This window comes from Oreochromis aureus, linkage group 9 (genome assembly GCF_013358895.1).
Source record: "Oreochromis aureus strain Israel breed Guangdong linkage group 9, ZZ_aureus, whole genome shotgun sequence".
Classification (NCBI taxonomy): domain Eukaryota; kingdom Metazoa; phylum Chordata; class Actinopteri; order Cichliformes; family Cichlidae; genus Oreochromis; species Oreochromis aureus.
In genome coordinates, this window is record NC_052950.1 from 7,107,984 (window position 1) to 7,180,072 (window position 72,089).

Below are 72,089 nucleotides of genomic sequence, written 5' to 3' on the forward strand. Positions count from 1 at the left end.
TAGAGTTCACATAGTAGAATTTATTTATTCTTTATTAAAGCTGTCTCAAGCCTATTTCCAGCTCGTAAATTTGATTCCTCATTTCTGGGCCCAAAACCTGAAGTAGATTTTTCAACTTCCCATATTACTTTTATTGAATATCGAAATATTTGCATGAACTTTTAAAAACTTTTTAACAGAGGCCAAATGATTCAGAACAAAAGGTAAGATTGGATGAAATGAAACCAAGTTCTAGGAGCCTCACAAGCTTTGTTACTATGGGAAGATGGGAGGAAGTTCACCAAGTTCAAGCCAGACCAGAAACTTGGATTTAGTTCAAAGAATCACAACAGGCGAAACAGCTAGCCTAGCTCTCACGCTTATTTTGGGAAGGACGATACCTAGTCCTAGCTAGGCCAGAAGAAGGTTAGCTTAGCACAAACACTGGGACCAGAGGGATACTGGTAGCACAGATGTTTTTGGGGAGTAAGGGTATCCAAGAATAACAAGAGCATCTCCATTTTTCTTATCAACATGTTTGATTTAACATGTAAATGAATCAGAACGGTAGCAATATTGAAATGTATTGACTTTTGTATAGTATTTTTTTTCGCTCTTATTTTTTTTCTAAATGTACCTGTATATTGTTTACATGTTTGAAATAAATTAACAATCAATCAATCAATCAATCAATCAATCAATCAATCAATTTATACAATAAAATGAATAAAAAGTTGTGGTAGCAGCACGGATTTTACACACTTATCATAAAACTTTCTAATTATAACTAGTGCTCATAATAAGAGTTTACACAAGAAACCTGCAGCAATTTCTCAGAAAGGACAATCTCAGAGGAGGAGATAGAGAAGGGTGTTCAACACCTTTAAGTTTATCAAGTGGTCCATGATATTTGAGTTTAGTTTTCAGTCATACACAATGTTTCAGCCACAGATACAAGCGATCTAATCTGTAAGAGATGTGCTTATTGTCCTCTACACAGTATCAATCTTAAGATTCATGAATTCATGTTAGAGTTTTCTCCCTGGTTGATGCTGCTGGATGATTAGAGGAACAGAGAGGTATTCATATTAAACCCCTCCCCGCACCTAGAGAGTCAAGATGTTACACCCGAGTTCTGGGGAATCAGGGAGCGGCAAATGCAGCAGCCCACAGTGGGCAGTGCTGCTCACCGAGCTCAGAAACGCTCAACCTCAAAACCACAACTGGCAAACAGAGCAATGACATCAGTGTCTCTGCACCACATTTCAGTGCGCTGCATATGAGCTGCATACGCACAGCACAATGGAAAACAGACGCAGGCCAGTGTGTTGGGTGCAACACGGCTCACGTGCAGTGTGCACTCCCTGAACACATGGGAGAACCACTGGCATTGACCTTCACTGAGCATGTGCAGATGCCAAAGCAACACAGGCCAAATGAAACATTGTATCTTATCCAAACTACCGTAGAACAGCAGCTAGAATGTCTCATACAACTTTTGTTCCTTTTGTTCTTTTCAGGTTCAACTCACTTTCTTAACATGTCAGGGAGGCCAGAGTCATCATGTCTTAACTGCTTCATTCAGTAGAACAAATGTGCACAAGGGAACTTAAATATCTCTATCTTTTTGACTCTGGTAAAAAAATTGGGCATGTTATTTTTTCTTCATACACTTACAGCCAGGGCATGTAGAGTCAACAACTATGAACAATGGAGGGGAAGAGATAATCATCAAGGAGGTAATTCAACATTAAGCTGACTTTATGTAAACATGACCGCTTTTGTTGGGAACATATTAACAGCTGTGATCAGGCAAATGGACAGTCGAGGCAATCATTAAAAATAAGTCAATGATAAGACACTGAGTCTACCAGCCTTACTTTCAGGGGAATTCAGTTATACGCAACATCTGTGTCAATATTATGGAGGCTTTAGGGTCCTCTGTTCTTTTTAAGGCCTGGAAAAGGAGTTGCAGCTCTGGAGGCTTTGAGCCAGGTGGGTGTAAAGGAGGTTCTGGCAAACTTTATGTGGGAACAAAAAAGTTTGATTAACTGCTGTAAATAACTTTTTATACTAACTATGGTACATGTAAGCTACAGTAATTTGTTGAAAATGGGCCTGCTGAAGCAATTCATGTAGATATATGTTTACTTTGGCACAAGAACTAAAGACTGCTGCTAATGATCATTTTTCAGTCATTGTTGAAACAGTTAAAAAAATGGAAAAGAATGGCCACTTCTCAAAAACAGCAGCCTAGGACCAAGGAGCTGTTGGGCTTCTGGCTTGAAAATTACATAAACAATAATCAGTTATTATAATAGTTTACTGTTTTCACAGTAATTAATCAACTTATTACAGTTCTGCATATGTTAATAGAAGCAAAGCAAGTTTGGGCATCTAGCCTGTGTATGCTAAATGTTACAGAACCTACAGCAGTGATTTGTTCAGAGGTGACCGTTCCCCAATGCATAGTATAGTTACTCAGTACTTGAAATGAAATATAATTTTACTGTATTTCAGTACTTCATGTTATGCTACTTTCTCCTTGTAGTCCAAAATATTTTGGATGCAAACATCATACTACAACATTTATTTCTAAAGCTTCACTTTTGTTAGCATCACTATTGAAATCTATTATACTGTATTATTATAATTACAAATAATTAGAATAAATCTTCTGCTGCAACATTAAAGTAATACATTGGCCCCCTCTCATTGCAAAACGTGAAATAAAAACAAAACCCAGTGGATTTGTTCCTGGTCATGGACATCCATGCTCTTGTTTCTTCATGTCAGTCAGCATGACTATAAAGCTAAAGTATGACAGTGGTAAGTATATATATCACCCAGCCAACCAAGTAAATAATAATAATAATGATGTATACTTTATTGATCCCTCTGGGGAAATTGTTCTCTGCATTTAACCCATTCACTCAGTGAAGCAGCGGGCAGCCACCAGGGTGGCGCCCGGGGAGCAGTGTGTGGGGACGGTACCTTGCTCAGGGGTACCTCAGGGTAGCCGTTCAGGGGATTCGAACCCCCGACCTTCCGATCAGGGGGAAACCGCTTTACCTACTGAGCTATCCCTGCCAGATTTACCCTAAACAGAGTAAATCAACCAGTAGTCATTATAGTATAACCCTGAGTAGTTTTAATGACAATGAATAACAGTAATAACAGTGTAAAAATCTGTCCTAAAATAGTACTTTGATTTTAATAAGCTCGAGTGAGATGTTTGTGATGAAAAATCATGTTCTGGGCAAAGGGATGGAAATTTGTGCCTGGGAATGCAAAAAATGTAAATATTTGAGTGAAGAAACACAAATTGATAGATTAAATGCTGTGACTATTTCATGTACCAATGTTGGATTATATTAATTATTCATTTTTATGATCCAAATATTGTTATATTGTATGTGATGCATTATGAACACTTTTACCTTTGCTACTATAAGTATACTTTGATATTAAAACTTGCATATTATTAATTTGATTTCTTTCTTCATTGACCATTTTTCACTCTCTGTGTTTAACCATTAGTTATTAATAATCTCTGGCTCTCTTCCACAGTGTCTTTTATCTCCCTCCCCTCGCCCCCAAATGATTGCTGCCCCTCTCTGAGCCTGGTTCTGCTGTAGGTTTCTTCCTGTTAAAAAGGAGTTTTTCCCTTCCACTGTCGCCAATTGCTCACTCACAGGGGGTCATCGTTGGAGTTTTCTGTTAAGTATTGTAGGGTCTTTAGCTTACAATATATTGAGCCTTGATGTGAATGTTGTTGTTATTTGGTGCTATATAAATAAAATTGAATTAAACTTTTAAAAAAAATCAAAAGTATTAGTAGTATGACTATAAAGTATTAATTATTCAGTACTTAATTTTTAGGCTGTCATGCACAGCTGCTTTCTATGTAATACCATTTGTATGAGGCTAACAGAGAGCCAAGTTTCTACACTATTTATTTCCGATCAAAAGCTGCTATTTCCTGTAACCTCCCCGCTTCTTCTTGGTTCCCCTGTGCCGCCGCCCCCATTTAAAAATAATCCTGGAAACGCCCCTGTGGTTTATGGAGTTGCTCATCAACTCACATATATTTCTGTTTGCAAGTCGCCTTCAGAGGCTGACACGGTGACGTTTAATGTGCATGGATAGGTATAGCATTAAAAGAGAATTCCCTTTTATTTTTCTCCTGAAACCCTAAGTGTGAAGTGACCTTACTGCTCAGCAGTCTCCAGCTGCCTCCCTGCTAGAGAAGAGGGATGTTTCCTCGGCGCTGGTGGAGAAGAGGGGCTGTTCCCTCAGCAGATCCCAGTTCAGTCCGTCCAGAGAAGCGGCACGGGTGAGCGGCGGGGACTAGGCGGCAACGCAACGACGCATTTCACAGGTAAAAGTGGAGCGACACAGGGCGCCTTTCATCCAGCCATTCTTTTGGACTCGGGGGTCGTTGTTGATTGTGGCTTTTTCTTTCTTTTTTCCATTTTTATTTTTTATTGATTTCTTTATTTGGCAACACATGCGGCAGCTGTGGAGGTGAGCTGCTGCTGCTGCTGCTGCTGTGAGGCAGTAGACAGCGGCTGAGAGTCGCATCTGCTCTGCCCTCAACATTTCCAGCGCTCCCTCAACTTGATCCAGCTGCCTCGGCGCTCTGTCTGCCTCCTCTGGTGGAATAGGAGGTTCGGGACAAACGGCCGGGCCACCTCGAGGAGATGGCATTAGAAGGTGAAGGAGTAGGAGGATGGAGCTCGTTGTTTATTTATTTATTTTTTTTAACTTGGAGCGTCTGCGGTGGCGGCTGCCACAGTTTGCGGACGCGCTCCTATCAGCTGAAGGTTAAAGACTGCTCACGGAGCTAGTCCGGCTAGCGTTAGCCCAGCTATGTGCCGTTCTGCGCGCGTGCTGGGGGAACAGAGGCCAAACTCCGTCCAAATTACGCAGTTTTTAATGTCCTAGCTCGCGCACGGACATTTCCATCGCCCGGAGCACTAATTAAAGACTTGAGCGATAACACTGCAGGCCATGGCTGGTGTTCGGGAGGCATCCCGCGTTACTCCAAACAACTATCACTTATATCCAAATGTAACTTGTAGAAATGCTTTTTCTCTAATTTCCCTCTGCTGGTATTCCCTTCCTAGTGATTAGCCCGACTTATAAAACGGAGCTACCATTAAAAGATGACAGCATAGTGGATCGCCGAAATCAGCCAAGGAGTTCCACTCATCCATGTAAGGTCTCAAGTCATGTTATAACGTCTACTCGTGTGTTGCTCACATGACCAAACCCCAAACAAGCTGATTTTATTTCTCTGTAAAATTGCGCGTTTCTGGGCTAGGCTAGTAATGCTACGACACACAGTAACCTGCACCAGAACCAGCGGGGCTAGCAGCATCCTGCCGAGCCCGTCAATCATTTTCTGAGAACAGCACAGTGACAACACTAGGGTCCGGTAACGCGTGTAGCTCTCGGTGCCTGTCGGACGTACGATGAGCGCCAAATTGCGACGGAAGCCTGGCGCAAAGCGCCTCTGGCAAATGGTCTGCCAAGTTTAGGCGGCTTTGATGTTTGCTTGTTGTCACTTTGTCACACCTGCAGCGTGTTTGCATGATGGTGGCTGCCGCTGCTGCTTGACCTCTCTTCTCCTTCCCACTGTGCAGCCTTCCTGCACGCACTGCCTTATAACCTCCGCACAAACGCGCTGTCAAAACAGCCACCCCGCTGTCACTTTGACTGGGAAACAACACGATTTGGGGTCCATTGTTTGACGCTGATCTTAAATGTTTTTCATTGTGTAAATCTATTAAATAGCCCACAAGGCTAGATAAGTATAAAACACTGGCCTGTGCTCTGCCTCTTAACCATACATCTTAAATTATGTCACAGTGTTTGCAATGGCTCTGCCGCTTTAATTTTAGAATGGCTTTCACATAAATTCCTACTGTCACTTAGGGACCTCTAGGGGCCAGATTGCCAAGACTGTTTTACCTGACCAGTCCAAGTTCAGGATTTTGTTACAGTTTAGTTATTGCGGTGCATTTATCGCACCCAATCGCTCATATTTAAGCTGACCTGACTTCAGCTGTCAAACTGCTAATTAACATTATGCAGGGGTGATCTGTTCTTTTTTGCCAAGGTCTTTCTTAGGTCAGTAAGTTTCCATCGAAAGCTGTTAGTAAATGTCAGCAAAAGACATTTCCTGGACCTCAGAGTGTGTCAGGATTTGTAGATAAGAAGCCAAAACACTGCAAAAAAAGAAAAGGCTAAGAAAAGTGTGTGTGCGTGGGTGCATGAGTGTTATGTGGTAGGTCTTTTGCACATCCTTGAGATTTGAGATGGTGTGGGAATGCGAGGCTGTGATAGATGCCCTGAGGAGGGTGTGTGTATGTGTGTGTGGAGTGGAGAGTGGTGGGGGGTGGTGGTGGTGGGGGGGTAGGGAGTGTCCCTTCTTAATAGAAGGGAAGCAGCTCATTAATTCCCTCCACCAGTGAGAGGAAAGGTTTGGTCAGCAAAACTGAAGGGGCCCTCCACAGCTATGAAGTGAGTCGTAGCAGTTCAACTCTCAGGACTGATCCAAACTTCTCTTTCAGTTATCCTGTCTGTGTGTATGTGTGCGCCTGTAAGTGTGTGTGTGATTGTTTGTGGTGTCTTTAACAGTAGCAAGGCCTGCCCTTTCTCTCACTCAGTCTCCAGCTTCTTTTATAGGCCAAGAAAATTATTGTTTCTTTTTTTTTCTGCTATTGGGTGGCTGCAGCCGAAGCCTTTGAAAGCCATCTAATGTTTGCCCGGCTACAGGGATCCCCTCTGAGGTCTCGCCTGATGTCACATGTGATGTCAGAGCAGAGGTGACGCAGGCAGGAGGGGAAGGACGCTGGTGGATGAAGCCTGCCTGAAACATGTGAAAGCTATACTGACATCTGCCAGCATGCCTCTCAGAGCGAGAATCAGAGGCATGAAATGATCTGGAAAGCACGCTCTCTCTCTCCCTCTTTCTCTGCATGTATATATCTATCTATCTATCTATCTATCTATCTATCTATCTATCTCTCTATATATATATATATATATATATATATATATATATATATATATATATATATATATATATATATATATATATATATATGTAGAGTAGAGAGAGAGAGAGAGAGAGATATTGTTAAATCCTGGCTGCTAGCCGGTGAATGCCCATATGTTTGGCAGATGGCCTGAGATTGTGTCTGCTTTGTGATTTCTCTGTGTCGGTTTTATGCCAATGCGGTGATGAAGCCCTTGAGATAACCCTGACTGTTCATTTTCATGTGTTTACATAGCAGTTTTCCACATTTACCAGTGACAGCGCTCCTGTTTCCGTTTGCGTGGGAGAGCCTTTTTCATCCCACCTGTGATGTGCATCACAGTCACCTGTCAACACAATTCTATCAGCTGTCTTAAAATGTGACACGCACGCGATGTGCTTAAACTTTCCTGATGATTCTGTTTATGCAGGATTGCTCGCTACCTCTCCCTCTGTGATGCTGAGCAGGAGCCGTGCACAGTCCACATCTGATTAGCAGAAAGCCAGAGCTTGCTAACCCTTTGATCACTGTGTTGCTGGCTGATAAACCACACCACTGTCATCTCTAGCAAGTTCCGGACATTGACAGACACTAATTACCATGAAGCCAGTTTGGCAAGGCTTAGAATGAGTATGAGTTGGGAATAGCTCAGTGCAGGTGAAGCCTGCTGTGTAGCTTTGTGGATGAACGTGCTTAAAATCCTTCTTTTTTCCTCTTCTTTCCTCACATATGAAATTATGATCATTTCCTGACTCTGGCGTGGATCTCCCTTTGCATACCACTGCTGGATGTGTTCAGTCGAGGAGAACCTCGTGACGTCAAATCACTGCGTTTGAGCTGAACTCCGCTAAGCCTCACCGCACAATGGAAAATGAGTCCACTGACATAATAACCGTCACATCATCAGCGCCTTACGACTTGCCTCGTGCATTAATGAGCCATCAGCTGTGCTGTTCTTGTGCCCGAGCCAGTTGTTGTTGAACGTTTTCTTTGGGTTGAACAAATGTTTGGCTGGACTACTTCTTGACAGTCTGAAATGAATCAGAACCAGACGGTGCTGTTGCAAATTCTGATGTGTTGGAATATGGTGGAGCGAAAACACCACCCTCTCCCTGGTCCTCCCTCCTTTCTCCCAACCTCCTACTCCCCTTCTCCATCCCGTCCTGCCTTTGATTTCTCTGCCAGTTGAGTTTGACTGTAATAAGTTTTGGAGCACGGCAATGCAGCAGGAATATCTTAGCGGTCCACATGCTATTGTCTGCGAGCTGCCATTCACAAAAGCAAAAACAACTGTTGCCATGGGATATGCTAAACAAAATAATGCTAGTGGTTGGGGGGTTTTTTGTGCTTTTTTTTTGGTAAAACCTTTCCTTTGTTAGATAATTGACTTGGGGTAAAAACACCCAGTAGTGCTGTGCGAGACTGCAATCCAATACCAACTAAATACAGGGCCGGTATTGCATGATGCCGATACTGATACTTTTAATTTCTAAAGGCATCTTAAGTAGGGGAGAGCAATGTATCATGACCTATGACATGAATTGTCATCAGTTTGGAAATTCTAAACACGTTTTAATGACCAATAAATGTATTTTCCGCAATAGTGTTCTTTTGGAGACCCGGAATGTAAATGTTCCTGTCTCTAATGGACACTGGACCAACTTCTGTTCTTTAAATCTGCTATAAGCTATAAACAAAATAGACATGACAACACAAAAGGATTCAGACAAAAATGAGTTATATTTTTCTTTTCCATAAAAATAATTAATTTAGAAGAATTTAAGTGGATGAGATACTGAAGTTAGGGAATAGAAACAAAGTATCATGCTTGTGTCAATCCGATACCCATACCAGCGCCCACCTCTAGCACCCAGCCTGTTGCTTCCCTCTCTATTAGGAGGGGTGTACATGCTGGAAAGAGCACGTGGGTTGCAACATGGTGAAGAGCTCTTGTTTTGTAATAATCTTATTGCTTTCAAGCATTTCTTTACTTGTTCATTTTTAGCTGTAATTTTTCTTTTTTTTGCAGCAGATAATAATTGCCCTAAACTCTAGTGGCTGCTGAGCCCAGTGGGATTTTCCTAAAGGATAGCAAGTGCCCAGAGGGCACGTAGCCCCCTGGATAATATGCCCACACTTCATGTTGCTGAGTTACACTCCTACCTGATGTGGGGAACATTGCGGGTCACTGTGGGTAAAATATGGCCTCAGGCTCACTTGGGCTGTTTATTCCTCCGGCCTCAGCCCAAAAAATAAAACGCCTCCAAACTTCTTTCCCTGGGACAAACAGGAGCCTGCCGAGCGCCTGATTGGAAACACTTGCGACACTGCTGGCTCTGCTCCGTCCATCCACCCCCCCTCACACACACACTCACACTCAACGCACTTCCTCAGGAAGAGAGACGGCCCCTCCGCTGGACATGGTGATGTCACATAGATAAACAATCTGCACGGCGTTGCTGTTTGCCGAATGTGATGGGCCGTCATCTTTGAGAAGCCCCTGTGCATGCACACTCCTAACAGATGCAGCCCAAACACTTGCCAAAAACACACCCACACAGGTCAGTTGTTATAGTTCCAAGGAGACTGGGAACAATGTGCTGGAGAGGTGCGGCTCTTGTGGAATATTTTAGGAAGCGGGCTTATCGTCTTTTTTGGTTCCAGGCCCTGGTGTTTGAGATTTCTTTTGTTGTGGTGCCTTTATGCTGGAGCCTGTTAAATCCAGATTTGTTTTTGTCTGTAGTGCTTCATTTTAAACAGGAATGTGCTATTTTAACACATCTGTGTTAACTTTAATCACTGTTACTCAGTGGGTTTTGAGCACAATGTGAAAAGTCTTCTGTTTTTCTACTTCAGACTTCAACTGCAAACTGTCTGTAAAGTTTATTTTTTTTAGATTGAATTATTCTGCTAATGTTTACCGTGCTAGGTTTGTAATCCGTGCATCCCGGGGTGCTTAGTCACACCCTCTAACGCTGCAGTTCTGTCCACCTCAAGGCCTGATTTAGGTCTCTGTCCTGCATTGTGTGCCCCCTCTTCTTCCCTCCCCGACCCATCTTAGCTAGGCCATGAATAAGGAGCTGACACCAAACTGTCAACCTGCAAGCCGTCATGCCCCTGCAGTCCGCCCCAATGTAGCCACCACACACTCAACTAAAAGAATAATGCTCCTACCTCTTTTTAATAACAGCGTACAGTTGTGGTCAGAAGTTTACACACTCTCATGATAGAAATTCTTTGCAGTGATGAGTATATTTTGGTCTTTTAATGATTTCTTTGAACTGGATAGAATGATTGTTTATCATGCATCTTTAATGACTTTAAAAATCAAGAAATAGGTGAACAACTTAGAATTTGCACCTTGACCAGGTGCTTTTGGCGACCATCAGCCTGCTTCTGGGATTATTTTGCCTGGATATTTGCCACTTTTCTTGGCAGAATTGGTATAGTTCATTTAAATTACTTTGCTTTCTTGACATGAACCTAAGTGTAGTCCACAAATTTTTAATAAGGTTGACATCGGGCTTTGGGAAGGCTCTTCCAGAAGCTTAATGTTAGCCTCCTTTACCCTTTCCAAAGCCAGTTTTCGTGTGTTTTGGGGATCATTGTCTTATTGCAAGACTTAGTTGTGAATACGTTTCAAGTGTCTAGTTGTTGATTTGAAGTGAAGTGTTTGGAAGTAGTCCTTCTTCATTATTCCATCCAATTTGTGCAATGTACCACTACAACTGGCAGCAAAACAGCCCCAGAGCATGATTCTTCCACCACCATGCTTGACAGTTGGTTCATTGATCTCACTTTTGAAAGCCTCACCGATATACTTCCAAACATACCTCTCATCTTTGTGGCCAAAAAGCTCAATCTTTGTCTCGTTTGACCATAAAAGTTTTCTCTATAAGGCATTTGGCTTGACCATGGTGACAGCTGCAAAATTCAGTTGAGCTTGAAAGTTTTGGTTTTCGAGCAGGGGTTTCTTTCTTAGTCAGCACTCTCTCATGTAAAACTTATTTTGCTGTGGCTCCTGTTTTCTACTTAAAGGCAAGCTTGAGCTGTAGTGCTTTTCTGCATTGTTTCTGAACATTCCAACCATTCCTCTCATCTGATGTTGACAGTATAGCGCCTGGAAAAGTGGTGTGACATCCAAATAACTGGTACTTATGTACAATGATCTGAATCAGTAGTTGTTTAATAATGGCTCCAAGAAACCTTCAGTGGACTTTCCCATTGTTGACTGAGTCAATCCAATCCAGCCTCACTAGTCAATCCATATAGTGCTGGCAAAAAGAGAAACTACCAATTGTAGTCGATCATGATCACCAATGAGACGTGAACAAGCCTTGGACTTGACATTGTAGAACCTATAGCACCACTGCCTTTTATATGAGTTAGCGTTTGTATATGTTTGAGCCTGTATTTATAATTTTGATCCTGCGAATTAGAGATAATCAAAAATAAATTAAAATTTGTTCACACACACAATTCTTGTTTATAAAACTCATTAAAGATGTATACTGCACAATAATTCCACCCTGGAAAAAGAATGTTTCAAATAAATCTTTAAAAACCCTAAATTACCATAATACACATGATACCCGTGATCAGTGCATGTGAACTTCTGACAACAACTGTATTTTAATTGACCTCTTCTATCATTCACAAAAGATGCTACAGTAGTAGTTTATAGTATGAGGGGTGGTACGAGAATGCCAGTCCTCATATGTTTCCACTTATTTTTAGCTTACTTAGCAGCACATGTTATCCATAAACTATATCATTAATTTTCTCTCTGTGAGTGAGCCATGCCATTAAAAATACAGCAGATCAGCCCTTTTTTCTAGTTGCCAAATCCGAGAGGCTGCAACACCAATGTCTTTTTCACATAAGAAGGCATTGTGGTGAAACACAATGTTGTTGTGTTTTGGGGGTTGAGAGCTGCCCATTGTTGCATACCAGTGCTCAAATCCAAGGTTTTATTTGACATAAAATCAGTAATTCCATTGCGTAACAGAATTAGTGGCATTTAAACAGAGCCCGTCATGGTAGGGAAGGAAGGAGTGGGGCTGGTGACGTGGTGGGGTGGGGTGGGACGGTTAGAGGGACTGAATGAATGCAGCTCACTTTACAGTAGGAAATCCTCACTTTTACTGAGGATGCAGATAATCTTCATTTAGCGCTGACACCGAGAGCCTCAGATTGAGGATTAAGATAGATTAGTGAGCATATGGATGTTGAGTTAAGATTGGTTGATATGCAGTTATCATAGCAAAAAATGCATGATCATATTAGCCCTTGGCCTGAGGCTTTAATTGATTAAGCCTGGTTGGCGGGATAGGCTTGAGCTGCAGGAAGGAAAGGGTACTGATACCAGTCAGATTGCAGATTCTGATACAGGCCTTTGCAAGGCTGCGGGGAGGCATGGTGGTTATTCTTAATTTAAAACACAGAAGAAAAGGCCCATCACATGAGTGACAAACTGTCATAAATATTAACATCTTAGCGTGCATTTTACTGGCATTTATGCTATTTCTGCAACAGCTGTACCAAGCTTAAGTTGCATTAAAGCTCAGCAAAAAAATGTCTACGTTCTAAGTCCACATTGCTTACTTGAAAGCAAATGAAGCAAACTGCCAGCCCGTTTGCACTGACCTTGCTCACAAGGAGCTAAAAACTCCAAACCCAGCTCCTTCTTGAAAAGATTACCCTAAAACACTAATGGAAAGAGTTAAACTCAATAAAAGTAATAACTGGGTAAGAGCCAAGAGTCAATCCTCCAAAGCTAACAGGTTTAAGGTTTTAAATGAAAAATATAATCGTATTAGGGGGCCAGACATACAAAGAAAGCAGCATTTCACGGTCTTGGATCCTGTTAATCACCTAGTAGGCTCTCCTACAGTTCAGGTACAAGAAGGAGGGAGAAGGGGTGGTGACGCTGTCCTCTGAGTCAGGACTCCTTTTATAGAAGGATTTTTTTTTAATCTCTTTGTGACGATCATGGCTGAACAAATTCTATGGAGCAAAACAAATGCTAATGTGTTTGCAGCTGAATACATTTCGGCAAGGCTGCATTGCCGTCTGTCTTTCAGAAGCGAAAACAAGCAATTTGGCTCTGCCGTTTAACAATCATAAAGTGATTGGCTCTTAAAACCGTCTGAACGGCATTTGATTCTGGCAATGAGTCACACGGCACTGTTCCTGTATGCCATTTCTTATTAAGGACAGCCAGGTTGTTGGCAGTCTGTTCCAGCAGAAAGTATTGAATGAGTGGGCCGCAGCAGCATCTGTCCTGTTGACAAGGCAGCAAACATGACTTCATCAAGGGCATTACATCACGAGCAGATGCACACTGGGTATCATCATTTCAGTTCTTCATCAGCCCATCATACTGATACTTACAATGAGCAATGCTTAAAACGTTAAATCCAGCCTTTCCCTGGGGTCCCCGCACTGCTGCCTGTTTAGAAGGTTGCAGAGAATGGTACTATCATGGGGGTCTAGCTCGTCTAGCTAGCCTAAAGTGGATGTAGCACTACAGTTCCTTACTGGGTTGCTTCAGAGTTTTTAGCAAAAATGTTGTGCAACGTTAATGTCTGCTTATTTGTTATACTTAGGAGGGATGCTTCTGTTGTGAAATTTTGGGCTGATGTTGATATTTAAAATAAAAATTTGGTCTACAGCTAATACCAGTATTTTTTCTGTTTGCGTATTACCTGGTTACCTGGTTACAAGTATATGGAGACTTTTTATTCAGCGTGTATCAGAAAGAATCACTCGCTCGCTTGGCAGAGAAGCTGGCGGTAAATTTTAAAATATAAAGCTGAATATAAAGTTTTCCATGCAAACATGTCTGGAGTCATTGCAGCCACTGCTGTTGGTACGCTACTTACCTGCAAACACGTGAAACTCACAAATCCGCTCTTTGTAACGCAAGGCTCGCAAAATTTCAAAATCTCTGGTAGCCCTTCGGGCAGGCACTCTTCAGTTTTTGGTAGCCCAAAATAAATTTAAGTAGCCCGAATAAAAAAGAGAGCAATTTTTTAATGTTTTGTTTCCTTTACAATATTATACATTAAAGTATAATATTGTAACGTGAAACAAAATTTATCAGAAAGTTGTTAAAATACAAATCACAACATCTGTATAAAAATCACAGTCATCAACTCAAATACTTGGTTCTAATTGAACAGAAATTTCTATGAACTTGCAAGAACTGTGTAGAACATGAATCAGTCTGTGTCAGATCCTGAATCTGAAATTTCCACTGAAGTCAAGGGTAAGGGGTGAGTGGAACCAAGATCGAGGCCATTTGCTTTTTGAAGTTTGCAAAGACTGCTAAATTTTGACAATGGTAGTTCACTCTTTGCAACATAGTACGCTTTTGAAAGATTTTTCAGGACTTCTGCTTGTGCTTGGTTTATTTTTAGTATGTTTTTTTGCAATTGCTGTGTGTTCTGGGAAAGATATTGCAGACTGGGCAATAATGCATTTCTTGCATTTCTCATGGGTTCTGATGGGGTCTTTCTTAAAATTACTGGTCCCAGTTACAAAGGCGCTAGTTGACTCAAATGAAATGAAACTCACAACACACCTGGCAGAACATCATGTTATTTAGCTTGTCATATTCCAGCCACATAAATTCTTTTGTCCATGAAACCACAAAAGCTGAGCTTTCTTTTTGCCTCATAGTCTGATTTGTCATAACTTTTCCGTTTTGTGGTAGGCTTTTATTTGGCTGCCCCTTCTTCACCCTGACTTGTCTTATTTGGCTCAGCAGAACTAAAATACCGGCGTAAATCCTGCTGCTTTTACACACGTACTTACATAACGGTCAGCGATTCTCTGCGCAATAAACCTCTCACATGTTTAAGCTTGCTGTGGGAGATTTCACTTGTCAGGTTTGAATAGTAAGCTAATGAGTGATAAGAAGATGTCAGAGGAACTGGTGCGCAATTAATCGTCACTCACCAATCAGTACTGCCGCTCTCTACACACCGTTCGCGCGATCGCAAAGTGAAAGCAAAAAACAAGCACAAATTCAAACGCGATTTCAATATGTCATATATTGGCAGTGGCTCATCGATGCCAGTGAGATAATTACTCAGCTACATTTTCGAAAGAATGCAAAAGCATTGACATATATTTTCCCTTCCTATGATAGCCCGACGGGCAGGGCTGAGATAGATTTTGGTAGCCCGACTGGAAAAATCGCTAGCCCCGGGACGTCGGGCTAGCGATTTTGCCAGCCCTAGAGCACTGAATCCTAATGAACCTTGATGAACATGTAGCAGTGAGTAAGTCACATTAAGTAGTGCACATAAGTTGGTGTCATGTCATTACAATTTCCCTGCTTAAGTTTTTTTCTATAACCATTGAACTAATAAGATAGATTAAGTTGTAGCGTTTCTCTAAAAAATAGCAAACTTTTGTGGTTTATGGATTTAAATTTCCTTTGCCAGGATAATCATAGACTGAAAATCTGACATCATATGAAATTCTAATGATTTTTGTACAGAGCTTAGGAGTACACAAACGACTACTCCCAACTAGGAAATTTATTTAGGGCACATGTCTAAAAGCATGTCCTCTTCTTCTAGAACCAGAAAATACTTTTGAGATGACAGGGGAGAGAAAAGATGCGGAGGCGGGCAGAGAGAGAGGAATACAATCCCCCAGTTGCTTCATTGATGCAAAACATGAAGCAGCGGAAGGGGCTGCTAACAGCTACCTTACAGTGACTGTATGGAAGTCTACAGGGAGCCTACTGTAAACAGTGACATTTTGCATTTTCACTGCAGCGCCAGCAGCCCCCTGAAACTCCTCTTCCCGCTGAGGAACATGCGACTGCGGCTTGTTTTTGAGGGCGTTCGTGTAGCCCCGGTTCGCCCTCAGTTCTGGAGCGTTGACGGTTCGGTGCTGATGATGTCTGAGTGAAATGAAAAGAGGGTTGTTGCTAGGAGGGACCGGAGAAGATAGGTGGGAGGGAATGGCTGTTGGGAAGGCGGATGAGCTGGGTTTTGTCGTGGCGGCTCAGAATTTGGGGTCATTTTCTTTTTCTTCATTTTGTGCCTTCAAATGTTCACAAAGCTCGGGAACCCTAACAAAAACTGGACACGGGTGGCGGGGATAATGGTTTTATCGTCACCTTCTTTTTTTCTGTCTCCCTTCTGGTGTCTTCATGTCATCCCCCTCTCTCTCTTTTTTTTCCCAGTGATGGCCTCAGCTGCACAGCTGTGCCGGTGATCCCGCCGCTGCACGTAGGGAAGAAGCAGAAACGCCTTGACAACCGACCTACCTTCCTCTCTCTCAGAAAAAAAAAAGCAGAGAGAGGAAAAACGAAACCACACCAGCATAAACAAATGCGACCATGTACAGCGTGGAGGACCTCCTCATCTCTCATGGATATAAGCTGCCCAAGCACGCCACCTCCTCCACCCCTACCCCTACCCCAACCCCTGCTCCCTCATCCCACCAACCCCGTTCATCCTCACCACCGTCCTACAGCAAGCACCATGAAATACTAGAGAACAGGTCCGGCCCCAGGACAGTAAATGGCTATGAAAGAGGGCCCGTATTGGCCTATGGGAATGGTGGCGGAACCAGGCAGCCCCAAGCATACGATGCTGGGGGCTGTCCCAACAACAATGAGTCCAGGGATAGGAGCCAGCCGAGACGGGACGGCGAGAACCGGTGCCAAACCGACACTCACTCCTTGGGAGAGTCGCTAACCTCAGACAGTGGGTAAGCTACAGACCTGAGATGTGCTGCTGTCTAGATGTCTTTCTGCATGCTCTGTACTGATTCTTTTTGTCCTGACTGTTTATCATTTGATGTTGTGGTTTCCTTGGAAGAGATTTCTAAAATGACGTAAGTCATCAAAGAGTTTTGCACAGGGATTTTGCAGTACATATTCAATGGAACTAACACCGCTGCCGGTTTTTCCCGTGTGTGTAACTTCATCTCATTTCATCTCTATTTCCCTCTCGCCTCCTCTTTCCAATCAAGTCTTGGGCGAGGGGAGGAGGGATATTGTGTGCTGGAGTCTTAATCTGCCACATGGGGCCTTGGAGTTGTAATCAAAACAGCTTTTGGCCAAACCTATGTGCCCCATTTGAGCATGCCCAGTCTTACGCACACACTTAGGTTGCCAGGTTTGTCAGGATACCCCTTTCTGTATGCCAGGTTTGTACATATCAAGTATACTTTACTGGCTTCTTCTTGTTTTAAAGGCATTAAACCTGCTTAAATAATGCATATCTCATCAATTATAAAGTATTCATATAGTTTTTTTAATATGTATATGGATCATAGGCTATATATAGCTTAGTCTGGAGTAGTTATGCAAGTGAAACCCTCTCGGGTAAGGTCTGTTAGAACCTATGATATTTCCGGAGATATCGCCAGGCTGCAGCCAGCCCATTTTTTCCCCTGAAAACAGGATTGTTTAGTTTGCCTATTTGCACCAGTTCTGGGGGTTAGTGTGCTGTAACTGAGACAAAGTCAATACAGCTGTTCCCTTGTCCACACAATTAGACAGGCTTGTCAGATCTCTTCCCCAACCCCCTTTTTCCTTACATTTTGCTTGGATGATTCCCCATAATCCTTTTTAGCCAGCAGTCAGTGACGGAGCATCTCGAAATAGTCAAATGACCTTGAATAATGTCAGCAGTTGTGTTAGTGGCATTTTTCTTTGTTTTTCATTTTTGGTGTTATTCTTTGAGATGAGTAATCCGCATTTTCATGTCGCTGCTCTGCCAGTGCTATCAGAGCGTTCTGCTGGGAATGAGGGAATCGCAAAGACATATGTTCTGCGATTTCAGTCCGTTGTTTGCTCATCCCTCTTTTCTTCCTCCTCATGCAAATCTGTTTTGCCTGGCAGCTTTGGTTCAGATAAGGAACGGGCCTTTATTGGCACTTCCACTCAGCAGTGCTACTTAGACCAAATTAGCCTAATGATGTTAACTCATCTTACACAAGATGCCCTCAAATTTAGCAGACTGCCACGGCTACTCTCCCTTCCCCTTCTTCTCTTTCAAGCCAACGTTTGTGGCCAGTGATGGTCACGGATGGAAATGTCAAGGACGCTCGGCGGCCTCGGCCTCGAGGGGGAATACACATGCGCTTGTGTCTTGTTTACGTTGTCAGTCAGTCTGTCACTCCACAAATAGGCTGAAACAATCCCGCTGCATGTAGGGACCAATTGCGGCTTGTTGTCTGTTGGGTCTGTCATCAAACATCTTCACAGAGATACAGCAGAAGCTGTCGTTGCATTTAGATGGTGCCCATTGTCTTAGATTAAGGACTAACGAGCAGTGCTGTAGAAAGACTGTCAGTGAAACATCCTCTACATTTTGATCTGCTTCGGAGGACGCCCGGGACTAACAGCCACAGTTTGTCATTGTGTAACATCTTCATTATGCCCCATAGAAAATCACAATTACCAAACACTCCATTATTACTGATAGTCATTTGTCTCCATCTAGTGGGAAATGCGCTCCTTTTTTAAAATTAAATCTCTTCAAACTGTTAATAAAATTTTGCTACTTATATCACTTATATTTTATTTTTTAGTGCCCAGCTTTACTGAGATTTATTCAGTGTGTATGTCATGCAGTATTGCATTGGCCCACCTCTAAATCAACTATAACGATAAGGATCATGAAGAGAGCCTTACCCTATGACTAAACTACTTCATCTACAGCCAGATATTGGGGAGACACTTTCTTTAAAGGAGGGAAGAAAAAGAGTTCAAATCTTGGTTACCTAGTGCCTAAATATTGGACTAGTTTTTCTATAAATAATATATATGATCTGAGCTAAAGCCAGTGTGAGGTTTTTCCCTACATAACACCCTCTACCTTTAAAACACCTCTCATTAAGACTACTAACTATAACATTTTAAATATTTTGAATGAATAAAAAAGTTTTAACATCATTAGCTTTGGCTTCACTGCAGGTTCTCCAGTGTTGGCAGTTTAAACAGGAAGTAGTCTCTGGTGTTTAGAAGTATCTCCTGTTTTTTTATCTAAACAATTTCACTCACAGGTAAGGGAATTTTATGAATTTCACTGAACTTCTATTTCTATTCTTCATCTGTTATTTCTGTCCCAGTTCTTCATCCAGTTTCATCCTTATTGTGCTATGGGTTGTTTCTTCTTCTACAAGCATTTCACTTGAAGCATATGGATGCCTTTGTGTGTTTCGTCACAGGTTTTGTGATAGCACTAGAGGTCCTCAGTCTCAGTCCAAAGATGTGTCCTACTGGCGGAGGAGAGGCCAGGACTTCACTGTGCTGCTGGATTATGCTGATTTCCGAGATCCCCATGGAGGGGGTCCAGGGGGCTACAGCAGACCGGACAGGCCTCAACAAGCAAGAGGCCAAGAGCTCTCTGCCGAGGAGCGTCAGAGGGCAGCTCAGGAGAGGCAGCGATGGGCGGCCCAAGCCCAAGCTCAGGCCCACGCTCAGGCCCAAGTCCAGGCCCAAACCCAGGCTCAGGCCCGATCCAGAGACAGGGAGGCTGCTCTCCATCAGTGGAGGATGGCGACTGAGAGGAAATGCCAGAGCCTGGGGACAGATGAGTGGCGTCCAGCTGTGAACTTTGGCAGCCAGCTGTCACAAAGTGAGGGCGAGCGCTGGGCACAGGAGCAACAAAGGCTCCATGCCAGGACACCAGAGGGGATGGTAGTCCACCCGAGGACCAAAGCCAAATCCCAGTCCCTGCCCAGGATGCTACAGCCTGAAAGTCTGCAGTTTGTGGAAATACCTTCATCTGGTCAGGACCTGTACAGACGGGTCAATGGCCACCCATTCTTACACCATGACCTTTACAGAGCACCGCGCTGGCCAGAGAATGGCAGGCCAGCTAGCGCTAACCAGCTCTCAATGACACCAAAGCCCCGCTTCACCCGACCCCCCAGACCTCCCTCTTATGAGATGCACCAGCAGATCAGGGGAAGCTGTGAGGTGTTGTCTGGCAGAGACTCGAACGTTCCCCAGTCCAGGGACAGAACGCCACTTCCCATATCAAGACCAGGTGACCCCCAACTGGACTATTTTGCACAGGACTCTGGACCTCCAGGATACATCCCTCCCCCATCATATAAAAGAGCTCCTATAATGGGAGGGGGGCGGCGGGGATATGGTGAAATTGCTGTTGACTACAGGTATGGACATGATAAGAAGCTTTAATGTTCCCTACTGTAATGTTCCCCATTGTAAAGTACCCTACAGCAGAAAACAAGCATGACAAAATGTGTTGATATTTTTTGTAAGAAAAAAATGTCAGAAGGAAATATCTGATACCACTTCCTATACATATTTTTCTTAAGTAGGACATGCATTTTATGCATAGACTAAAAGCAGGTAGCCACTCTGACATCATTCGTTGGTTTGGGAAGCCCAAATATGAAGCCTTCAACTGATAATTTTTACTGTCACAAACTTGGGGTCATAAAACTAGACTTGACACATGAGAGGTGTATCTTACTGAGAAACCTAGCAATCATTAGCTATCAACTTGTCAATTACAAGTCTTTAGCCAATGAGCATATTCCAATTTAGACTTGTCTGTGACTCCAATGGGGACCATAATTTACAAAATGAGTATCATATTGTGTTTAATAAGACTTGAAACAAGCAACCAAAAACTCATTAAGTGTTTACTGAGGTCATAAATCAAGAGAGGGCTCTGTTTCATACACTTGTATCACTTTTCACACCCAGAATATAATTCCATCTTTTTCATTTCTATCAAAAGGCTCAATTTCTGTCCTTTTGGTGGTAATTGGTAAATATTAAATAAATTTACCTTGTGATGCATAATTCTGACCTGCTATACAAAAGCTGGAGCAAAACTATGCAGTAATAGTTTAGTAATTATTCACAAATTAATATTGAAGCCAGTAGGTTGTTTTTTTATGTTCATCTCCGTATTGGTTAACTTTGTTGTTTTAACTCGTAGGTACAGAGGAGAGATGTACCAGCACATTCAAGTTGCTCCAGATGGATCTCACTGGTTCACCAGACATCCAGTAGGTCCGTGGGCTGATCCACAGAGAGAGAGGAGCCAGAAGCAACTTTACCCTGTATATACTACCCAAGAGCACCCTGGTGGAGGGGTCCAGTATATCCCCTTTGATGATCCCCGTATCCGCCATATTTCCTCAGCTCTGGGTGGCAACTCCTTGACAGATGCTGACAAGATTCGCCACATTCGTAACGAGCTTCCCAGCGTCACCGTGTCGGAACCTGCACCCGACGACAGTGCCTTTTTGCCCCCGCCATTGGGGCCTTTCATCGCTGCCAAATTGGCCGATGACGGTAACCAGACGTCTTCTAGCGACTTTGACAATGACAATAAGAGGTGGCACAGCAATTTGCACAAACAGACTGTCGATAACTTCCCAGCACCTGACCAAAACTGCAACAACAGATATCCTAAAAACCAACGCCCTCCTCCTTCGCCCTCTTCAGCCTTCCAAACCCCGTTAACAAGAACTTCTTCTCGTCAGGGCTCCAGCTCAGACCAGGTCTTTGCTGAAACCATCACCCAAGTGAAGAAAATTGCCCCAGATTCAGGGCCAGAAAACAATAGGAATACCAAGAGAAGAGTGAGTGAGACCATTTTCTGCCTTGTGTCTGTCCCTGTTCATACACCGACTAACATTAACAAAGACTTTGGAGCTGATCAGAACAACAATGAGACAATACCAAGCTTGACCGTCACCAACACTGAGACATTCGCTGTAGGCCTCAAAGAGAGCCCCAATATTAGGAGCAAGTCTGTGAACGAGATGCCTATTAAATCCCATTATTCTCGCTTTCACTCCAGCAGCACATCCTCAATGAGGAATTACAAGAGAGCTCCTTTAAGGAAGGAAATAATAGATGCCTGGACACTTCAAGCCAATGAAGATAAAGAGTTGTGCTATGCTGGGTCTTGGCCTGGAAACCAGTACCGTAATCAGGAAACTCAGACCGGCTCACCTTTGACAGTGGTAAAAAGTCCAGAACTCCAGAGCCCTCCGGGTGGGCAGGGACCTGTTCAGTCTGCCTCAAATACAACCACGGATATTGGTGTGGTGACAGACAACAGCTCCTCTTATGGCTATCCGATGGCAGGCCAGAAGAACCTTCATCTCTCCAGCAACAGTGCTTTTTCCCGTCTCAGCCTGAGCCCAACAGAACCACTATCCCTTCAGCCCTCGCAGCAAGACCCGTCCTCTCCAGCCAAGGTTCAAAATCAGGGAGACGAGCAGCCATCATCTCCAAGAAAAAACAGCACCCCAGAGACTGCAGAGCAAGTCGTCTTTGGTCAGTTTCTCCTAAAGCCAGTGAACCGACGACCCTGTGATGTTATTGGTGAACTGGAGAGCATCAATAAGGAAATGGAAGACACAATCAGCAAGAGGCCCATTGTGGCTCAGTGCATTGATGATCTTGATGGGATGAATAAGAGTTTAGCTCGGTTTAATTCAGGAACACACTTTATTGCTGGTCCAGAACCAGGCAGGGAAGCAATCAGTCTTCCACCATTGCACAATATAAAGCCCAACACTCCAAAAGTCAGATCAAAGTCATTGGCATCTACTGCTGACCTAGAGTCTATGGATATGAGGAGTGTTTTTTCCAGCTCACAGGCCAACAACATACCAGCCACTAATGATCTTTCAGTTCGCTCAAACTCAGGCTGCAGAGACAACCTGTCCTCGCTACCCCCTCACAATGAGTCTAACCGCCACTATAGACAGGATATCCCAGTCCCTCAAGAGTCTTTACTGAAAGATGTGGGGTTAACTGTGTACACTGAAACTCCCGGTGGTCCCGGGGAGCCAGTGCAGCGCTCACTCTCAGTCCCCTCACCACTGGATCAGAAAGATTTTACTCAGTTGATGGAGCCCTCCTGGGACACGAGGACAGCAATTCTTAAAAATAGGTGTAGCCCTGAGCACAACTCAAATAATGAACTTGAAACCAAGGGGAATACAAAAAGAAAGGCTGAATCAAACAATGTTCCACATTTAAGGGGAAACGTGAATTTAACCATCTGCAGGACCAGGAGTGAAAGCAGCAAATCACCCCAGAAAGACAGTTCAACACATATCACAAGGTTGACCAGGGAGGTTTCTTTCGTATTTGAGGATGATGATGGTGATATGAGATATGCCATGTCGGAGCCACTGACCTACAAGAATGAGTCAACAATAGCAGATAAGCACCTAGAAAACTTACTGATTCAAGAGAAAGCCAATGCTTTACGTGCAGAGGATCTCAGCAACCTGTATGAGGTCAAATGCGCAAAAGGAATCCCTGAAAATGAGTCCATTGAACAGAGGGCGGCGCGGATCCTGGGTATAGCCGTTCCAGTGGAAGCTTTAGGGGTGGCTGACAGGCAGTCTGATGACAGCCAGGATGATGCAGAGGAACGACAAAGCCCAACTGATGAGACACAGCAAGTGAAACGAGAGTATGAGCAAGTGAAAGAGGAGTCCTTGGTTGTCCGAGGTGCAAATCAAGAAGAGTTCAAAGAGACAGAATCAGGTATGGATAAACAAGTACAAGAAGAAGATAACAGGCAACAGCACAGCAACGATCACAGTGATGGCAGGGACAATGACGATACAGAGACTCAGTTAGTATTAGACCTGCCCGAATTCCCACCAAGTAAGCTTCCCCTGTCTCTGCCCATCAGCCCCGATGAGAAGCTGTCCCTGAGCATTTGCAGTTGGGAGAAAAAGGGGCGAGGTGGAGCATGCAAACTAATCGAATCCCTGCAAGATAAGCTGAACTCTACTGCGGTTTCATCTGCTACTTGTATGGGCAGGTCAACAACAGACAGAATAGCCCGTCTGAAAGAACTGGACTCTGTGTCTCGAATAAGACGCCTTAGTCTCAAAGACATCAGGTCTGGTGAAGAAGAGTACTCGCAAGAGATAAATGAAGACAGAGAGGAATGTGATGTTCAGGAGGAGACAAAAGAAGTAGACGTAGTCAAGCAACAATTAGAAAAGGAGGAGAAGGAAATGGAAAGAGAAGAAGGAAAAGAGGAGAAAATCCCAGGTGAACATGATAAATTGGAAGGTTCTGAAGAAGACTGCAGATCAAATGAAGTGAATGAAGGGTTGTGTAAGGAAGAGCTGAGACAGAAAGATGAGTTAGAAGGGATTAATGTTAAGACTGTGGTAACAGCAGACCATGAAGGAAGTAAAGAAGTAGAAACTGATGTTAAAAAGGAAGAGCCAGAAGAAGAAGTGGTTTTGAAAATTGTGGAGGAAGACAATGAAAACTCTAAGGATAAGGTGGAAGACAAACTGAATGCAGCGGGGGTCAGCAGAGCGGTGACAACTCAAGATACTGGTGGGCAAAAGTTACCCAAACCAAAGCAGCGCACTAGGCTCCAGAAGCCTCCTCTGCTTCCTAAACCTCGCAGTGTTCCCAAGAGAGAAATAACGCTGCCACTTAACTACAGCGCTGGGACCTGTGGCCCCTCAGATGAGGATGAGGAAATGCTCTCCATTTCAGGTGGGTTCAAGTCAGTGGCTAGATTCAACCTTTTCATATGCCAGTTTTCCCTCCTGAACAAAGCACCCTCAGTATACTATACACTTGTGTTTATTAACCATTTACAAGTAGGTACACTGCTGATTACTTTGCTGTTGATAGCTGGGGGAAAGATTTAGAAGAGAAGCTTTATACCCATTAAATATCTGTGTTAAGATACAGTTAAGCACATCAAGAATATAGCCAGGAGTGCATGTGAGTTCACACAAAGACACAAGTTTGCACCGTTATGTTAAGACTGTTTTTTTATATTTGAACAAAGCCAGGCTAGTTGTCTCCTGTAAGATGTCTTATAGCTATAGCTTTATACTTTGCGTATCTCATATCTCACTATAACGCTTACAGCATGTTTTACATACATAGAAACATCAAGCTTTGCTATAGCTAACCTGCCTTGGAAAGAACTAGCCTACTAACATCCCTAACACTTCAAATGAACAACTTGTGTCTCATTTATTTAACATGTTCACAAACAGAGATGTGAAATTAACTTTTTTTAAAAACCAAAATGCTAATTATATTTAGCGAGCACAGGTTTGGGCTATGACATCAAACCCTATCAGATAGCGTCACGTTGGTTTTTTAAATTTTTCTTTTTTCTCCACTAACAGTTTCTATGTAGCTTTCTTGTAATTCACAAAGTGCTTGAACTTCTGCGTGGAGATATAGTGTATTAATTACTGAGCTTTAGAGGTGATAGATAAATGCTTAACCTTGCTGTTAGTCTACATGTTAAGCTAAGACATTAGGGAGGCTTTGTAGACCCTACAATGTACCCTGACGTAGCCACAAATGACATTCTTGCTGTCTTTTATGCTTGTTTGGGTTTAATATGTGTTTATTATCATGTGTTCATGTCCCAGTGTTTTATATGCAGTGCCAGCCTGTAGAAACAAATAAAATGCTAGGTCATTTTCCTCCCGTGGGTCCCTGCTCTTTGTTGTGGTCAGTGTTTTGTTTTTTCGTTGCAAACAAATCTCCCCTCAAGAATTTCCTAACATTACAAGTTCTTATATTGATGCTATGATTATTCTTCCTCATATTGAGACGATGTAGTTGTTGTTGGTCTCTGGGTGATACATTTAAAAATTAGAAAAATACACAGGAGGAATCAGTGTATAGGCCAATCACAGTAGTTGCGGGATGTCTTGACCCAACACGCAGTTACGTTTCTACGGAGATCGGTTATGCCGTAAGTCACAGTGTAGATTTCCTCCTGAAGCATAAATCTGCAGCAAGTTCTTGGTCCACAACAATCATCAAGCATGGCTGTTATTATTTTGTCAGCGACACCTACAAAATTTCACGAGTGTCTTGCGTAGTTCCAATTACCGTACTTCTCTCTAGGAAATCACAAATAAATGTGTTTGTTACAGTCGCACTATAACAATCCCAAAATGTCAAACTGTTCCTTTAAGGTCCACTGAGGTGAGAGCAAATAATACCGTTATGTCTTGTTTTCGATGGTGTTGTCTCATCTTTTCTTTCTTCTCTTTTCTCATCAGACTCTTACGACCCCAGTCGAGTGGAGAGGGTGTAACCTCTGACCACTGCCTTCACCACTGTGGAAATCAGTCTTTGTCAAGTTAACAGCTTTTTCCAGCAACAAAGGCTTTCATCTCACCTCTTGGCTCAGTCAGCTGTGACCCCTCCAGTAATGTCACACATGACTTCTCACAGAACTGACTGTCCCGGTGCTGCAAGAGTTTTTTTTCTTTCTTTTTTTCTTTCTTTTTTTTTTTTTACAGCCAAATAAAGGCACTGCTGGGTGCCAGCTCTCCAGGCCTTTTTCAGTCTCGTCATTGTCATCCTTCCACTCTCTCCACTTCTCAGCTAGTTTATTTGCTCGAGCAAGAGGACTTCCTTATTTTGAAGTTGTCTTATTTTGCTTTTGGAGGAATGCATGTCATTATTCCCGTCTGCACTCGGGGCTTTCTCAGCAAGCTCTGGTGTTGAAATATGAATGTAAAAGTGCTTCTGCTCAACAAACAAACAAAAGAAATGTAACAGAAAAAAACGTACAGACACATGTGAAGGCGACAGTATTGCATTACAATCAGTATTAACCTAACCAAATGTAAATAAGAAAGAGTTATAGGATTTTATTAAGAATATTAAAAAAACAACAATTTAAGACATTTAATTGCTGAAGAAATGTATATTTTCTTATGTATGTTATGAAAGAGTAGATTTTTGGGGGGATTGTAGTCTTTGGGTGTATTACTGGTAAGGAAAGCCCTCACTCTTTATTCTTATATTTGTGTGATAGAGAATGTACTGAGAGAGGATTGCATAGAGAAACACTGTGGTCCTTGAATAGCTTCACTCAGAGCAATACAGTTGTCACAAGCAGGGGTGTTTGTGAAATGATTTCAGAAGCAAGTCTCTATTTCAAGGCACTGATCTCATTTGCTTTAAAGGCTCTACCTTTTGGTACAAGCGTTAGATTTGCACAGCTGAGATTATTGGCTTTATGTTACCAATGAGCACCTGATAATCTCTGCAAATACTCAGAGATTATACTGGGAGGGATTTGATTTCACACCCTCCCCGCTCGAGTCTCAGCATCAGCAGTCGAGACATGTACCGGGACTGTCTTTTGTTAATCCTCATGTTGTTCCTAAAGAAATCTCAACACATATATTTTTTTCTGGCATTAACAGAATCTGTGGAGTCTTTGCTGTTTTTGCTCACACCCTACCTTATGTGTGACTTCAGAAGTGCTTTTTTTTGCCGGAAATGATAGATGTAGCTATGTAGCAGTGTGCCTCGTACACGCTGTTTTTGTGGAGAACTTTTTCTGTGTGCTTATTTAAACTGGACATGAGCAAATCCATTTTATTTTAAATGAGATTGGAGACGTATGAAGGTGTTTTGGCAATAATAATGATATTAAGCTGGAGAGGCTTAATATCGATGCTGTACAGAACATTGGTGTTGGAATACTAATCACAGTATCTGTACATGTTCAATAATTTAACGCTGACATATCAATGCTTTGTAAGTTGTGGCCATAACTGGCAGTTTGGTTCAGACTCACGTCACTTATGGGGTAGCAATACTAGAAATTTAAACACAAACCAAACCAAACTTTGTGCTATGCATTGGACATCAACACTCACTGGGTTTAATGGCAAAATTCCAAACTAAAACTGTAACTCCTGGTTTGCTTGTATGACCCTGTCACTCTTTGATCCAGTTGTATTTGGGATCTGGTTTTAGACTTTCTCGGATGTGGCTCTGACCATGAGTTCATCGGCGGGGCATTAAAAACAAGGTTTTGTCTTTGTTCTGTTAAAACAACCCAGTACCCGTACCTCTGTGTTCCAGGTAATGTGTTATCTGGTCATTCCTGTAGGTCTTTTTGTACGGCGAGTTCTTTGTAACATAATCTAGACTATTGGTGCACATCTTGCTTTGATATTTTCTATTTTCATACAGAGGTATGTACAGCTTCTTTTGTATGCGCTGCATCTTTTTTTCCCCTCCTCTTTTTTTGTGCATGTAATGTGTAAGAAGTCACAGAGAGAAAGTGTATTTGCATATAATTGCATTTGGTACAATATAGTCTATCCAATAAACAACTGTTATATTTCATATAATGTATATTTTATTTTCAAAAGTTAAGCTACATATTTAAAAAGAACAAGGTATTTTTAGATTATTGTGAAAAGGGAACTGTTTTTGAAGGCACAGTATTTGTCTATATTTGCTATGATCATTAAGAATGATCAGAAATACAGACAAGTTTGTGCTGTTGTACAGTACTGCAGACTGTTCATAAATAAAAGTCTTTGCATGAAACATTTTGCTTCTGGTTGTTTGCATTGTGTTAATGTAATGAAATATCCTTCAAGAAGCAAGCCAGTAGTGCTGTGTGATACTGATAATTTCAATGTGATACCAAGTAAATACGGGGCTAGTGATACCAACACCTTTAACCTATAAAAGGCAGCTTATGTAAGGGAAAGCAGTGTGTCAGGACTTATAAGGTGAATCATCATCAATTTGCAAATTCTGAACATGTTTTAAATCACTGTGACTTTTACTTTCCATAATAATTAGTTCAATGCAAAACACAGCTTTCAGCTTTTTATGGGTTTAAAAATGAAATCTTTGGAGACCTGGTATGTAAATGTGCCTGTCTCTAAAGCACTTTGGCTCAAATTCTGCTGTTTAAATGTGCTTTAGGCTAAAATACATGTGACAGTCAACACAAAAAGCTTTTAGTGGATGATTATATTTTTTTATTTAAAGATTTTGTATGTATTATTGTAGGGTCTAACTTACAATATAAAGCGCCTTGAGGCGACTGTTGTTGTGATTTGGCGCTATATAAATAAAATTGAATTGAAAAAAACTCAAATATATATTAACCTGTTCATCTGCTGAAATGCAAATATCTAGTCAGCCAATCAGATGGCAGCAGGAAAGGTGATTTGAGTGACTTTGAATGTAGCATTGCCTTGTTAATGACAGAGGTCACAGGAGAACAGCCAGACTGCCTCAAGTGAAAGGCAACAGAAATGCAAATGATCTCCCCGTACAGTTAGCGTAGAAGAGCATCTCTGAGCGCCTCAAACAATGTTGATAGAAGAAGACCACACTGGATGTCATGCCTGTTACATAAGAACAGGAAACTGTAGCTACATTTCACATGGGCTCACCAAACTTGCACAACACATGATTGGTGAATTGCAGAATTTGGTATAAACAATATGAAAGCATGGCTACATCAAAAGAAAGAAAAATGGTACTTATGTGTTATTTACTGCAGAATGTTAACTGCATGCAGGATTAGCAGGGTTTTATGTTCAGCGTCCTCTTTGATTTTGTCAAACTGATGTTCTTACTAAATCTGAAAGGGATTGATATGTACAAAATTTCCTATGCAACCTGAGACAGTCATACAGAGACAGAACAGAGTAAGAGGACCATCTGCTGGACACATACAGTGGTTTTATGACAGCACTATGCTGTCAGAAATACGAGGTTAAGTGTGCTCAGGATGTCCTCACCTTGATGCTCATCATATCATGCACACTTTTTTGGCATTAAAAATTGTGCTCCTGCTTTCCCTCTATTTGGTTAGTTTTCACACAGTGAGTTTTCTATTTTTTGTAGACGTTTAGTTTTAGTTTAGTTTCAGTTTTTGTCTTTATTAATTATTCTTGAATGGAGGGCAGATGTCAGAGGCAAGATACAGACTCACAGGCTTGTAGACGTCCAAAGTCTTCATAAAAACCTCCAAAAATGCCTTTTCACACCTACTTTTAGTTATCGCTTTGGTTTTAGTTAAATGCAATAACAATGATCCAGTTGTAAAATTAGAGACAACCTCCCCCCCAAAAAACCCCAAGCCTAGACAAAAAGAAACAGGTACTGCGATGGCCGGGAATCGAACCCGGGTCAACTGCTTGGAAGGCAGCTATGCTAACCACTATACCACCATCGCTTGGAGGCGTCGCAAAGTTAATAACTTACTGAGCGAAACCCCTAAACTCCTTTGATCTCTGAAATGAATCGCTGTTGTATGAAGAACATAGACCCTCTGCAGTTAACATTTTGGAATAAGTGATGGAGGGAATTTTATTGTAATTACAACAATCCTAAACAGCCCACGACAGCCGTAAATCACTACAGAGGGTGGTGAAGGCAGCAGAGCACATCACTGGCACGAGGCTTCCTGCCATTCAGGACATTTATCTCCAGCGATGCCTCCGTAAAGCACACAGCATCATCAAGGACCACAGCCACCCAGCACATCAGCTGTTCTCCTTGTTACCATCTGGCAGACGTTACAGGAGTCTGTCTGCTCGGACTACAAGACTTAAAAACAATTTCTACCATCAAGCCAAACGACACCTCAACCACAACACTTAAACACACACAACACAGGACTCAGAAGCTACCCTGCAGCTTCACAAGTACTCTGTTTAATCTGCACTGGTCACTTCACTTTATTGTTATTGTAATTTATATTTAAAAAGTGCAATACTGTAATTTTCTGCTGCTCATTCCTGTGCAATATCCCATCTGCCCTCCCGTCATATTTCTTTTCAAGATTTTCTTATTTAATCACTAGTGTACATATATTTATATTTATATTTATAGATACATATATATTTAGTCATCTTTTCTCTTTTACCATGTCTCTCTAATATTTTGCTCTTTACTATTTTTCAATTTTTTATTTTATTTTATTATTATATTATATTTTATTATATTTTCTCCTACTGTATCATGCTGCTGAGTGACCGCTGCTCGTCAAACACATTTCATTGCAATGTTGACCCTGTGCTAACTTGCATATGACAAATAAAACTGAAAACTGAAAACTTTCAGACACATAACTTAGTGTGAGTCTTTTCAGGAAGTCCAGCAGCTTTTTAACGTCAAAAGTCTTTGGCTGCTGTAGAAATGAATATGATCATAAATCTGGCGCCAAATGTTCCTCAGTTGGTTTTTAAAGCCACCGCCTCTGTTCAAAGATGGTCGTTCACAGTGGACATAGATGGCTTCTTTCACTCCTCTTTCAAACCATCTGTCTTCTCTGTCCAAAATGTAGACCCTTGTTATTCAGATGCAGATGTACTGCTGAGTCTTGTACTGTCGAGGTGGCTCTTCTATTTTCGGCCATGCGTTTATGAAGTGGCTGTTTGGTTTCTCCAATGAGATGTTGCTGTTTCAACACGGCGGACAATGGGCGTCACGCTGTTAAAGGGATTATCGTAATGTCCTATATTCTCAGGGAACTGTTCTTATCTTTTCCCCTACCCATCTTTTGTGTCATTTAGGAAAGCTCGGAGTTCGAACAGCACTTCTGGGCTGGGCTGCTAGACAAAGAAAATGGAGATGCCGGGGATTGAACCCGGGGCCTCATACATGCAAAGCATGCGCTCTACCACTGAGCTACATCCCCTTCTGGTTCCGTGATCATCAACTCAGGTGAGATGGTGTAATATGTATGAAATGTAACTTCTTCTTCTTTTTTTTAATAGAAGGACAAACTAAATTACTTTATTTTCAACTATAAAGCCAAACTAGATTTCAAACATTTAGTAGGCCACTATTCTGGTTTATGAATGTCTTAGGTTTGGTTATGATATTCACAACAAAACTTGATTCTGAATTCAGTTTTTAACAGAAGAAATACCATTATGCTACTGTTAATTAAAATGTAAGAAATGCTGGTTAGTTAATTGTAAAAACAGCTTGCTTATGTTGCTAAAGATTGGCTAAATTTGACATTAACAGATGCCACTGGTGGAGGAATGAATTCACCAGAAAAGATTTTAAGCTAATCTTGATTAAATAGATAACCCTGTCTTTAAATTATGTGTCGTTTTCTTCTGTCATTTATTCATGTTTCAGTATTAACTGAGGGTGTAAAAGTGATCGGTGTTAGAACTTAATGTTTAATCAATTAAAGTTCAGATCCTGGTGATCATCGATTGTGATTTCAACATTGTTTCGATTGTATAATTAACTGTAATTATTTTTTCACTACTCTCTTTACCTACATTACCAGTGTGTTTCTTCTACAGTAATCTAAACATTGCTAAAATTATTGTTTAAAAATGACAGCGTATTTACTTGGTAACTCTAAACTATTTTAATGTGTTGTATGGGGCTTTCTCCACAAGATGGCAATATTGGCTTTGATTCTTGCAGAGGCGATGAGAATCCAGCCTGCAGTATTTCTAATGATAACAGTGTAACTCCTTCCCTTATTTTACCTCACAATGCTTATGATATACTACATATCATACAATAGTAATACCACATTCTTAAAGGTACTTTGCTGAAAACAGTGTGGCTCTTTGTGTGGCTTTGTGTGGCTCTGTATATTCAGACATTACAAAAATCTATCATGCAAGTATTTATATGTTGGTGTAAGATTGTTTTAGAGCTGATGTACAGCACACATGTAAGTGTGTTTGTATAATCTCACCTAGGACTATAGCAGTGGAATCCCACTGGTCACAATGAGGTCTTTGTGTTGAGTGCAGAAGCAGCAGGTGTAAACTCATGTGATGGAAAGGCAGTACATTGTGCAAACCCAGACTTAACTGCACACATTTATGTCTCTGCACAGTGTGGATAACCTGCAGCACACATATTTGAGTGACTGTGTTTTTGACCCTAAGCTTGTCGGCACTGGTGCGTGCAGCCAACAGAACTTTGGGTGCAAACAAAGCATCGATCTTTAGAGTCTAGAGCTGCTGTGTGTGGATGTGCCACCAACTTGAATTTGCACAAGTTATTTAGGGCAATAATTCAGAAATTAGATTTTCTTCTTCTTTCATGTGAACAGTCACAGCAAAGAAATCCTTCCAAAACTGAATTATTCAAGCATCTGATGGAAATTAACAAAAGAAGCAGTTTTTATTCTTTCAAGTCTGTGTTGCTCCATCATCACATACAAATATGGACTCTTAGCAGAGCCAGGGCTCCTCTGTCAAGCCGACAAAGCTCTGTCTGTGCTACCATGAACAAGCCAGCGGGCACATTTACTGCATGTCCCTGATGGAACGGCACCATTTAGAGCTACTGAAATTTATGCAGCAGCTTATGTGATGTTTTTCCACAAAGAGACTTTTCTTTCACTGAAATGATCACTTGAACTTAGACTGGCAACAAATTTTGCATCTTGTTGTCTCCTTCAAGACTGGCTGTATGCAAACCTCTCTGACTTTATTTGCTTTCACATGAATTCGTTTGCTCTTTTGACTGTGACTATAATAACTCTGATTGATAATTGACTACCTGCAGAGAGTGTTTGTTGCCAGATGGGGGTAGTATTAAAAACATGTGCCACAACTGGTCTGTGTACTGCTCTTGTTGATGCTGCTGTTGGTCCGTCAGAAGTGTGAAGTCATAACATAGAACGAGCTGAAGTGAAACTGAGTGTTAAAAACAATGGAAAAGGTCCACTGTCTGTACTTTTCATACTGTATTTTTTGTCTTTGATTTTTTTCACAATTATCCCATTCCTTGTTAACTCTATTGTCACTCCCCTATTCCAGTCCACTTATCAACCAACTAGTATTCAACGATTGCATTTGTCATCCATGTTCAGTGATGTACATGGGAGCATGTTTGCAGTGGGTGAAAACCTCTCCGTACAGTACACTGTCCTAACAGAAACCCAAACACAGGCTGTATGATTCATGAGGCTGTAGGCAGGTATCAACGCCTGTGCCATTGCTTGAAGACTGTTTGATTAACTCGTAAATATCATTTGAACATGCAAAAAATGTGCACACGTACCTGCTTTTATCGCACACTCAGAAAGATTTACAAAGTGAGTTATACATCTGCATTTCATGAAAATGAAATCAAATTCCAGAATAGTCTTATAGCCCAAGAGAATACGCTTGCCAGGTTCCCTCTCTGAATGATGAGTTGGAATATTAGGACTAAGAGAAGGCAAACAGACACAGTGAACCAAAACAACCTAGATTTCATGGTCTTACCAAAGAACCGCTGCTTGTTTTCAGATGAAGCAATCCTGGTATGGCCTCTACGGCTTTACACCCGGGGGAACAGCAACCCTACAAACAGAACTCCAATGCCCTTTCACTTTGAGAAATGCAGGAAAAAAAGCCAAAACATTCAGATAGAAGAAAACAAACTCTGTTTCCAGAGTATTTCTCTGGGTCAGATTCACAGACACAAATACAGCGAGAACACAAAAGCTCTTTAAAGCCTTCTTTTGTGATTTTAGGTGACTTTCCACTCTGCATGCCACCATGTGGAAAATTGTACTGGTACTATCTCAAGTACAGTATTTCCTCACAGAGCCTATCTGGTGACGCCAGTGTGATTGTCACATTGGCAAGCCAATAGTTTAGATTAGTTTAATGTCAACACTCATTAGAAAAATGAATTCTTTGTGCATCACAGACCTCACAAACGTTAGTTGGCCTGATAACACGCAAAGTAGCAAAGAATGCATTGCAGCTATGCCGGGTGGTCCTCAATACATGTTCTTTTTCAATTTTGTTTTTGTACCATAGACTTTTCAAAGAAATCATTCCCAGTCGTTCATGATATTTTATCAAGCCTTACCTAGACACCTTTTCATAAAGTTCATGTTGGGTACATTTAGCCTAGAGCTCAATTGTCAGATATATCTTCCTCCATTCACTATAAAGAATCTGCTGAAGTGTGAGAGTGACATTTTCACCTAGACTACAGTAGAGAAGTCACAAATGTCTCTCATCAGGTCACTAGTTTGGATCCCGTCTGTGTCACATTACTAGCCCCTACCTGCTCTGTGATTAAGGTGTTCCTGTTCTGTGTTTGTGTTGTTTAATACTGCACAAGCCAGTAAACTACCAGTGACTAACAATGGATATCACTCCAACATAATGCTACTGTAGAGGCCCAGAGACTTACAGCCTGACATTAGTGCTGATCGCACGTGTTTAGAGGATCATTCAATGTCTTGACCCCTTAAAAAAAGCTTAACACTAGTGGCTTGGAGGGTGGGATAAAACAGACGTTTTATTGACGGAACTTACATGGCTAATATCGGTTTGGACAATAGAGTATCTATAGATCTGAATTGAAACAAATCTGTACCCATTTTAAAAAGTCATAACCTGACGGTATTACAGGCAGGTGAGAAGAGGCCTGGATAAGCTGTATAAAATGGATAGACGAATAACTAAAAGTAATCTAAAATTATGCATTGTTTTATTTATATATATAAATAAAGAAGTAAGTCATGTAAGTCATTTATCTTATGTAAGTCATAAGATAAATGACTTACATTGGCTCCAAGTGAATGCGAGTGATAGTAATGCATGTCTAAACAAGCTTCTGTTTGCTAAGTTTTCCATAATGATTTTGAAAACCATTAATTCCTGAATGCAACCTCATGGCAGTAATGTGAGCAGAAACCTTACCATGCCTTCCAGCAGACGTGATTCTGTGCTGTTACTTGGCCAAACATCCTGTCAAACTTCCCTGCACTGACCAATATTGTTTGTTTAGCTGTAATCATCCACTGTCTTGTCTTAGAGAATTAACTTTATGACTTCCTTTGGGTCCCTCTCTGAAATTCAAACCTCACAATTCTCTGACTCTCTCATAGTTTTCTGTCGTTACAGAGCAAACAAGCCAACTCATTATTTGTTCCTCACTATATAAACTGGAGTGCAATTCATGTCTGTGTAAATACAGGTGAAAAGAAGGATCTGCTTGAAGGAATGGGGAATATACGTTGGATTTAACAGGTCGTGCAGTAGTTATTTTAGTATCAATTTAACTTTAATCTTTATTGCATAAGACTTGCCACGCATCTGCTTTCAAACACCATCCAACAAATGCTAATATAAGCACTAAATCTGAATTAACAATAAGAATGTTTATTCTGTTCCTTGTGGAGAGATTTATCATCTGTAAAAGGCAGGCTGGGGATCAGAGAAACATGAAGATGGAGTCTAAACACACAGTATACTTTACAGATCATTACACATAGCACCTGGGGCATTTTTTAAACATGTAATATCAGTGCTCACTGCGGCCCCTAATACTAGGACAAGAAAGGAAAAAAATCCCAGTTAAAGTTTGCGGTACATATATTTTGCCACTGGCAATAATCTGTGATTGTGCCTTCAAAATTTACACAAAATCCCCTCAGGTCTTCCCAACAGGACTGGAAATGGATGCCCCAGAAGTATGGCAGGAACACAAACGGACACTGCAACTGGATTAAGTGCTGTGTTTACATTTGGGAAACAAATATCATCATTTCAAATCAGGATAAATACTTGTTTAATACTTGTTTAATTGGATTTAAAATAATTGTAAGTACAAAATGAATGAAATACATTTCATTGAAAATGAAACAGCAAACATTTAATCCTTCTTGAAACTGTACCTAAAGGCAAGCGATAGTCCAATAAATGGCATGAAATGTACATGTTGTAGTTTGAATTTTCATGTAATTAATGAATTTTTTTTTATTATTTCTATAAAATCAGTCAGAAAAACTACACAAAACAGAGTTGCATTGTTAAAGGTACTTTTTGTATTTATTCTCTGTAGAAATTGCCTAAAAGGAGTCTTTAAACAGTTTTTAATCACAACAATGACATTTAGATTAAATACCTTTAAAGCCACGTGAGAGAGCATAATATGCCACCCTTGCTCTTCCTCATCCAATCCACTTTCCACCGCTTTCCGCCAGACCTGTAAAGAATAATTCATTTCAATTCAATTTTATTTATACAGCATTAAATCACAATAACAGTTGCCTCAAGGTGAAGAGCAGTATGTTTTATTGGATAAAAAAAGTAGCCACAAACTCAAACATGTAACCGCAACATCATAGGTAACTCCTGTACTTTTAGCATGTTACAGATTTTAATTGGTTATAAAATAATTAGATTACATAGTTTCTAGTCAATTTTATTTAAAAGCATGTTTTAATGTAAATAAAGCATATATTAGGCCACTCTTTTGAATCTTTATTTTTTGTATGTTCTGCTATTTTTGTATAAGGCACATCTTTGATAAGGTGAATATGGCCAAATGATGTATCACTGACATGTATCAGTACTTCACCACAAGCCATCGCCCCTTCTGAGATAAATGTGCACTCAGACCCACAACGACCCTTAACCTCACAGCAAGATTGGGTCTTTTTATTCTTTTAAGACACCAAGTGTTTCTTTTTTCTTTCTTTTTTCTCTCTTTCTTTTTTCTTCTTTAAAGTGAAACAGTGAACCAAACACTTATGGGGTCCAAATTGTTTCCTAGGCAAACTCCTGCTGCTGCCGGTCCAGTCCAGCCCGGTCCTCCTCCTTTTTCCACTCCTCACTCCACATGTCTCTGTCCACTCTGTTGCCATTCTGTCTTCCCACTGTGAAGGCAGGACAAGCAGCTGATCCTCCACTCCAGAGACCACCAGCCTGACAGCACATACAGGCAAAGCATGACTTCAAAGCTCACTGCTTGTGGGTCATTCTTTTGGTGTGTTTTGGGACAACTAAAGTCTGTTCTTTTTGGAAATAAAAATCTTAAAATATTTCATTCCAAGTCAAGAGGTTTTGCAATGTGATGGAATGTAGACCTCATTTCTTCTGCTACATAATAAAAGCTTGTTGATGACTAAAATATGTGGAGCTGCAAAATTAGAAACTCACATCAAAGCAGTTTAGCAGCAGTGATGACAGGAAATTGAAATGTCCCCTTAATATTAAGCTATAGTGAAGCCTTCATCTTACCAGTGTGCTCTGTTAGCTTGAGCTCAAAGGAGTGAATGGTGCAACAGTATTTATTTCGGTCAGGGGTGTCAAACATAAGGCCCATGGACCAGAATCGGACAGACAAAGACTCCAACCTGGCCCACTGGACAGCTCTAGAAAATGTGCAGGAGTGTATAGATTTTGAACTTTTACCTGTATTTCCATAGGTTTTACAGCTTTATTGATAATTTGCCATTCATACTACACCAACGCAATCAAGTAATAGATAAACAATTAAATGACAGAATGTTCCTGTTTATTCAAAATCTGCTTTATAAATTTAGGGTTTTTTTTTACACTTGATTCACAGACATTTTCTTTGAATTAATGAAAACATATTTTATCATTCCGACAATGAACCAACAGAAACATTTTCTGTAATTTTACACATTTATTATGTATTTTCACTGGACCGGCCAACATAAGATCAAAGCAGTCTGTTTGTGGCCCACCATGTCAAATGAGTTTGACATCCCTGATTTAAGTTGTCACCTATGTCAGCCTGCACAGTGTCATTTACCAAAGTCGCTGAAGTGAACTCATTTGTGTGCAAACATGGTTGAATGAACATTTCATTAAAATCTCCACAACCCAGCAGTGAGTCAGCTACATGACATTCATGGGTCTTTTTTGCTTTGGGGTTTCTGTGTGCTCTCTCACACACAAATGTAGCAGTTCCTTTCATTTGCATGTGTGTGTGTGTGATCCTAATTGTCTCCCCGTTCTGCCCGGCATGTTTGCTTTGCTGACATAGGGCACCGCGGCTGTTTATCTGCACCTTTACTCCACACACGGGCTGTTAGGAATGTGTGTGGGAGAGGACAGCACTGAGCTAACAGGCTCTTCTTCCAACGTCATCTCTGTTTACCTGCTATTGTTCACAGCTCCTGTGTAGCGATGAAGAGAAAGAAGTGATTTATGTGTGTAGTGACAACAACAAGTGTTTGGACTGCAGTGGCGCCAGTGCATTTCTTTATCCCGTGGAACTGGCTGAAGCCCGGAGCCGTTAACACCACAGCAACTTTAATTTGTGGAGACATATTGTGTGATTATTCACTGACTTGGAAAAAAAATGGTGATTTTTAAATTATTTGTTAATAACAGTTTCTAGCAAGCCGACACAAGCAGAGACAGACGTGTTTTTTTTCCCTAAGTTGCCCATTAGGCGCCTGCTTCTCCTCGTTTTATCCCCCTTCTCCTCTTCTATGCTGCATCTGATATTGTTGATGTTGTTTTTCTTTCTTTCTTCCTGAAAAATGAATAGTGGCTCTGTCACGTCGGGGAGCACGGGGTTCTGGGTTGTCTCCTTCCTGTTGCCTGTCTTATCTCGTGCACAGATCCTGGCTTGGCCTGCTTTGGTGTCAGAGCCCCCCCCAGCCTCCCATGGAGATAGACAGAGTAGGGGTTGGCCCTGCATTGCCCTACCATTTTCATAATCAGTGCCCCAAGAGTTTAAAGCAGCGGCAGGAAGTTTCTACCATCTCCTCCCTCTTAAAATAGACAGACATGCCGAATATGATGCAAGTTTTAAATGGAAAGTGGTAAAACGCAAGACAGGGAGGGACGGATGGATAACGGGTTTGGTATGTGGAGGGCTTTTACTTGAGGCCCCGCCATGAGGTCCTCATTTGTTCCTGGGGCCATTACTGCGACAGACTGTTTACAATCACAGACAGATTAGGTTTACTTAAGGATTTATGTTATTCCTTTAGCTGAAACGTATAAACATGGCTAACGCTTTTTCACCACCCTGCTGTTATAAATTAATACTGCTTGCCGGGACCGTGGGGCTTACTTTAAGTACACCAAAAATGTGTGATTTACTGAACTCTGTGCGTGAAAATATGCCCTAATTCTTTCCCAAAGAGGTGGAATGAATGGCACGGTGAGCTCTGAACCATGGTGCTAATCGAGCTGGCTTTGGCTTTATCCACTTTCTTTGCACTTAACAGAACTCAACACCCTATTAACAAGTGTACTTGAGTCAGGAGAGCCCTGCTGCCACTGGGTGGTGCAATATGAAAGACAAGTTGCTCAACGAATTCAATAAAAGGAAAACTTTGCATTATACCTGATCAGCTACAATAGAAATATAAAAAGTACACACAAAACTCTATGTATAGCTTACATGATATAAAGAAGATTATATAGCTATAAAACATTTGCATATTTCATTTTTTTGAAATATGAACGCAGCAGATGGTATTTGATAGAAAACTTTAAATATAATAACAGCATACAGGTCACTAGCATATTCTAATTAAACAAAATTAGTCTGTGGGAATACAGCTTTCTCTCTTGAACTCTGTACACATGATGAGTTTCTGGGCTTACTCATTTTCTGTCATCCATCCATTTTCTTCCACTTATCCAGTTCAGGGTCTCAGGGGGCTGGAGCGTATCCCTATTTTTCATCACACTGAAGAAAAATGCCAGTCTTCTGTGCAAATCTTGGTCATATTGTGTTTTAAAAAAAACAATTATCTATGACTGGCGACCTGTCCAGGGTGTACCCCGCCTCTCGCCCTATGACAGCTGGGATAGGCTCCAGCGCCCCCCGCGACCCTGGAAAGGATAAGCGGAAGCGAATGGATGGATGGATGGAATTATCTATGTCATTCTCATTGGCTGATGACTTGTTCTCACAGTCAGACCCACTTCTCATCATGTTTAGTTTTTTGAAACCAAGATGGCAACAGTGAAGACGCTCATTTCAAGACCTCAAAACAGGCCCTGAGAAATCAATGGATGACATCATGGTAGCTATCTCAGTTTTTTACACTGTCTATGGTTACAGCATGCAAAGAGCTGAAGTGAAACAGAGAATTGATAAAACTATAAAAAATGTGCACTGCAGCCACTGTCTGTGCTTTTCATGTGGTTTTATTGATCTAAATTATCTCTTTAGGCATCGACCACTTCTTGTGAACTCTGCTGTTCAGGCCCACTTTTCAACCAGTCAGCATTTAACGTACACACAGCATCGTCCCCATCCTGCTACGTAGTGTCAGCTCTTTAAAGGACTGCACACAAGTATGTCTGCATAGGTCACATGTGGATAATCCTTCTCTCTGCCATCCATTGCTCCATGGGAATGCAGATAACTGATTGACTGGCCTCTGGCTCTCTATCAAGTTCTGGTGGGATCTTTCTCTTCATGCTAGAAGTTGGAGATAATCACCTTGCGGTCACTTTCATTTTCTGTGTTCACACAGATACAAAGAGCAAGCTAGCCACACCTGTGCACTTGTCTTGTTTGTGCCAAGTGTCACTCTAATCTTTACTCATTCTCCAATTCAGAATGAAGCAGTGCTTTCCACCCTCTCTCCATCTTCATTTCTTCTTCCCAACCTGTTGGACGAGGGCATACTTACTCCTGTACTGACTTGCTAAACGTCCTTGCAGTATAAATAGGCATCATATGTGCTCACTCAGATAATGTTGATAACGTCGGTTAATTCTGGGAAACCTATTATCATTGAATGGAGCTATTTTTATTCACACTCCTTTAAGGGCTGGTTAAAAGCTAGGAAAAGCACAGACAGCCTTAGAGTGGCAGTTCTCATGCACTGCAACCATGTGTTAGGAAATGAGTTTGGTAGTGTTGAAGACAGTGAGAAAATGTTTCAGTCTATTGTCAAAAATTATTCTAAATATACCAATATCTTAAACTTTTTCTATGGACCAGCTGAACCAGTTCATGGTATTATATCATCTGTATATGAGTGACTCCCCTTCGACAAAACCAAACTAATATTTAAATGCTCCATGCCAGATGGAAGCATATTGGTTAGATTAGGTTTTTCTAGCATGTGAAGATATCCTAGAAAAAGCTGTCAACTCAGCAGGATACAATCAAAACCTCCTAACTAAAATTTGCTAAAGTTTTCCATTTGTCTCTGTCTACACACCCTCTCATCTCTTGCAGTGCCATCCCTGTCCTGTGGCTACAGCCAGGCCAAACCACAACTCCTCAGATCTTTCCTAATTACATATCTGAGCCTCAGTCACAGAAGAGCTGCGCAGCGCTGAGGCTGCTGAAGATTTTCGACAATCATAACAGAAAATGGCTTTGTGCGCTTCCTACTCTGCTTCAACAGCAATGACAATAACTATGGGGGTGTGGGGGGTGGGGGGCTATTTTCCCAGGCTCTTTTAGTCCTGCTGAATAATAACTTTCCAAGAGGAAATGATAAACACATGAAGCAATTACACTATATAAGAAATTCAAGTCAAATCTGAATCCTTGCTTTCATGTTTATGACTGTGGATCAATGCTGTCATTTTCAATTTGGGGCCAGGCAAGTATCAGAAATAAAATGCTCTAAGCTTGGCTCAGTGAGACTTATGGGAGATATCATTATTGTTCTAAATTTTCTCTCGGCTTCTTCCCCATGTTTTTAACATGGGGTTTTTCCATCCTGTGTTTTTTTCAGTGAGTGTAGCCCTAACCGCACTACACGAAGGCCCAAGTTCATTAGCATGCTGGCCTCTAATCCAAAGTGGAGGTATTCTGGCTGACCTCTCACACACCTGCATCTGGACACTTTTAATTAATACATTCCTTTTTTCCATAGGTCTGTTTGTCCTTTAAAAAAACAGGGGGGGAAAGGGTAAGAGTGAGTGAAGGAACATGGCATCCTAGGCTGGTTGGTATCCGGAGTAAGGTTTGGCATGTAGCTCAGTGGGACCACAGATATTCCTTGGTCTTCAATCCCCTCCTTTTTTCTTCCTCTGACTTGCCTATCCCTCCTCCTTTGCTCACTCTTAGCTGGGCTTTAGCTAACAGTGTGGCACATTCACCACTGTGTCTTTTCTGTGCTGGGGTCATAACCTCTCTTAAGAATGCTGCGCTCTGCCTTTTCTTAAGGCGTGAGGAAGGTCACGCCACGCTAACAGAGGAGGCTGTCTTCCATTCATGCTCTTTGGAGATGTACAATTAAAAAAAACACAGGCCTGTTTGTCTTGTTTATACACGCAAACAACTGGAGTCTGTGTGAGGCTGTTCGTAACCCTCGTGTCCCAGTGAGATGGATTTATACTGTGTTCTTTCCCAAGAAAAACCAGAAACGTCATTCACTCTGTCCACCGGATCCAAAAATATTTCAGCATGAATAATTTAGTGTACTTCTCAGTTCTTCATTTTTGTTTTTTGAGGACTTCACAAATTTAATTTGAACACTTGCAGATGCAATCTTTAGCGTGGTTAATTTGTACTGCTTGGCCTGTGATGAACTGGGAATCTATCCAGAGTGAACGGATGGATGGATTTGTAATTTCAGATGCTAGCACATCAGTGCTAATTAGCGAAAAAGAAAAAGTAGAGCTGGGGCTCATTAGCTTAGCAAATATTTTGTCATAACCCAAAGTATTAAAAAAAAAAACTACAAGTAAAAACTGCTGCTGAAACTTAAAAGTTATTACAAAGCTCAAGTCATATTCAGGAGAACATGAATGTGTTTGGTGAATTACATCAGCTGTGCACGAATAAGTGGTGGTGATTTATTTTAAAACCTACCAGGCTTGTTTAAAGCAAAATTATATTTTGAAAGAAGAAGAATTTATGCAAATACAAAGCTGCATTTTATGAATTCACCACATTGTGAATGTAGAATCTCCTCCACACAAACCTTTTCACAATCATTTCACTACTTGAGTGAGCTCACATTTGAAAGCTAGTGGCACAAGCTGATGAATGACCTCTTATTAGTTAGATGAGGAGTACTTCTCCACTCTGACTTGCATAGTCTACCCTCTTTAAATTCACTGAGGTAAATGTCAGCCTGTCAGCCACTTAGCACAAGCATCAGGGTGATGTGTGGTAGTAATATCAGCCAAATCGTTAGCTTGAGCTTTGTTGCTACTGCCACAAACTATTACTAGTGCTGGTGCTGTTCCAGACAGCTTATTCATGTCCATATAAATTGAAAGTAATTTTGAATTAGCTTTGTTGATAGCAAAGAAAGAAAGAATAAAGAATGAAGAACAAAGAAGAAGTTCCCAATAGTGCCTTCAACCTACTTGAGTTAGTAGCAGTTTTTATTTGAAATGCTTCCTTATGGCCAGCTCTCACTGTGCTTTATTTTGCATAGTAGGGTTAAATCTCTCTTACCAAGCTGTATAACTTAATTGCATAAATCTAAAAGTATTTTAGTTTTACTTTTATATTAATTTTATTCAATTCAACTTTATTTATGTAGCACCAAATTATAACAGCAGTCGCCTCAAGGCGCTTTATATTGAAAGGCAAAAGCCTACAGAAATTCAAAGAAAACCCGAGCACGCAAACAAACCCATCTGAGCAAGCACTTGGTGAAAGTGGGAATGAAAAACTCCCTTTTAACAGGAAGAAACCTCCAGCAGAAGGGTGGAGCAGGGTCAGGGTCAGCATCTGCTGTGAAAGGTTGGGGCTGAGGGGAGGGAGACAGGACAAAAGATAGACAGAGAAAAGTCTAAAGAACAGGTGAGGGGGTGCAGGACATTTTTGAATGGGTCCAGAATCCAAAAGAGAAACCATAGAGTAGGGTGGTATGAGAAGCTAACTAATGCACGAAAACTTTTTTTATTTTGTTTTTTGTCTTTTATTCCCAATTATTTTCTGTGTGACCTGGTGTTACACGATATTTTTGCCTGTATTATGTTTTATTTTGATATCACTGATTGTAGATAAACTTGCTGCTTGCTGTACAAGTTCTCAAATCAGGCTGTCTTTAAGCTAGTGGTTCTTAAACATTTTCTGGATAATGCAGCTAAAAAAAGCTCCAACCCTTCAGACAGCAATTTATTATTTTTATTTTAGTATTAACATGAACAAATAGACTGAATTTTAGTAAAAAAACAAACAAACAAAAACCCATCTTCACAATAACATTAGAAGACTGTTTATTTTCACTAAAATAAAAAATCAAATCCTTATCCCATCTGATTTTTACTGTTCAGATTTTGATGTAAATCCCACTTGTCAGTACGTGCTTAAAGCCTAAGTGAGAAAAAATGCCAATAAGCCAGTGGTTTCACATTAAAAACATATTTTTGACTGAATGTATTAAATGTTGCCAATACATTTTTTACATTCTGTTGTACTTTCCCCGATCTGATCATAGTTAGCATGTGCAACTCTGTCCAATTCAAACTCTCTCAGAGGGTTTGTTTTTGTCATTGGTATGCCTGTTAAACACATCCTGGGCACTAGAGTCAACACAGTATTCACTACACTTTACATATACAATGCTGACAGCTGACCTAGGAGTGGGGATCCGATCAGAGACAGACACAGTTGTCCTCATTGTGATGATAAAAATCAGCTGGGGACGAGAGGAAAACATGGCTACAGGTGGAAACTGCTGCCTTGTGTACACCATAATTCAACTGCTGTGAATTCAAAAAGCACAGTGGAGGTTTTGTTCATAAAGGCCAGTTTATACAACTCACAGAGGAAGTAGCAAGCGTGGCAGGGGACAAAAAAAGCCATGAGGATTCATGAGGCAGATTCTTGGGGATACACAGCAACAAGTCAAGGTACCCCTTGTGAGGAAACAGAGGGAGGGGGTGGAGGGATACTAAAAACATGGCAGGAACGAACTCAACTACCTCTCTCATATCCCAAACCTGAACCATAGTGTTGTATTTTTGTATTTCTTAAATCTGATGAAAATATAAAATCAGGTCTTGAGAAAAGCGAGTGCAGCTTATTTTAAGGCCAAACAGGAATCCAACCAAAACATCCAGAGACAGGGGAGCCATCCCTTCCCATCCCAGAGTCTCCATACTTCCTGTTTTCTTTCAAACAAAGGGGCACTAAAAGCTCAAGACTGTGTGCGATTTGGGCGTGTGTCTGCGATTTGAGGAGGACGTTTGGCCCAGTAATGGACTTTATTAACACTGAGGAGGAAACGAGTCGGGACTTTTGGGAAACATGTCTAAAACCCAAAGAGTGGGTTGCTATTTGGAGATAAAGCCTCTTTGTTTGTGAGACATCACAGATGCTGCTGATTCAGCAAGGTGGAGGCAAGGTTATTTAAAGCTGTGAGGTTAGGCTGTTGCACAAGAACTGACCCCACAACGGTTTGGATAAGTATAGTGTGGAACTACAGGTCAAGTCAGTTAGCATGGTGGTGGGCTTGTTACTGTAAAACACACACGCATGCACACACATAAGCATTTTATAACGTCAAGAGACAAAGAAGGTCTACTGCTATTACAGTAAAAGCCATGGGAGGTGTGTCTATATGCACATACACATGACTATTCAGACCCTTCACTCAATACCTTCTGGAAGCACCTTTGGCAGAAACTACAGCCTCAAGTCTTTTTGAGTATGATGCTACGAGGTTGGCACAACTATTTTGGGGCAGATTCTCCCACTTTTCTTAGAACCCTTCAAGCTCCATTAAATTGGGTGGAGAGTGTTGGTGCAGAACCATTTTCAGATCTCTCCAGAGATGTTCAATCAGGTTCAAGTCTAAGTCAAAGCCACTCCTGTGATATCTATCTCCACCTCCACACGAGCTCCTCCTCTCATGTTGCATCCATCCAAATGAATCCTATGCACACCTTAATACACCAAGTTACTTTTTGCACAATGCTCAGTCTTTTGCACGTTTCTATTGCACGTTTCTATTGCACTGTTGTGTCTGCACTGTCTTGTGTCTCTTTGTTTTGTTTTGTTTTTGTTGCAATTTTTGCACATTGCACTTCATGTAGTGCTGTGCTGATTGTCTATGTAGCACCATGGTCTTGGAGGAACGTTGTCTCACTTCACTGTGTACTGTATCACTGCACATGGTTGGAATGACAATAAAGCCACTTGACTTGACTTGATAAATTGACATGGGTATAAAATGGAATTAAAAATACAGGAAAATATATTTCTTAAATTAAAAAAGTAAACCAAAACACAAAAGTAGAAGGCTGTAATGCATCAGTTGTTAATGCATTTGTTAATATGCAAGCAAATTGAGGAACTGTTGTTGTAATTTGGTGCTACATAAATAAAACTGAATAAAAATAATGGGCATCCAGATTTCGTGGCACACCACCGTCCACAGGTCAGTAAAGAGTATTTCTGGTGATTTCCAGCAATAGTTCAATATTTGAGGCCATAACTGAAATCAGCAGCTAATGTGATATTTAAGAAGGTTTTAAAAAAAAATAAAGGGCTAGTTTGCGAGAACATTGGACCCCCAGCTCCTCGACTCTTGGGTCTGTTTGTCTCTTGACGACAGATAAAGCATAGTGTTAATTCCCTTCAGTTGCTGTGCACTGACAGCTGATAGATTCATGCTTTCATAATTGGTCGACCTGTTTGCACATAAAACAGTTGAAACGATTTACACGGGAAGAAACACCAAGAGTGCCGTTTGGTTTTGGGTGAGAAGTGCAGCATATGTGTCTGTGTCTGAAAGTGTTCAAAACTGGTAACGCAGGATTTTATGCCTGTCGAGGAAAAACACATGTGTGACTGTGTGCTGATCCATCCTCAGCTCTCAGCCACTCCACGCTGTACAGATATCGTCAATCTCATCTGACAATGTCAACTGAAAAGAGTGGAGTTGTATTACACAGCACTGTAAGTTTAGAGTTAGAGATTCAGTAAGGAACCAAAGGGGATGCTATATTTAGAAGGTCCAGAGAGCGTGTTTGGCTCAACATTACAAATGAGTCTTTAGAGAAGATTTTTCTTGAGTTCCAGAGGAGGGGGAAATTGAGCTATTTTAAGCCAGCATAAAGAGAGTTATTTGCCAGTTTATCAGCAAAAAACAGGAACTGAGGCATTAATCACAAAACAATGACTTCCTTTTTGGCTTATATGGGAAAAATGGTGGCTGTTGTGTTCAGATATGTAAGAGAACAAAAACTGACCAGTTTCTTTTGAAGATTTTATCTTTATTTATTAAAAAATAACAAACCAGTTATAAGTGTTTTAAACTGGTTTGTTACTTATGAGTCATGATATGCTTTGTGAATATTTAGTAAGTTGATGTGACAAAACTATTGGCCACTGACCACCTACTGTTTTTGTGATTTATCAGTTAACAGCGATGTGATCTGTCCGTCCCTACTGAAAAGATGTGATTTTAATGAATCGGCATAAATTTGTTGAAATTCAGTGTAAACCATTACATTATATGGTGACAAAATAAACCATTAATCAAATTGTCTGGAAAGTAGTGCAACAGTCTCATCAAATATATATGTGCTAAACATTTAAACATTTTTAATTTGTTTTTTAAAGCTATTTTCAAGATCCTTGGGTACGTTGAGAAAAGGGTTCTTGTTTTTGTTCAATATTGAAGATTTCTGCTGATAACTGCCACTGTAAAAAAAGACAAAAGAAAAAAGTGAGTAGATAGGCTGTTTTGGTCATTTTTGATTAATGTTTTATTTTTCTTTGTTTAGATTTTTGCTCTTGTTGCAGAAGTAATTACATTTTGTATTTCTTTCTAAGAAATTAAGAGACATTTTGTAGGACAATGTAACAGAAAATACGTGCTCATTAAAATGCAATTAATCTATTAAAACATGTAAATGTTTATTTTAGCATAAATATCATTATATTGTTTAAAGACTTCTTTAAAACTCTGTCGACCCCCAGTATGCAGAGATATTTTGCAGGGCCCCTCTGTTCCCTTAAACTCGGGGTCCTGATGACCTTTGACCCACGTACTTGTCCCTCCACCCCCTCCCCAGCTCCACCACCTTCAGTCTGCTTTGAGACTTGGGGCGTCAGTGATCATCCTGCTGAGCGTGTCTGTGCAGCCCCTCCATAGGGAGTTCCCACTTTCAATATGGGCTCGTACAGCTGACACTCCATCTCCCTCTTTATCCACTTATCGCACACATACACCTCCCTGTGAAACACTTGCTCCTGAGTGATAGAGTCAGCTGGGTTTGTTTCATAGGGGAAAAATACCTTCCCAGGCTAACAAGCAGGGGGTCTCCCCCAGCTCTCTCCCTGCCCTTCCCAATCTTTTAATAAGACTTTTCTCTAGCTGTCAAAGGTGTCAGAATGAAATGGGAGAGGGCCCCCTAACGTGAGGTCAGGGTGCCAAACAAAAGAAAATGCCTGAACATTTGGACTTTTAAACTCATTTGGATGTGAAATCTTCCTATGATTTTTAATGTTTAATAGAAACAGACTAAAAGTGTTTTTATATTAAAGCTTTGCTGTCCATCTTTACACACACACACACACCATTCCCTCAGGCCTAAACCCACCAGGGGTTGTTGAATGGGCACTGTTTTATTAGTAGCAAGAGATCCATCATATATGGGGAGCAGTGACCTTTGCAAATACCTGCCTGTGATTAAATAGCAAAAAGAGTCTTCCAGGTTGGGAGGACCTGGAAAAAGGATAAGAGAACCTCTGAGTGTACATTTGAAGCATGATGGGACTTGCTGAGATGGTGCTGTGATGTGGTTAATGGCAGTCATTTCTTTTGCTGGCATTAAAAGTGATATGTGCTAATTCCCCCCAGACTCAGAGCCAGTTTAATTAAGAATACTGTTGCGGGAGGAAATCACACTGAGGTGGAAAATAGGATTATAATACTAAAGAAGGCAAAAAAATTTTGCAGTGTAGGAAAAGTTAAGGATTAGAGCAAAAGAACCAGAGTGAGCGTTTTGGGGACATAACTTTCCCACACAAGTATGCACACACACCCAAAATGCTCTCACACATTTCTGTTCTCAGCCTGTCGCAGGAGTTATTATTAAACATTTTTCACAACCGCGCCGTTTCCACACAAAGGCTGGTTTGTCCCACTCCTGTTTGCTCAGTTTATTAAAATAGCCGCTCCACTAAAAGTGATCAAACCCCTTCGTTCGACCTCTAAATCTAAGTAGTTGCTCTGAAAATATTTAATATGCACCATCGATGCAAAACCAACAAGCAGTCTCTCTCGGTCTCCTCCGCTGCCTGCGCGTTAAAATAACACACACACAAACGTCGTGGAATGTGACCGTATCTCCCCCAATAAATCCCAGCTTTTGATTTTCTTTCGGCGATGCTTCTAGTGGAAAAATGCCTTCTCTGCTTGGAATGTGTCTCAGGGCTCGCCTTGCTCATATGTGACCGATATTGCTTTAAAAAAAGAAGGAAAAATGAATGCAGACATTGTTTAGCCAAAGGAAAGAGAGAGAGGAAGAAAAGGGCCAATAATGTTGGTGTTGTGTTGGCCCAGGCCTTACTTTTGCCATGTGAGGCTTTATCTTCCTCCCTCATCAAGCAAAGTCTGCTTTGGGTTATTATTACTGACCTGTGATCAACAGGTCAGCTGAGAAAAAGCTTTTAACCCTTCTGTAATTCCCAGATTGTGTACATTGCACTGTAACTGTGCACATGTAGCACTTTATCCTGCTTTTAAGTTCCTATCATAAGTGTTTTTCACACCGAAACCTTTCTTCTAAACGCTCTCCGCTAGTGTAAACACTTCTACTGCAGGAGGCTTTACACTACAGAGTGATTAATCCTATGGTTTCCATATGAGAAAAATAAAAGCCCACCCATCAGGCTCTGTGTGGAGAAACAAGCGAAAACTTCCTCGTTCGGTTTGACTCAAACACAAACCCGACATTCATAATATCCACAAAATAAATGACCCACTCCCTCTGAACTCAGGGGGAGCCGTGTACAGTGTAACATAATCTGCATTCAAAGTGTCGGACGCACAGGCCTCTGCTCTGTCTCCCAGCGGTGCCTCCCCGCCAACCCCCCATCACTCCAACTTGCCTCCGAACCCTGCTTAACTCCCAAAACTGACACACACTCGGTGCAGCACTGTCATCCCCTTGTCCTGCCTTCACCCCCAATCCCTAAACACACCCTTCCCCTCACAACCCCGCCTGTCCTTTCATCCAAAGAAGGTTCCCATTGTGTATGTAGTTTGTTGTAAAAAACGGGGGTGTAGCTGTGCCCGGTTGGCGGGTGCTGAGTTTCCGCCTCGGAAGAGAAGACATCGCTGTCTCGTTGTGATTTCAGACGCTTTGGTTCAGTGCTCAAAGGATGCCCTGTTGGTTATCTCTGAAAAAATTTGAGTGGAGCAGAGAGATTGTTGATGTTTTGTTTTTTTAATAAGCAAAAAGATTGTTTCCAGACTTTAATTCCAGGTACATACCGGTTCCTTCACAGCCTGTGTGTTCTTTTTCCTGAGGCGTCAAGATCATCTTGTCAGAGCTGCTGGAAGGGCTTACTGATGCACAAATTGTCCTTTGGCAACAGAGTGTAATGCGCCAGGATGTGACATTTGTGAAACGAGTCTGTCACTTCCAACTCCTCATTTATCGACATGCACGGCGACAGTTAAAAAAGTCTGTATTTGAACACAAACCATTATATTTTCCTGAACCTAGTGAAATAGCTTTTGATGTCTAAACCAGGAAGTAAAAATAGAAACAAATAAGAAATAAAAAGAAAAGCCATCTAAAACGTTGTAGACCACATTCTTTTTGCTGTCAACTTCACCCACTCCAAACTCCTGATGCAGGCTCTGAGGCTCTCTGAAACAGGTTCATTGGCTTTAGACAGCCAATAATGCTGTAGCTGGTGTGTCAGGGCACAGACACCAAAGCAAACCATTTGTGTAACAGAGAGATGGCATGTAACAAAACAGCATTATATTACACTGTGACATGATAACACACGGAGACAGTTTGAGCCTCCTTTCCTTTCTCTTGGTTCATGGCATGATGGATTTTAGGAGCATGAATTTGAGATTCTGCTCCGTTTTGACAGGATTCAGCTCATCATGTCTTCAGTTTGAAATCATGTTGCTGATCTCTCATATAAAACAGCTCAGAGGTGTTCTGGATTTGGACCTTGTGTTTGGGGAGGGACTTAAATCTGCCAAACAAATTGCGTTGGGACATGACACATTATTATGCTAGAAAGTTACCGGAAGATGGTAAGTGGGTGCACATTAAGAAATAAGCAAAGGTGGCAACTGCTTTTTCACACTACTGTAAATCATTTCCTTTCACCTCAGTGTAGACATCCATCTCAGAGCTCAGGAGGCTTGAATGGAATGTAGTGACCACTATTTAAAATAATGCAAACTCAAAGGTTAGACATCTGACCAAGTCAATGCAACACTTAAACTTTCTTGAAACAATTCTAAGATAAAAAAAAAAAACTAAATTAGAGCAGTTTTACACACTGGGGTGAACTCTTACAGGATTTACTTTTATTTTTTCCTCTTTCTGTTTGCCTCTGGAAAATCCTCTTCAGCAGGACACTCAAAGTCTGTCTTCAGTGTAAAAGGGAAGGAAGCGCGGGAGACTGGTATACTGAGACCGTCCACGTCAGTGTACGTCAGAGATTAAAAATGGAAAGTCATTATTATATAGCCACTAAGATGCTGGTATAATATTTACAGTGTGTGAACACACTGATGCCCAGAGACTTAATATAGGAAACACTGCATGTAGTATTATGGTCCACAAGAGGATGGATCAGGTCCCGTCAGGGTCTAAACTGTGCTACATGCTGTCATGTGATCTTATTAAGGTTTTGACTTGCAAGGTTTCACGATCCCAACACCATCCCTGCTTCAAGTGGTCCTCTGTGTTATAGTTTCTATTCATGGCATGGTAAGTATAGTGCTATCCTTGTTTCATGCAATCCAATCTGGGACCCCATCTTTTCTTCTTTCCTCACTCTGCATTTTCTACCTGGTGGTCTGAGCTTGGAGAAGACCACTGCAAGAGACAGACTGGATCCCCTCTTTGAAGTTGACTGCCTCTGAAAGGAGGCCTGAATTGGCCTGAGTGACAGAGCCTGAATGTCTGGCAGACATCAAATAGACTGGTCACCCAGTTCCGACAGCAAGCCCTTCCTTGCCCTGCCTCCTTCTCTTCTTCTGTACTTCTTAACCACCCATCCACATCAAACATGAACTTTTTCTCAGCCTGTAATTAAAACCAGAAAAGGTGCAACAGAGGCGAGTTGTTTGGGCTACAGACGTGCTGCTGGGGTCAAAGGTGATATAGGTTTGAACCTCCTTTTTGGGAAGACATTTGCCACAGATCAACACTGCACAAGCTCTATTCAGGATGAAGAAAATGTTATGGAGGACATGATGAGTTAAATTTACTCTGTGAAAAGAATACTGGATAAAGGATGAGCAAACTCCAGCATCTTCCTCCACTGTTTAACATCTTAACAAGATAGAATAGATCAGATTAAAACATACCATTTAGCTGCCGTTGTTTAATATCCAGCGTCATATTTATGAATTTGTTATGTTTCATATGTTTGTTGTGGCTGTCCTAAGAGGACCACATCTCTCTGAAACAAATAAGTTGTTCATGAGTTCAGAAACACGGGTCTACATCTTGAAAAGAAAACAGATATTAAAATATACTGATAACAAAAAAGTCATCTGAATGAAAAGTCTTGAGCAGTATGTAATATGGTTAGCAGCCAATGTAGTTTAGTTTGCACTTGTGTTTAGAAGTGCTTGTATGAGTTACAGCGCTTTGAGTACTCCGGGAAAGTAGAAAAACGCTATATAAGAATCAGTCCATTTACCATTTACCATGTCTATGATATTTATAAGTTATACTAAAAAAGGTGGGGTGTTGGCAAAACAGCTGGTTAAATGCCTTACAACCAAGTGATTCCTCAGAGATGCTAATCTGCTTCTGAGCCCACATCTGGTCAACTGACATGTTTTCTTAGACCGGACATGGTCAGAGTTTCCATTTTCTCTCCATCATAGTCAGTTGTTTCCTCACTAACGTACTAAAGGAGTAACTTTTTCACACTCCATCTCCCCCACATCACATATGTTGGACAAAATGGTTTAGAACCCAACTGAAAAGTCATTGTTAATGGGTACAGCTACAGTTTCCTGTGAATATGTAACAAGTGGAGTTTTCAGCAACAATAGCCAAATATGGCCACAAGATGGCAGTAATGTAATGGACGGATGCAAACAGAGGAGGAGCTTTATGAGAACGCTTCCTTATAAGAATGGAGACAGATCACTTAACTTTGATATGTTTTTATTTATTTCTGTTTTTAAATTAGACCAGGCAAGCACTGCTTGCCTTGCTTGTCCCAATGGACTGGGTTTTATTTGACCTTTGTAGCTGACAGTATAACACAAAAAATCTGAAATGATGAGTCATACAAAAGCCTCAAGAAAACAGTGATGTATGCATGGGAAGTTGTAGGGTACAATCAGGTAAACAACACTCATGTTAATGACTTGGGAAAACTAACACTGGAGAAAAAAAACCACACTTATCCTCAGACTGAACCTTTGATGAAATTTTATGAGGAGTTTCTTAAGGGACTTCATGTTGCGCCATGGATCCTCATGTCCGTTAAGTACTAGTGAGTAAACACAACCAAACTGCCCTTGGGTCTTTGTTTGTTCAACTCGTTAAAACATGACATTTATTAGCTCAGTGTTCCTTTTCATTGGGGCTTTTAGCGCCATTAGTCTCTTAAGTTGCCCCTTTATATGTCTGTGAATGTTTATCTAACTATGTAGAAGAGGATGGTGGGAAGGGAAGATAGAGGGGACATATGCCAAAACTAGTCACTCAGCACTCTCATCAGCGACAGGCCATCCAGCCTTAAAATGTCCAAGTATGCCTTCTGGCTGTGACACATACCCCTCCATACCACTCATCAGCTCCAATCTCTACAAACATTGACTGGTTACATTCAGTAGTCTTCTAATTACTAATTTGCCTAATGGATGTGAACTCAAGTGTTTGTAACTATCTGAGTTGGGAGGGACAAAGAGGGTAGAGGGGTTTAGGTCAGACAGGAGACCGGCCTCGGGGGAATTTCTGCCTCGTCTGAACACTTTACAGGATTATTTGAGCTAACTTTCATCTTCATTGCCGGGTCTATAGCAGCTTGCCGAATGCTCTGACCTGCTGACCTCCACCTCTGCTCCACTCTCTCTTTGGAATGAAATTCCATCGTGAGAAGTGTCTCTCCTAACTGCAGTCTCATAAGTATTATTTTGGCTAAGCTCACCTTTAGGCTGCCCCACAGCCAAATGATGGGGTGTCATTACCAAAGTAAGAAGCTGCAAGGTCAAGTTAGCACAATGGTCTAATTCAGTGAGGTTAAGAGGAGCCTCTGCTGAGCTAAAGCGGTAGGTGTCTCTCTGTGGGCTATTATGATTGATGTTTGCAGCCTACCTGACTCAGTAATTTTAAGTTCATTCTTCTGACCTTCTTCAGTTGGTGCTAAATTGGTGCAAAGCTTCTAACTAATGTAGGCAAGATGCTAAGACACTGAAAATATAAAAAGAATGATGTCTGACATCAGTTAGAATTCAGTCTGAAAACACCCCAAAAAACCCGCCCAAGAAATAGAATCCAGGAAGAGCAGTCTGAGAAACAGATTAATGCATTTAAAGGCTTATTAGATGCCAAAACACAGCACAATAGACTCCTCACAAAGATGAAAAAGTTATCACAATAAAAAGTATTTACCAGCAGTGTACCTCTGCATGTACAGTAATATTGATAGTGTTGCAAAAGTAGGGCCAGGTTCAATTAAAAAAAACAAAAAACATTTGTTAGCCTTACCTGACAGCCATCACCGCATCGTCGCTCTACTCAAATCTAAGATAGCTGCAAAATTTTCTATTGAAGGCTCTGTTTTCATAAACTGATCACCCAGAAAAGACAGTCTCTATAAGCGATGACTTGTGATAACTGTCAGTATGACGGAGGTCCCACAATTCCCAAAGATACACAACCAGACAGAACTGAGAGATGAAGCAGAGTTCATTTCTTCTGCTAGAATGTGGAAATGTTGTTTTCCTGGCTTTCAAGGGATTTTAATGGAATTAGGCAGTATGTTTGATAGTTAAAGAATTAATCTTAAGCTTGTAGGCTAAACCAAACAGCCTCTATTACTATTTTTTTCCTTTTTTAATATTAAGTGAAATAGCATAATGAGAGTGAGAGGCTCTCTCGCCAGCACGCAATGGGAGCTGGAGTCAGGCTTGGCCCTGTTGCTGGGATACCAGGGTCACCCCCTGTGGGTGACAGTGTTCATTGGTTGCTCTGTGGTTTGGAGAGAAAAAAAAATGGGGGAGGCAAAGCACGAGTACTGATCAAAGTTTAGCCAGGGTCCTGCTGTTCTCCAAATAAATCCCCCCCACTGCTGGGCTCTCAGTGCCAGCCTTGTTTCAATAAGTCTCCCTTATTGTACACGTAGCCAGGGGTCTTTGAGCCGAGCCACTCACTGTGAGCTTCCCACAGGATTACATATCTAAATATATACTGTGAGAAGAGGCGCTGCTGCAGAAGTGTGTGTGTGTGTCTGTGTTTGAACGTGTGTGAGAAGTATTTAGTGATTCAGTTAAATTAACCAGAGCTAAAGAGGATCAGAGTATTGAAGGGCCCACCTTGCACTGGCTACTCCTGCATTACTGGGACTTTACCAGTGATCCTATTACCTACTGAGGCTATATTCAGCTGTAATATTTTTAAAAAATACTGAATTTATATTTTAAGATACCCCCACCCCCACAAAAAAAGGAATATTCCCAGGGTTGTGCTTTTATTTGCTATCTCACCAAGAGGGAGATGAGACAAGGCTGATATCAGTTTCATCAGTGCATTCTGCAGACAGAAGGGTGCAGGAAGTATTTATCAAAAAACACACCTCCAGCAGCTCTGAAACGGTCTTGTTTGCATTTTATCTCGTGCTTTATCATGAGAGGCCATCTTCCTATTTATGAAAAAGCTGTGGGACTTTCATAGTTTTGACCAAACTGAAATTCATGATGCAATTGTGGATATACTAGTCCACTAAATGTCAAACTGCTCAGGTGTTGTCACATGGTCAGACCTTGATTTTTCCTCATGCTTATCACTTAAGCTAGCAGAATGAAAAATTAAAAAGTATGACAGTTTAGATTTTTTAAAAATGATTTTAGTATTATTGTTATAGTATTAATCTTTAGTTTTCCAAAAATTATGACAGCTATTTTAGGGAGGAGCGAGTATTCCACAGAATGACCTTTGTGATTTTTTTTTTGTCTGTTCTTTTGTTGTGCTGTCAGTCTCCCATATCTTTGTTTTTTTCATATCTTGATGTCGTTGGCTCATGTCTGAGTCACATCAGCATCATTATCACAAGCCAGAAGTAGTTTTATTTACCTAATGTGCACTAAAAATCTGCTCTGCTCCATCTGCCTGCTGTCTCAGAAAATTAATTACCATACAACGCCTTGTCAGTGACGCCATACCCGCTAAGGTGTGTACTTGTACATGCCATTGTGGATTGTACCCTCTGGAGATTATTTTGCACTTTAGTGATATGTAAAAAATTCAACTTCTTAAAATTTCTCTTTTAAAAGTTGGCATTGATACTGCCCATTAATTTATTACTGTTTCATGCATTTGTAAGCAGACTGGCGTTTGATAGTGTTTTTCAGATCTTACTCACCACTTTATCCATCTCATATCAGCATCTCCATCTATCAAGGAATCCCCTGTTAACGGATGATGCGTGTCTTTGGGCTGTGGGAGAAAACCAGAGAATGTGCTGCAGGGAGAGCAAGTGAGAACCTTCTTTCTTTAAGTCATCAGTGCAAACCTCTGTACCCATGTGCCACAGACACACAAGACTTATAGGAAATTAAACTTGTCGGTTTAACTTTGACATCTGGTGGTCAAATCTCCCGGCATAAGTTCAAGCTGAGGATCAGAATGGGAAGGAAAGGTGATTTTAGTGACTTTGATTGTGGCACAGTTGTTGGTTTTTTTCATTGTTTTCCTAAACTGCTGATCTGCTGGGATTTTCCCCACACAACCATCTCTGGGTTTTATAAAGAAAAAGAGAAAATATGCAGTGAGCATTCTCTAAAATGCCTTGTTAATACCAGAGGGCAGAGGACAATAGCCAGACTGCTTTGAGCTGACAGTAAAGCAACAGTAACAACTAGAAAGCGAAAATTTCAGAGGAAATTTTATGTGTGCCTATGCCGCTGCTAATCACTGTAGTTTGCCATTCATACGGCTACAGAGAGCAAAACTCAGAAGAGCAGCCATTCTCCACCATGAACTATGGTAAAAACAAACACCGCTCACGCTTCACAGATGACAGCTTACAGTTTTGTGTAAAGATGAAGTTACTTCATTACACAGCCCGATTTGCAGACGCTGTGCACAGAGGTTCATGAGCAGAAGTCCCATTGTACCACGGCAGACCCGACAATGTTTGCATGAACACGCTTTGAAGCATTACGTTATGGACCACTTTTCACACATGGTTGGTTTACCCACACAGCCGGCTGTGCATTCACTTTTTGTTTTTTGTTATTTTTACACAGTGTTCTGAATGATGAACAATGGTCTACAGCCAATCTTGTGTATTATTATACAAACTTTGGTTGTAAGATTCAGATAACTATTTAATAAAAGCTAAATATTTTATACAGGGAGTGCAGAATTATTAGGCAAATGAGTATTTTGTCCACATCATCCTCTTCATGCATGTTGTCTTACTCCAAGCTGTATAGGCTCGAAGGCCTACTACCAATTAAGCATATTAGGTGATGTGCATCTCTGTAATGAGAAGGGTGTGGTCTAATGACATCAACACCCTATATCAGGTGTGCATAATTATTAGGCAACTTCCTTTCCTTTGGCAAAATGGGTCAAAAGAAGGACTTGACAGGCTCAGAAAAGTCAAAAATAGTGAGATATCTTGCAGAGGGATGCAGCAGTCTTAAAATTGCAAAGCTTCTGAAGCGTGATCATCGAACAATCAAGCGTTTCATTCAAAATAGTCAACAGGGTCGCAAGAAGCGTGTGGAAAACCAAGGCGCAAAATAACTGCCCATGAACTGAGAAAAGTCAAGCGTGCAGCTGCCAAGATGCCACTTGCCACCAGTTTGGCCATATTTCAGAGCTGCAACATCACTGGAGTGCCCAAAAGCACAAGGTGTGCAATACTCAGAGACATGGCCAAGGTAAGAAAGGCTGAAAGACAACCACCACTGAACAAGACACACAAGCTGAAACGTCAAGACTGGGCCAAGAAATCTCTCAAGACTGATTTTTCTAAGGTTTTATGGACTGATGAAATGAGAGTGAGTCTTGATGGGCCAGATGGATGGGCCCGTGGCTGGATTGGTAAAGGGCAGAGAGCTCCAGTCCGACTCAGACACCAGCAAGGTGGAGGTGGAGTACTGGTTTGGGCTGGTATCATCAAAGATGAGCTTGTGGGGCCTTTTCGGGTTGAGGATGGAGTCAAGCTCAACTCCCAGTCCTACTGCCAGTTTCTGGAAGACACCTTCTTCAAGCAGTGGTACAGGAAGAAGTCTGCATCCTTCAAGAAAAACATGATTTTCATGCAGGACAATGCTCCATCACACGCGTCCAAGTACTCCACAGCGTGGCTGGCAAGAAAGGGTATAAAAGAAGAAAAACTAATGACATGGCCTCCTTGTTCACCTGATCTGAACCCCATTGAGAACCTGTGGTCCATCATCAAATGTGAGATTTACAAGGAGGGAAAACAGTACACCTCTCTGAACAGTGTCTGGGAGGCTGTGGTTGCTGCTGCACGCAATGTTGATGGTGAACAGGTCAAAACACTGACAGAATCCATGGATGGCAGGCTTTTGAGTGTCCTTGCAAAGAAAGGTGGCTATATTGGTCGCTGATTTGTTTTTGTTTTGTTTTTGAATGTCAGAAATGTATATTTGTGAATGTGGAGATGTTATATTGGTTTCACTGGTAAAAATAAATAATTGAAATGGGTATATATCTGTTTTTTGTTAAGTTGCCTAATAATTATGCACAGTAATAGTCACCTGCACACACAGATATCCCCCTAAAATAGCTAAAACTAAACACAAACTAAAAACTACTTCCAAAACATTCAGCTTTGATATTAATGTGTTTTTGGGTTCATTGAGAACATGGTTGTTGTTCAATAATAAAATTATTCCTCAAAAATACAACTTGCCTAATAATTCTGCACTCCCTGTATGAGAGTAAGAAAGAAAGGTATATCTTTGTGTCCACCTTTCTCTGTTAACGCCCTACCTGGCCCCCTGGCAAAAGCTTTGCTAGATCCGCCCCTGCACAGTTACCAGCTGTCAGCTAAATAAAAAAGGAGCTTGGTGTTTATTTCTCTCAGAAACAGTTCATAACTTCCTTCAACTCATTCATGTCACCTAAAAAAAGGTAAACCTGTTTCTCCATCACCAGTTCAGCTCTGATGATTCAGTAAGGTCACCTCCTGGTTTCGACCAGCCGCTTCTACAGCTGTGGCTCCAGCAAACATCAGCTGATACTAGAAATTAAAATCAAATGAATTCTAACAACAGCTGATCAAGCTTAAACGTGCTGCTGTTGTTTAGCGCAATAAACAAACAAGAGAGAAAAGCCGATCATTGATCAGTTTCATGACTGAAGTTTCAACAGGCGAGAGAATGACAGGGAGGCTGTCATAAAGTTCAACATCAGTAACTTAGCGCGCACACAGCTGTATAGAAACTCCATCGTGCTAGCTACCACGCAGTACGAGTTATTATAACTGATTGTAAAAAGTCAGCACAACGAAAATAAACTACACCTAAACTCGGTTTATATCTGACCCAAATAGAGTGCAGGTCATAACTTCTTACCTGAAATTCAGTTCACCTCACGCTCCGACCGGCAGCCGCCTGCTTCTCCTGCCTTCGGTTTCCCTGATCCACGATCTACCACCGGTCGATCGGCGGTCGCTCGCCGCCTCGTTCCCGCATGTTCTTTCTGACACACACAGGTGGATAGCTGCCCTCGGTTGTAGCTCGGCGTCAGCGACTCACCAAACAACTCAGTTATTTTTTCCACATCGACCAGCATCTGGACAATCCACTGCCTTTCACTGTTTGTACCGTTACTAAAAAAACCCCTCATCGGCTCATAAAACGAAAAATAAGTCCAGCTATGACCCTGAGTCAAAAAAGACAGCCAGCTCGGGTTAGCTAGCTACCTGTCTAGCTCTTTGCAGGCACCGAAAACATCAGAGCTAATATGGGATGTCTTGGTAACACGAGCAGATATTTGAAGTTTACATCTGGCCAATCCACCACCTTTCACTGTTTATACCGTTACTAAAATGAATAAATAAATAAATCATCGGTCCATATAAACGAAAAATAAGTCCAGCTAAAACACATACTGTCGGCGAGCGACCGGTGCTGACACGAGTTTCACCCGCCTCAATATAAGCCAAGCCTGGGTGCTTTTTTCACGAAGGGTCGCTAGCGGTGCTAGCTAACTATGCTAGCGGCGCTAGCTAGCTAGCTGGCTATCAGCAACACATAAGAGAACTGCTGCTAAATAAACTACACCTAAACTCGGTTTATATCTGACCCAAATAGAGTGCAGGTCATAACTTCTTACCTGAAATTCAGTTCACCTCACGCCCTGCCTTCGCTTTCCCTGATCCACGATTGACCTCGCGTTAGCAAACACCGGTCGATCGGCGGTCGCGGCATGTCCTTTCTGTCATACACCGTGGATAGCTGCCCACTGTTGTAGCTCCGCGTTATAGCACCACCAAACAACTCAGTTATTTTTTCCACATCCAGCTGTAACTCCGATTCTGTGCGAGCATTTGCGAGAGACCGGGAGGTGAAACGACAGAGAGAGTCCCTCGCTATCCATTTGCAGCCAAGCGCGGCAGCTAGCTAGGTAGCCGGCTAGCTGTCAGGCAGGACCGGCGTCGTCAGAGCACTGTCGCTAAATATGGGATGTCTTGATAAAACAAGCAGATATTTGAAGTTTACACACCTACATTCTCGCCTGAAAATATCTTAAAAGTTTATTTTGTGACCTAGAAACACGAATAAAAGACATATAAAACGTAAGTGGTGGCCGCCATTGTTCAATCTGTAGAGGCGTGCTATGAATTGTGGGATATGGAGTTTTCAACACAAGGATAAATCTTTTCGGCTGTACTACTCCCGGTATACCACTAGAGAGAGCCAAGACACCACAAATGAAGTCTGTTTATTTGGCGCCAAAAGATGAATTGGCCTAAATTTGTACTAAAATATTAATATTTAAAAACTATAAAAGTCATAAACACCAAAAGTCACAACATAATAGTCCAGCTCCAGCCGCACAAAATGATCTAACATATGTAATCCTAATGTCAAAACTGTTTGGCAGAGGAGCGCGGGAAAATTTTCACTAAAATATTAATATTTAAAAACTATAAAATTCATAAACACCAAAAGTCATACCACACCATTCCAGATCCGCCGCACAAAATGAGGTAACATATATGAAGCTTGTCTCAAAACTGCGGGCGTGATACGTGCCGAAATTTAGGCGGAAGATGGAGAATAATAATAATAAGAATAATAAATCCGACGAATAGTAATATGTGTGCCTCTTGGCATAGGCACACATAATTAACCACCTGTTACAACCAAGGTATGCAGAAGAGCATCTCTGAACACGCAACACATCCAACCACGAAGCAGATGGGCTACATCAGCAGCAGACAGTGTTGGTCAAGTTACTTGAAAAAAGTGATTAGTTACTAATTACTGATTACTTCTCCAAGAAAGTAATCTTGTTATTTTACTGGCTACTGTTTTTCAAAAGTAATTAGTTATTTGATTACTTAGTTACGTTTTAAAAACATGATACACAATCTGAATATATAATAAAGCAATAGCCCTTTCAGCCCAGTTCTATTTTTTTTCTCCATAATCCATCGAATCAAATAAAAAAGTCTCTTTTTAAAACTTGTTTTATTAGTTTTAATCTTTTAACTTTATGCACATTGCATCAAGCCAAAAAAAAAAAAAAATATATGCAACTGTGATTGACTTGAAAAAATTTGTTTAACATTTAAACCTATTTTCTGCATACAAAAATCAATTTTTGTGTGTGTTTACACTCACTTTTTCAAATAGATGCAAGTAAAACACAGCAGAAAACAAATAAAATCAAAGATTCAGCAGCACTAAGTCCTGTTGGTCTCACATCTATTTTCACCGGTTTAACAGGCGTGGGGCCGGTGGAGATTTGCCCAATGCTGCAGCCGTCATGTCAGTTGGGGGGAGCCAGGGGTTTCTCTGTGAATTTCACATTCCCGTGACAGCGTGCTAGGTGTTTGCTCAGATTTGAAGTTTAATTTTTCGCTGTAGAAAGACGTTTTCTTCCCATGCAGAGTGTACAGCGGACGCTAAAGTTTTTGTCACTTTTTACGGAATCAAACCTAAAGTAATGTAAGTACGTCCACGCTTTAAACACTGCATGGTTGTACTCTCTCCCACACTCAATATTATACATTGTTGATCTGCACACGTCTGTTGCTGACACAGACGTCGCACGCTCGTATGTCATTGTCATGAGACACTCCCAAACAAAATCCCAGTTTAGTAACGCAGTAATGCAGCGTGCTTACGGGAAAGTAACAGTAATCTAATTACTTTTTTTGGCAATCATAATCCCTTACTTTACTCGTTACTTGAAAAAGTAATCACATTATTGTGTTACTGCCCATCTCTGCCCTGCTCAGGTTACCTGGGGTGCCATTTCTGTCAGCTAAGAACAGTAAACTAAAGTTACAATTGACATATAGGCTCCCCAAAACTGGAAGATCAAAAAAATGTTGTGGTAAAGTTGGTGTGGTATGAATATCAAAAAATATCTATCGTTAGGAAAAGCTGCAAAACTGATGAAAATACATTTAAAAGTTCAAAATTTTTGTCCTCCTTCACACTTTTCGAAGCTCCAATGGAAGTTCCATTAGTACCTGCTCAGGTTGCCTCGGCATGGCTCTGCACGCTTTTCAGGGTTTTTCTCTATTTCTGATATTGTTACATCAAAGAGCCAAACTAGCTCATGAACATATGCTATTCAGAGTTGTTACTTATGTTTTCCCTCAAATGAATTGAAAAAATATTGCTAGCTTAAATGCACAGATACAGCTTTTTTAAAACAAGCAAACCTTAAACACATAGCAGTGCATTTCTTTCAGCATTCTCAAGTGTCTTGGAAATCCTGCAGGTCAACACTGAAAAGTCAGTCACCCCTGTTAGTGAGTGAGTCAGTGTACTTGGATGGGTGCAAAGTCGACTGGGGGAAGGGTTGGACTTCTTGGATTTCTAAACCTCCGGCAACACTGTAGATATGGGTCCAAGCTAATAGGCGGCTGTGGTTCCCACTGTCAAGCCTGATGGAAGCCAAACCCTGCAATGAGTAATTTCACAAATATAGCGGCAGGTGGGACTTGTTGGACATGCCTACTCTCTGCTTTACAAATGGTGGGTAATGTTCCTGACCTCCTCACCCCATTGGGGGGGCCCCGGCAGCTGGGGCACCTCAACCAGAGCAACCCACACTGTTGACTCCCTTGTGGGTGTAAACGCATGTATGTGCATGAATGTGCATGAATGTGCGTTTGTGGCTGTCTTTGTATATAAATTGCCATGCGGCCACCTGAGTTTTCCTTTATCCTGTTACATTTTTCATCTGCGCCACACACGGTTTCCACAAAGTCTCCAGTGAGGCAGCTTAAGTCCCCTGTGTGAACTCCATTCCCTATCCACTTCTATACACAAACCCACCTTATCCAGACTGTGCAGCTCCCGTTTCTGCAAAGTCTTCACAGTGACCTCTGTCATTCTTGTGGCTCTGCAGTAGAGGAGATAAATCATACTACCACTTGATATAAACATGTCAGCATGCAGGCTTGGGGTGGGGTGAGAAGATCCAGGGCTACTACAGAGATTTGTCAGGATAATGGACTTTGTAAGATAGACAGACACAAATTAAACCATAAGCCCTTTTTCACGCATGAACCGCAGTTCATCTCTTCAGTTGCCAATTTTTAAGCTCCAGTCCATGTGTTTGAAGGCTTTGTGTTGTCTAAATGTACCAACTGAGCCAATATTCCAGTACATACAATAATTTTCAGATAACCCTAACCCACGCTGAGTTATTCCAGTAGCGTGAATACTTCTGAAGTCGGCTATTTCCTGCCGTGTGCACCATGTGGTAAAGGACAACTGAAGGAAATAATACTGACATGATTCTCCCCGCCAGGAAGACAACATAGTTCTCCAAGCTGGTGGTCTAAAGTTCCCATAATAGTCCCATAAAGGTGATGTAGGCCGGGACACTCTGGATGGCGTTGTCCTTGACAATCAGGAAGCAAGATATGAGTCTAAGTGCTTCTGCTGCTATAGTAACGTCATGTCTTAGAGGCCGAGAGGCAGGAGGTCAGGCGTCATGGTGATACGGTGGGGTATACCGTCATGTCTGCAGCTGCTGTGTGGTAAGAAGGATGAAGAAAGATGAAAAGAAAGAGTGGTACTGGAACAAAAGAGCCACACATAAAAAAAAACAGAGCAAACCAAACGAGACAGCAAGCTGCGAGAAGTGCTGAGTGGTTGAGTGCTGTGTCTTCTCAACACTCTATGAACCAAGCTAGATGTGTTTAATAAAATGGTACAGTAAATGGCTAATGCATGCCTCATGTTGAAAGGAACAAAAGGACAGAGAGTCTCCATATCCTCAGGCCACAAGGGTCAGCTCATTAAAGCAACTGTCCACCGCTGAAGACAACATGGGAGCTCTTTGATGAAGCTGTGGCTCCGCGTCAGACATGGAGATGCAGATATAAACGCTCAGTCTGCCTGCTAAAAGCCTCTCTTGTCTGGGTCAGGGGGCAAAGCCACAGTGGAGGTGGAGGACTGCAGGGGCCCCCTGTGAGAGGAGAAAAAGCTTCAGAGTTAAACTAAGCTGATAGGAGACCCTGTTCATCTTGCCACCCCTCAAGGATGATCCAAAGCTGGATGCACAGCGTGGTGCTCCATTCAAGATGTTCATACTGGTGCTAGAAAAGTGAAAAAAAAATCTAATAGGAAACTCAGCAAATGCCAGTATTTACTTCTTTGGCTGACAGATGTGACAGCTGTGGTGGTAAAGATGTTGAAAAGCTCAGAAAAAAAGTGATGTGTGTACATATGTTTGGGCTTCCTGCTTTTCTTCCCAACCAAAATGTGGACAGACGGGGGCTTTTCCTCTTCTCACAGAGCAGTTAGGGGTCTAGAGGGACTTCTCTGGGAGAAAAGTATGTAAAGCCAACTTTTTGGTTTGGCTGGTCTGGCCCTTTCTTTTTCTTTCTTTTTTTTGTTTTCCACTGGGGATAGTTTTAATGACTTTGCAAAATACAACAGACATCCTGAAATTAAATTAAACACTAGAAATGGAGGCAAACCTCACTCTGCCATGGAGTGAGATGATAATGGTTATTTTAAGTTATCGAACGTATGGGCAATTTCTGCATCTCCTCACCCACCACTCAAGCTCACATGCTGACATGTTTATACAAAGCAGCAATGTTTCTTAGTCTGTTCTCAGCCACTCACAACCAAACAGTAGAAAAATGTAATGGGGCAACAGTGGATGGCTTCTTTGTTCATCTACCCAGATAAATGCCTTTTGGTTAAATCTGATCAAACCATACTGAAACCAGCCCGATGAGTCAGCTCAGGTCCGGCTGAAAGTTTATAATAGGACTTCTTTTGTTTGTTAGCTGTAAAGCTTCAGTCATTGTTGAGTGGCTGTTGTTTTGTCTAGGTGACTTGTCAACTGACATTACTGCTATTATATCATTTGAAGATGACACTCCTCTTAGCCAAACGACACAAGAGAAGATTAGCTTTCGTTCGGAGTTGTGTTTCGGACAAGTGTCACTCTAATATTTCCTTTTTTTGTAGCTCTGATTTAGACTCCACCAACAGAGAACTGCATTCACTGGTCTGCACTGCACAGGTCTATTTTTACTCTAAACATATCAGTTAGTGTGCAAACAGACATCTTATCTAGTTTAGAATTTCTATTCTTAATGATTATTACACTTAAATAAAATAAGTGGACTATTTTTGCACAGAATTTACTCTACATGCACAGCATATTATATGTTTCTTGTTGTCTTCTTTCCTGTGTTTAATGACTTTGTGTTCTCAGGTTATTGACTTTGCATAGTCAAATGCTCCTCGGCTCTCGCACTGTTTGTTTGTCAGTAAGCCAGTCTCTACCCTCTAAGCTGTGTCTCGGGAACATATAAACAGGCCCCTGTAGTCAGCATCACTGATGTCACTGTCGTCACGCTCTAGCTTTGTTTCTTCCAGCTCGGGAAGTGGACACAGGTCAAGGGAGGTCGGTTCACTCTGGTCATTCGGGACATGAAAGACTCAGCCGTCCTTGACCTTAGAAAGGTGAGGCAGCCAAAGGCTGAAGTCATGGTTTGGGGAAGAACATTTTCACAAACACATGGAGTTTAGTTTTGATTTCTAATGAAACAACAAAAGAATGTGATGACAAAACTCAGCCAGTTCTGATAGAAATCTGTTCAGCAAAACATGTTTAATTCATGCTCTGCTGCCTTCAACTAAAAGCACTTGTAACATGTCTGTCATCATTCGACAGTGCATAGGCTGGCCAAATAAACCTGCTCACCCTAAAATCATAAGGATGCAAACTTTTCTTACTGGTGAAAAGATAATTACAACCAGACTGAAGGTTTCCTACAGGCGCACGGAAGATCTGTCTCAGTCAAACCTGTGGTTCACCTCATTATCCTGATGGTGGCAGTCACGAGTGTATCACTTTTTCCTGGGAGAAAGGAATGCCTTTTTTTCAGCCTCTGTATCAGTTCTGAAATAAAATGCCAGCAGCTTTAAGGTTTGATTTGACAGGCCAGACATCTCTCCAGCAGACTGCTGCAGTTCATATCAGATCTTTTCTGGACAGCCTGACAGCTTCCATCAAAATCCCTTCTTGCTCTGTGCTCATTTATCCGCCTTGTAATTACTTCATTTTTACACATTCCTGTCCTAACTGTCAATCACACACGCACCAAGACTCATAAATGCTCCTTTATCTTTGGAGATTCTGGGAATGTAAACACAAAATGAAAAACAAGTTGCAACACATTTCACCCAATCAGCATCAGGTCTGCAAAAGAAACGCTTCCTGCCTTGGCGGAGAGGAGGGGGTGCAGGGTCTAATCGATCAAAGGCAGGCTAATCTTCTGTGTCCAGTCTCTGGCTGTGTGAAACACCGAACACTCAGGGGCTTTATCAGGGAAGAGATGCCCTCTGACCCCATGCTGACTGCAGGTCCTGAGACAGGAAAAGGTCAGTGGGGTCACAACAGAGACTCATTCACACCTCACAGAACTGCACCACAGGAGGGGGAGGTGGGTTCCTGCTGGGGGTCGGTGAGCCTCCGGTGGCTAAACAGCCACTGTATGAAAAGCCTGAGTCCAAGCAACGATATCATAGATGATATCACGTGTGTCAGGAGTCTAGACACTCAAGTATGTGGCTTGGAGAACTTGATCTTCATTAATGTGTTATCTAGCAGCGCTAATGTTTATAGTGAGCACAACTTTTAAAAAATGAATGTCAACTAATTCCTGGAGGGAGACTGATGAAACTATCAGAATGTACAAAAAAGTGGAAAAACTTGAGAGATGAATATATGATATGAAAAAAGAGTGAGTAGGGACCCAGGAGAGAAAAAAAAATCAAGCATTTTATTTCATTTAGTCACAGCTGGCACCACATTTGTGGGACACACCACAAATTAATTAACACATATCACATGTCAGGCACTCACACAGGTCATGTCGTAGGCTCTAGAAAGATTCACTGCAGAAGTCCAAATCAGCTGTGAGGCAACCATGACATTTTCCTCACACCTACAGGAGCTGGAATTAGGAATTATATGTCCTTTGTAAACAGGCCTGCATATCTGTTACATAATATTTCAAGACAGGTAATCTAAATATGCGTGAGTTTCCTGTTTTGTTCAAAGGACCAGAATGAGAAAGAAGGTCCTATAGAGCAGAGATGTCAAGCTCATTTTAGTGAATGGACAACATGAAGATGAAATTGACCTTAACTGGGCTTAACTGTTTCATTACTCAGACATGTTTTTGTAGTAAATACGAGTTGTGATTAAAAATTTTAAACTTTCTTTTAATTCAAAGAAAATCTTTCCTGTTTAATAAAAAGGGAAATTATCCATTAATTAATTGTGTGAAAAACCACAGAATATTCTATTTTTTTATGTCTCACACTTATTTTGGTGCTGAATGACTGGCCAAGGGTGATGTCTTGGCAACATCTGTAAGAAGGCTGTAAAACTGATGGTGATTCAAACCTCTGGTTGGACCCCGGTGACGCGATCTGTGAACTGAAGAGCTTTAGTCACAGAGGCCTCTGGAGGTGAGCCTGTGTAAAACTGAAAGCTTTGTATACCTACCAAACACCCTGATCACCTCCTTTGATGCTGGTGCAGATCATAAATGCGTTGCTTTTGAATAAACCTCTGAACGCAAAAGAGCCTTTTGTTATTTGAACAATCCCACCAAACAAACAAAGACTAGCTACTGGTTTCTGCTTAATATTGCACACGTCCCACGCCTTTCAAAAACAACTGAAGTTTGCAGTAATCCCTGGGTAATTATAGCACTGACTTCAAACGCCACGAACACAGAGAGCTTTACAGTTCAGCTCTTTCAGAGCTGTGTGCTCTCTCTCATGACAACAAGGTGAGTGAGGCACATTGACCTGTCCACGCACCACAAAACATCCACTCATAAAGGCACGCATTATCAAGGCAGCCTTCTGCGTGACTTTGAAAGGAGAGGGTAAAGGTATCGGTTGAAAAATACGATCAAACTTTGTCATCCAGCCAAAGCCTGCTCTTCTTTGTGTGCTACAGTATCAAAGCAACATGGTGTAGGATCATCAGAGAGCATCGGCTTTGATCTGTTGACGGCTCAGTGTCTGCGGAGCTCGGCGGCTGACCTTTCATCTGGCCCAGAACCTGGGATTCGCTCTGGCTTCAGTAATAAGATGATTAACAATAATAACCCCCCGAGAGAATAGGAGGGAGGGTGGGGCTTTGGGAGGGAATGAGGGTGAGTGAAGAGTATTCTGAGCCTTGGCTTCTCCTCTGCTCCACTTACTCTCCCCATCATCCCACTTAAAATTCTCTCTCTGCGTTTCATCCAAATGTGACAGTTTGTGTGACACGATGGGCAGACATCTTTCCTCCCTAACGCGAGAGGACCTCGCGGGATGGTACGTGTCCTCCGCAGGTCAGGAGTGCACACTACGCCACTACCTCACCGCAGTGCATTATCATATCTTGTATGTATACACAAGACGTCACTAAGCAAAGAAGAGTGATAGTGCTGACAGTCAGGAAAAAGAAAACGTGCTGTTGTTTGATGCAGTGAAGGTTGTTTTGTTCTAAGATTCTAAGATAGAATCTAAGATCTTTCCTTCACAAATACTTCCCTGAGAACAAATAAATAAAACAAAATGTAACACTAAAACAAAAAAATATTTGAAATAATTAAAACTAAAATATAAGCTGGAAACGAAGAGAAGCTAAAATGACTAGAGGGAAAAATCAGGACGATTTCCCCTCTGCTCACAGTACGATTGTGTTCTCGTCTAGACGATGGTGTTGATTCCCTGCTGTGCATGAATGTCAGGTTGTCACAGCACCATATTTGAAGTGCTGAAGACTCTTCAAAGTGATTTCATGGATTCAACCTATTGCTCTTCCTCAAACAAAGTGAGATTCTCATTTGCAAAAGGTTCCTAAACTGCGACAACACTGGGCGAGTTTCTGTGATTTGTTTTGCTTATCTCTCCTAGATGGTTGCTAGGGTGACCTAATAATTTGATGCTCTGTGTTGTCTTTCAGAAAGACTACAACTACACTGTCAAAAAAATGGGGGGGGTTGACAAAGCAACACAACTAAAGTGCTTTCTGAGTTTTCTCAGCTTGTGACTCTTGTGATTGATTTGGAAGATTTACATGTTTAGACAAGAGTTCTGGCAACTTGAATTTTTTGCTCACAGTTTATCTGAGAGCTTAGCAATAAAATCCTAGTTTTCGTGTATTCCTGCCCTACACAAAAAGGCAGGGGTGGTACGCTGGCTTGTTCATTCAGCATTTCTTAGATCCAACATGAATCCAAACCAAAGATATTACTGTTGTCCTCACAAGAATCTTGTAATTAGATGAAAAAGAAAATCTGCCAAAACTAAACTTCAGCAAAGTCAAAATTCAAAAAGCTACTGAATCAAGTTACCATGATATTTTTGAATTTTCTTCACTTTTTCTTTTTATAGTGTATTTCATTATCAATTCATTTGGAGATGAGCTGGTTGAATATCTTGATGCATGCTCCATCATCCAGGTATTCTGTTCATCTGGACGTAGCGTTTCCAGTGGGAGAAACCTTTCATCACTCATCCAAGTGACTTCTTCAGTCAGGGCTGACTGCAGGTTTCCCAACCTTATAAACAGTATGTTTGCTTGATGACTGAAACTAGCACCACTGAAGGAACAATGGGCTGGGAGGTCAGTTTCATCAAGGAACTGAATCAACTTTTTGGGATCTGGTTGAATAATTGTGTGAAAACGTAATCCTGATTTCTGAGACTTTGTGGTGATTAACCACCGTAACCAGTATGAACGTTACTACAAACCAAGCATAGAAAAACATTAAAGTCTAACATTAAATATGAGGTCATCAGATGTTTGGCATCTTTACTTTTAAATGATTTGACCAAATAAATATTACAATTAAATACCGAATAGAGTTGTAGACACTAAAGGAAGCATTCTGAAAAAAACCAAACAAAACAAAGATCCTCATGTGAAAGTCCCCTGCTCAGAGAGACACACGGACATAGAGAAAATGCATTTCTGGATATGTAACTGCTTTTTTTTCATGACACAAAAAGATAGAAAGTTTAAAAAAAAATAATTAAAAAACACTTTATTTGGAAAAAACCATGTGACTGCAGTCTGGTAAAACATGGACTGATAAAGTTTAGACATTCATAGAAAAACATCTACAAATAGATCTTAGAAGTACACATGTGAGGGACATCCTGTTTATTTTCACTGTCTGCCCGACAGTGTGAGGCCACTATTTGGATTTCGATCAACTCAAAACAGAAGTCACGATGGGGGGTAGTGTTTGCTTTTTTTGGGGGGGTGCTGTACAAATACTTTAGGACATCATTAAAAGCAGAAGTAAAGATGTGCGAAGCAATTCTTTGATGTCAGGGATTTTGTTCATTAATAACAAGTCAGCTGAAGCCGCCACAGCTCGGGGGGGGGGCAAAACTGGGCGACCTACTCTTTCCTTCCACTGTGTCACCTCGGCATTCAGACACACAGCGGCACATAGCTTGCCGCGGC

General features: G+C 41.3%; 1 protein-coding gene, 1 long non-coding RNA gene and 2 other non-coding genes across 5 annotated transcripts; 1 reads left to right on the forward strand and 3 right to left on the reverse strand.

Annotated features, from left to right (window-relative positions):
• Positions 1 to 3,737: 3,737 nt before the first annotated feature.
• On the forward strand, positions 3,738 to 28,385 carry jcada (junctional cadherin 5 associated a). Of its 2 annotated transcripts, XM_039617463.1 has the most exons (6): positions 3,738 to 4,360; positions 4,499 to 4,695; positions 16,231 to 16,760; positions 19,230 to 20,183; positions 20,981 to 24,540; positions 26,085 to 28,385. In XM_039617463.1, the coding sequence occupies exons 3-6, from the start codon at positions 16,387 to 16,389 to the stop codon at positions 26,117 to 26,119; spliced, it is 4,923 nt and encodes a 1,640-aa protein (XP_039473397.1). In that variant the 5' UTR covers positions 3,738 to 4,360; positions 4,499 to 4,695; positions 16,231 to 16,386; the 3' UTR covers positions 26,120 to 28,385. The 2 variants fall into 2 exon arrangements, with proteins under 2 accessions (XP_039473397.1, XP_031604910.2); XM_031749050.2 differs by lacking the exon at positions 4,499 to 4,695.
• A 1,577-nt stretch (positions 28,386 to 29,962) lies between these two features.
• trnag-ucc lies at positions 29,963 to 30,034 on the reverse strand. Its single transcript has one exon. It is a non-coding gene; the product is annotated as a tRNA-Gly (tRNA).
• Positions 30,035 to 31,429: 1,395 nt separating this feature from the next.
• Positions 31,430 to 31,501, reverse strand: trnaa-ugc. The gene has a single exon. It is a non-coding gene; the product is annotated as a tRNA-Ala (tRNA).
• A 5,082-nt stretch (positions 31,502 to 36,583) lies between these two features.
• On the reverse strand, positions 36,584 to 60,513 carry LOC120441808. Its single transcript, XR_005614304.1, has 3 exons — positions 60,461 to 60,513; positions 57,268 to 57,341; positions 36,584 to 36,783 (listed from the first exon to the last, which is right to left on the reverse strand). It is a non-coding gene; the product is annotated as an uncharacterized LOC120441808 (long non-coding RNA).
• Between the last annotated feature and the right edge of the window lie 11,576 nt (positions 60,514 to 72,089).

Coding starts and splice junctions, on each gene's coding strand:
- jcada (XM_039617463.1), top strand. CDS start 16,387: ATGTACAGCGTGGAGGACCTCCTCATCTCTCATGGATATAAGCTGCCC. Junction 20,184..20,980: donor GAAATTGCTGTTGACTACAG/GTATGGACATGA, acceptor TTTAACTCGTAG/GTACAGAGGAGAGATGTACC. Junction 24,541..26,084: donor GGAAATGCTCTCCATTTCAG/GTGGGTTCAAGT, acceptor TTTTCTCATCAG/ACTCTTACGACCCCAGTCGA.